At 37.9% G+C, this 72089-nt stretch overlaps 1 protein-coding gene across 2 annotated transcripts; it reads left to right on the forward strand.

The window, feature by feature from the left end:
• The first annotated feature begins 14056 nt into the window (after positions 1–14056).
• On the forward strand, positions 14057–54025 carry HECTD2 (HECT domain E3 ubiquitin protein ligase 2). Of its 2 annotated transcripts, XM_005144086.3 has the most exons (21): positions 14057–14429; positions 19704–19833; positions 24760–24898; positions 27226–27328; positions 28232–28321; positions 28902–28966; positions 29952–29997; positions 31006–31115; positions 32489–32637; positions 34166–34289; positions 36546–36642; positions 37519–37626; positions 39459–39591; positions 43907–43995; positions 44948–45106; positions 45530–45604; positions 46607–46694; positions 46956–47062; positions 48238–48353; positions 48961–49104; positions 51468–54025. In XM_005144086.3, the coding sequence occupies exons 1-21, from the start codon at positions 14202–14204 to the stop codon at positions 51586–51588; spliced, it is 2421 nt and encodes an 806-aa protein (XP_005144143.1). In that variant the 5' UTR covers positions 14057–14201; the 3' UTR covers positions 51589–54025. The 2 variants fall into 2 exon arrangements, 1 of the variants encoding a protein (XP_005144143.1); XR_004079946.2 differs by lacking the exon at positions 46607–46694.
• Positions 54026–72089: the final 18064 nt, after the last annotated feature.

Below are 72089 nucleotides of genomic sequence, written 5' to 3' on the forward strand. Positions count from 1 at the left end.
GATATTTACAGTATAATAAAACAGAGGGTAACTTTTCCAGATTAATTGTTGAAGTTACAAACCTTTACCTTCATACAGGTTTTGTACTGTTAATTTTGGGAGCGCACCTTCTAGATGCAATGAGAAAGCACATCTATTTTTATAATGAATAAATTATTACTGTGTGCATATCTAACCCTGCTGGTGTTTGCACAGTATTATATTCAGCAAGACACGCAGTTTTGTGCACTCAGCATCCCTGTTGCACATATCAGATGTTGTCAATGTTTTGGCACGGAACTCGTTCAGTCCCACTTTGTGGATCCACGCTCATGGCCCTGATGAGCCACATTGCTCCTACGGGCAGACTGAGCAGACAGTTGCATCATCCAGCTCTTGCACCTGTTCTGCATCTATTTACTTTGCCTCTTCTGTGGGTGCTATACTGACACTCAGGCAAATAATGGATATTGAGTAGCTTAACAGTAATGTGTAGAGTATTTTGCAACACGGGAGTATAAAAGCACAAGTTTTAACGATTATGACTAGAATTATTAAAATGCAAAGCAATAGAGAAGCAAAGGAACAAGTTTGATTTTTTTTTTTGTAACTGGCAATTTACTAAGAAGCAGATTGTTGTATAATGAAACTACTCATAAGGGTAAAATGGGCAGGAGTTGGCTTTACAGCTCTCTAAGGCTGAAATCTAATCACTTTGGTTAGTTTGTTATTTATCTGGAGCATTTTGTTTATTACCTTATTGTCCTTCACAAGTAACTGTGTATAAATTTCTTGGCTCCCTCTTTTCTGATTGTATGATTGTAGAACCTGAATGTATGAATTTAAGTAATTCAGCAGATGCCACTGTCTGTAACCACCATTTCAAACAGGACCATGGGTACTTTTTTCTAAGAGGGCTGTCAGAACAACTCTTTTCTGGCTGCTGTCTTAAACCATAGTCATTGTGTGCCACCCAGAGTTGGGATAGCAGAGGCAGGGCACAGAGTGGATTTGAAGAGGATGAATCACTATGGTCCTTGCATGTCAAGCATCTCCTCCCACTCCTCCTTAGAGATGCGTGACTTCAACCAGATAAAATATGAATGTGTCTTCCTGTGGCAAAACACAGGGAAGGAAACAACATCTTCATCAACATTTCTTCATCATAGGTATGATATGTGGCAGAAAACTGATGCTTAATATAGTGCAAATGTTTACCTATGTCTCACTTCTAAACAGGTTTTCTCTTATCCTGCAAGGGACAGAGTCGAGAGAGGGATAAAGAATGTCGAACCAGTCCCATCTTATTTTGCTGGCAACACAAAAATGTTTACCTTAAATTGCTCAATGCTATATTTTCCTTCTTCTGTGGTGACTTCTACTGGAACTGACATTCCATCTCCCCTTCTGCATGTGATAACACTCTGCATTTCCAAGTGCCCAACAGTATTTTTAGCACATATTGCAATTCCTTAGATGGGAAGCAAAACCACAGTGTGGTATCTCAGTCCTGTGGTATCACTTCAGACCACTGCCAGGAGCTGGTACTTAAGTCATACATTCTTAATTATATCAGATCTATACTAGGAAAGCATTCTTTCCCCTGGAAAGTTACCGTGGTATGTCATGTGTCAAATCACACCACAAGCAAAAGATATTTGATGTACCTTTTTGGGGCAGTTCTTCCCCCAAATAGAATCTATGTGTACATTCCCCTTCTGTGCTGTAGGCAGCTGGGCACCAGAACTGACTCTGGGCTCTGAATCTCAGGGGTGACCTGCCTGAGTCTCCCCCAGTGACTGATTTAGTTGCCCTTTCCTGTACAGCACCTACATCAGTGTGGTGAGTACCAGCCTTGGAGCTGGTGCCTGACCTTCAGGCGCTGCACTGAGCCACCACTGAGCCAGGCCCTGCTGCTGACCCTCACTATCATTCTATGAATTATTTGCCAGCCTTTCTTGGTTTTTCCCTGATTTAAACATAATCAACTCTCCACATGACCACACAAAACACCACAGAAGGGGAGTGGTGGGATGACAGCAGGTTGCTGGAGGGTGGGGATGGGTGGAAAGCTTCTTTCAACATCAGAAATGGTTTATTCTACCTGAAAGCATTCAGGAAACTACATCATTACTGACTAGCAAAGTATGAGTAACCTACAAAAAGAAATTGAGCTTCTATTTGTCTCACTTGGAGACAAGTACAGAAGAAGCTCTTGGGAACTTGAGTGCTCAGGCATCAACCATAATGTGTCCTGAGGGGAAACATTACAATGCAACCTGGGGTTGAATTTGAGGCTAGAAAGAAACTGCAGTAACTAATTGAGTAATGTGAGCTTTAAACAAATCTATGGGCAGGTATTGTCAAAGTTGTGCAGAAAAGGGTGGCCTTGAGAACCTTGAGAACTGGATCCTTACTAAAATAATCTTTGTGCCCTTGCTAGCTCTACTGCAAAAGTAAAAGGCAGTGCAAAGCTGGTTTTGGGGTTTGGTTTGGGTTCTTTTTTTCTTTAAGCATTTCTCGCTATGGAGTAAGGAGGTGCTTTCTAATTAAAAAAAAAAAAAGAAAAAAAACACAAACTGCAATTATGTATGAATGCAATAATTATGTGTAAATGACGTCTCAGGATGATAAGAGAAAGTACTGATTGTACAAGGGGTAATGGCTTTAAAGGAGAAGATAGTAGATTTAGATTAGGTATAAGGAGGAAGTTCACTATGAGGATGGTGAGATGTAAGAACAGGTTTCCCACAGAAGTCATGGATGCCCCATTCCAAGAAGCATTCAAAGTCAGGCTGGACAGGGCTTTGAGCAACCCATTCTATTGGAAGATGTCGCTGCCCATGGTAGGGTGGTTGGAACTAGATGATCTTTAAAGTCCCTTCCAACCCAAACCATCAAACCATTCTGTGATTCTATACCAACACAGCAGCAGCAGATGATGTAAGAGGATGTTAGATGTGAAGATCCCCACATTCACAGAGCTCCTAGAGATGGTCTAGGCAAAAACTGAAACATTGATTCTTTTGCCTCAATTTTCTGGGCTTTCCCATTTTTATGTGCATTAGAAAAAATGCAATCTCTATATTTTCATCTATCTTCTCAAAAGCAAAGGGTTTGATGAAAAAAAAATCCTTTGTGGGTTTGGGTTTTTATTTATTTGTAAAATTAATGTAAGATTTTGAAATTATTAAAAAAGATTCAGAATTGTGCCACATTGAGGCTTGTTTTATTTAACAAACATTATTTGGTTCAACCTCCAGGTTTGTAGAGTTAAGAAAACAGATCCCTGGGTTTTCCATAAATAAGCTTTTAGAGAAATAATTCACAGAGCACACAATGACCAGAAAACATGTTTGATATTTGACAAGGACAGTTGTAGCAGGAGGGGAAGAGACTTCTGACCAGGTTCCCATCAAATGATGAAGTGAGATATATGACCTTCCTAATAGTATACTGGAACATCTGTTTGAAGAGCAAGCTCCAGGTGGCATGATTTCAAAACCTGACCATAAATTATTTCACATCCACAGCTCTCTGAAACCCAAAGAAATTAGCTTGGGTTCTTCACATTGTTTCATTCTGACAGGAAGGACTAAAACATTTGCATGTCATGAGTACTGTAGGTAGGTGTTGTTAAATCTTGACTACTAAATAGATCTTGATATGGTATCATTATCTATTATTTTCCTTTTATTTATAGCTATTATACAGCTGAACATTATATGGAGTAAATTTTAGAGGAGAAATTACTGATTAAAACCTCCAGAAAAAGTGTTGAAAGTCTACCATTTCTCAGAGGAAGGAAAAAAAAAAGGATTGAGTATTGAATATGTATTATGTATAAGCAAATCCTTCAAGTTTATAATCTTGTGACTGGTCTTTATTCATACATAGGTCAGGTTGGTTTCAGTGGAATGAAAGTATCTAAACTTAAAAATATTTGTCTGTAACCATTCTCATTGTTTTACAAACAGATGGAACATGCCTCCCTAAGAGGGGTAGAATAAAGTAGTCAGGCACATTAACTCATACTGGCACAAGTCCTTCTACCAAGAGTAAATTGCTCATTGGAAAAATTATAACTATGAATTTGAAGATCATGTTAAATGAATAAGTTCAGGTGAAACCTGATCACAATCTTTGCATCCTGTAAGTATTCTTAAAACTCAGAAAATTAACAAAAACCTACATATCATAATATGAGACATTTTTAATATTTAAATATGCTTGCCAATAAGTATGACCCAGGGGGCTGGAGCACCTCCTGTATGAAGACAGGCTGAGAAAGTTGGGGCTGTTCAGTCTGGAGAAGAGAAGGCTGAGTGGAGACCTCATAGCAGCCTTCCAGTATCTGAAGGGGGCCTACAGGGATGCTGGGGAGGGACTATTCATTAGGGACTGTAGTGATAGGACAAGGGGTAACGGGTTGAAACTTAAACAGGGGAAGTTTAGATTGGGTATAAGGAAGAAATTCTTTACTGTAAGGGTGGTGAGGTACTGGAATGGGTTGCTCAGGGAAGTTGTGAATGCTCCATCCCTGGCGGTGTTCAAGGTGAGGTTGGACAGAGCCTTCGGTGACATGGTTTAGTGTGAGGTGTCCCTGCCCATGGCAGGGGGGTTGGAACTAGATGATCCTAAGGTCCTTTCCAACCCTATTCTATGTGTATAGGAGTATATATGTATATAATAAGTATATGAGGGCAGATTGTGTTTACATCAGTCTGCCCTCTGATGAAGGTGTTGGCAGGACATTCTGCAAGAAAGGTCCTGTGTTTTATAATCTCCTGGGTTTGTTTTCTACTCTACCAGAGCGCAGGGTTATTATCAGGATATGGCAGCAGGCATTTCTTTGCATGTGCAAAATGGAGCAAATGGGATTGCCTGTGGTTTGGTTTATTCTATGGGGGCAATTTTTTACCATTCAAACAGTATTCTGAAGATAAGTTTCTGAATTGTGGTGCCTTAGACTTTAATACACATATTCAATAAATATCATGATGAATTTGGAGCTGTCCTCTGCAGTAATACCTGGGAAAAGGTTCTTGCTTGTCTAAATGGGATTGACAGGGAACCACCACAGTACTGCGGATTTTGTCTTCCCTTTTCACTGTGCTTTCAAACAATATCTCATCATTTGGTGTCATAACACTTCAGGTGTCTTCTGTTTTTTTTTTCTTTATGGTGACTCAAAGAGGATATTTTTTTTTCACCAGAAATGACTGCTACTTATGCCTGTTTCCAGGGCATACCAACTCTGGATTGCTACTCTAGCGTCATTACTTGTCTTCTTATTCCTCACTGTTCAGAACTGTTATGTTGGAGAATGGAGGTGACACAGTAAGCTTTTGTATAGTTCAAAGAGCCAGAAAACTAAAGCATCTGCAACCACTGCATAAATAATCCATTTGACACCTTAAAAAGCTTTAACTTAGTCTATTTTTGGAATAAAACTAGCATCTGTGCTGACAGCTTACATGCCAAGTTTCAGCTTGATGCTGAATAAAAACTGCTAAAATTTAGGAGTGTATAAACACTACCTGATCCTAACTGACATTCAAAATAGACAGTAGTTAAGCTGCAGTATTTATATAGTATGCTACTTCATACTCTGGAAAGAAAGAAAGTAATCTCCTTCTTTAGAAGTGCTTTACCAAGTGTACGATTGGGTCACTTGAAAGGTTATTATAAATAGAACTACTTGGCTGAATACAAATGACGTTATAACTTGGCATCAGTGTCTTAGGAAGGAGCCTGTTCCCCAGCAAAGCTTTTCTTCAGCAAATAGGACACCTCTATACTCAATAACAGCAAATTCTGCAATATCAGCTGAAAATGTGGAAGGCTGTGCTATAAGCACCAGCCCAGCCCTTTGGAGGGAGCAGGGCAATTCTCACCTGGCTTCCTCTCTGCACCCTGCCAGAGCAGGCATGCCTGATCACCCTATTCAGGTTTTGCAGCATGGGAAGGAAATATGCACATCTTAATGCCTCTTCTGCTGGACAGAGGGTTCACAGGAAGCTCTGCAAAGTTTTCCTCAGCCCATCTTTTCCCAGAGAAGTCAGGTGGAGCAGTGCAGGGTAGAAGACCAGGATGAGACTATTTTGTCAGTCAGATTGAAAAGGAAAGTGATGTCCTGCTCATGCTACCAGCACTGGCCAACAAAGCCAGGAGCAGAAGGAAGTCTCAAGAAAAATGCTTCCAGATTTATTGTCAGTAGACAAAGTTTTCACTTTAAACAATTGTAGTAATTTATACAGGGACCTGGTACAGCTGTTTAATATCTCTTACTTCTATATGAGAAGTATTTTGTAACTATAATATTCTCTGCTGCCCTGCTATGTGTCTCGGGGACTCCAGTGAGCATGACCCTATTACAGATTACGTAGAGGTGAGGATCCTTTGCAAGAAAAGTATAAAACATGTCTTAAAAGGGAATTATTCAGGAAGAATACAGGCATACCAATGCTATTATCTACACCAATGCTATGCTTTTTATAAAGTCTCCATCACTAGAGTCAAACACTGTGGTTGGCATCTTTTTTTTTATACAGGGATTCTGTGTGGGGCAAGGGCAAAAAATGTTATTATTAAACACTGTGTGAACATTTCCTATGAAGATGACAAAACAGCATTATTTGTTCATTTATTAAGACAATTGAGTCACCATAACATTAGTTGTGTTTTCATCACTCTTTTTGTTCCACATACCAAGTGGAGGTTTTTGTGCTCTATGTTGGACAAGGTTTTACTAGAACAGTTTAGGAAGGAACGAGTTATGAGTGAGTATGAGTACTTATGCAAAAGAAGCCAGCCAGTACCCATAAGACATATCCAGGTCCTACTTACATTGGTGGATTTTTTTCAGAAGTCCCTTGGGGAGTACACCAGTGTGACCCCCACTGGAGCACCCTGGCTGCAGCTATGTGCTACCTGCTGGGGGTGTTCCACTGGAATCCACGCTGCACAGCACAGGGATGCCTGTCTGCTTTAGACATTACCACATGCTTCATTAAAGATGTAAAATTCTCAACCGGTCTTCAAACATCCAGCTCCTAATCCTGCCCAAACTAACATAAGAGATTAATTTTGACTATGCCATTTGCCGTATCAGTTCCCTGGATACACATACCAATTATTGTATAAACGATCTGATCCCATATTTATTATCTCGAAAGCCCAAAATCTACAAATTTCTACGATGTCAAACATGTCTGCTGTGAGCTAATGAGCAGTTTCCGAACGCTAGGCATCAGAAGCGCTCCCGTGCGCAGTGCCGGGCTGGCGCTGGAGGGAGCTGCAGCCCCGGCTACAGCCGCCGCCAGCACCCTCCCCTGCCCTCGCAAGTGAAGCATCTTGGAATTACATGTTATCCCTCCCTGTCACTACAGTCCAAGAATGTTCTCTTTTTAAAGCAACTGGGCAATTTTGTTAAGAATTGCAAAGCCATGCTAAACAGAAACGTTAATTCCAGCAGCGGTTTACAATTTTATGGGTCACATGATGACACAGGTACAGAAATAACATTCTGAATTAAACATTATTGTCCTAGTTTCATCTGGTTAATTTTTTTTTTTTTTTGTCTTAGTAGCTGGTACACTCCTGTGTTTGGCTGAGAACAATGCTGATAACACACCGACGTTTTAGTTCTTGCTAAGTAGTGCTGACTTAAGGACTTTCCTGTCTCTCATGCTCTGCCAGTGAGGAGGTGCACAAGAAGCCAGGAGGAAGCAGAGGGAGGACACCTGACCCAGACTAGCCAAAGGGATATTCCATACCACAGCACATTGTGCCCAGTATATAAACTGGGGGGAGTTACCTGGAAGGGGCCAATCGCTGCTCAGAGATGGGATGGGCATTGTTGAGCAGGTGATGAGCAGCTGTATTGTGCATGACGTGGTTTTCTTGGGGTTTATTCCTCTTCCTCTGTATTTCCTATTATTGTTACTATTTACTTTATTTCAACTATTGAACAGTTCTTACCTCAACCTGCAGGTTTTACCTTTTCCCAAGTCTTCTCTCCATGCCACCCCGGGCAGGGTGGGAGGTGACAGCGAGTGAGCTAGTGGCTCTGTGGTACTTAACCAGCTGGGCTTACACCATGACAGTTACATACTGCCTCCTCATTTGAACCTTTTTTAGCATGGCATACTTGTTTCTTATTTCCAGTTTGAATAGAAATTGCACAAAACTCTGTATCTGCTTCTACCTCACTTAAAAACACTTTCCAGACCAGACATGACAAAGATAGAGGGTTATTTCTTACCCTTTTGTTCTTTGCTATATCTCGGGGCAGATCATGCTACTGATGTATCTTGTAAGAGTTTAAGAGAAATTAACTGAGTTTAAAGATAGAATAACAAACACCAACTTTCTGGAGAGAAGAAATGGAAATCTTAGTAAATGTTGTGTGGTCACTATGGTAATTCTCTTCACTTGGTGAATTTTCCTTTTGCTGTGTCTGTCTTCCAGTCTTTGCATACACTGCATTATCACAGATAACCTCACTCTGGACATCACTGAAATAGCTATAGTGTTTCTAAACTAGAGTATAATGATTTCTTTCAACCCAAAGTTCCTGTTCCATGGCAAGCTTATTCAGGCAGACAAAAAAGAGCTAATTACTAACATAAAAATTAAGGTCTTGTCTAGGCATCAATGTCTATAAGCCTCTTAAGTTACCTGGCACAGATGCTGTATTGCAGCAGGCAGCAATGACAAGGAACCCAAAATGCAAGTATTATGATGCAGATAAGCTATAACTGCTGATTACCTCTGATTACCTCTGTACTAGGAATGCCCAGGATGCTTCCCAACTAATGATGTACCTTCAATCAAAAGTTTACCATTTGCCAAAGAGAAAGATGTAATTGAGTATCTGCCAAGACAAAACAACAGCTGGGTAACTTGCACATAAGTGCCTCTGCTGAATTAGCTCAGGAGTCCTTTGAACCACTTTTCTAAATGTTTATAAACTCTTAAAAAAATGGGGCTTTCCAAGTACTGGACGACAGCCAAAGGGTAAGTATATATAGATTATATATAGAGAGAGCTATAGATTAATTACTCTAATGTTAGTCATAGGGGAAATAATGTGGACCTAGCTCAGGAGAGTTTGAGTGCACCTTGCACTTGTGCTCCTGAAAAAGAGGGACATTTTCTGGACCATATGAAGACATCTGATCCAAGGACTGAAAGACAGTGAGACAAGCTCAACTTTTACATAATTTCCTATTCCCAGCAAGAATAATAAACATAATTGGGCTAGCTTGCCAGCACTGGTAGGTGGATTCACAATCATTTGGATTCTTTAGGACAAAATTCCCCAAATTTATACCTTAGTCCAGCTTTAAGGGAAGTGGATGGCTGCCAACAGGGAAGGTTGAACAAGGCTGGGATCACCCCTTACAAGCTCTGAGGCTATGCATTCTCAGAACAGTCATGACTTGTGGGCAGATATGAATTTACATCTTCGCTAATGGGTGATGTGTGCAGGTGGCACACAGAAGGGTAGAGCAGCTTGGGCGTTAGCTGACCAGGGAGTCCAGAAGTCATGCAGTCTCTGATTCACAAGTGTGGCAAGCTCTCCAACTGAGCTGGAAGAGTAAACAGGTGGATTTCAGTGGCATCTTGCCTGAGTTCTGCTAAAAGGTCATTGTAAAAGATGCTTCTTTGTAAAACATTTCCAGTTCAATGAATCAGGTCTTTCTGTGAAATTGAAATGTTTTGCTGAAAACCTGTTGCATTGGAAAACTCCCAACCATCTATCTCTCTCCTTCTCCCATGGAGAGAAAATGGGTTGTTTCCAGCCATTGCTGGTTCTTTCAACATTTCAGCCATCCTGTGCTTCCCCTTGAGCCCACTGAGGGTCCATCTCACAAGGCACAGATCTGTTAAATGGCCTAAATATTTTGTACAGGGAAGTGCACAAGATATTCAAGCAGTACAAAGAGAAAGAAACAGTACTACTTGATAAAAGAGAGAGACACAATGTTGCTGCATGATGAAAGTGTATCATCAACTGAACAGGAAATTCAGCCTACCTTTTCTCAAGGACACAAGTCACTTCAGTTCCTGAAACGCCAATTTGCACCAGAGATCTTTGACACTCTTTGACTGCAACCACTAGTAAAGCATCTGAGGGCCAGGGAAAAACCTGTAATGGGACAAAAGCTGGAAAGTAGTGAAGGGGAAAGGGACCTGGGGGTCCTGGTGGATAGGAGGATGACCATGAGCCAGCAATGTGCCCTTGTGGCCAAGAAGGCAAATGGCATCCTAGGGTGCATTAGAAAGGGTGTGGTTAGTAGGGCAAGAGAGGTTCTCCTCCCCCTCTACTCTGCCTTGGTGAGGCCGCATCTGGAATATTGCGTCCAGTTCTGGGCCCCTCAGTTCAGGAAGGACAGGGAATTGCTTGAAAGAGTCCAGCGCAGAGCCACAAAGATGATGAAGGGAGTGGAACACCTCCCTTATGAGGAGAGGCTGAGGGAGCTGGGTCTCTTTAGCTTGGAGAAGAGGAGACTGAGGGGTGACCTCATCAGTGTTTACAAATATGTAAAGGGTGGGTGTCAGGATGATGGAGCTAGGCTTCTTTCAGTGATATACAGTGGTAGGACAAGGGGCAATGGATGTAAACTGGAGCATAGGAGGTTCCACGTTAACATCAGGAAGAACTTCTTTACTGTAAGAGTGACAGCACTGGAACAGGTTGCCCAGGGGGGTTGTGGAGTCTCCTACATTGGAGATATTCAAGGCCCGCTTTGACAAGTTCCCATGTGATGTACTCTAGGTTACCCTGCTCTTGCAGGGGGGTTGGACTAGATGATCTTTCGAGGTCCCTTCCAACCCTTGGGATTCTGTGATTCTGTGAAAACCACCCTAAATGTTACTGAATTAAACCAGGTCTGATTTTGACTATGGCTACATTTTGACTTCTGACTGCAGAGAACATGTGAGGTACACTCAATTATTTGTCATGAAAATACTAGCCAGGGAATTTAGCTCTTTTTATTTTTTTTTCATTTGTGCATCACTCCCAAATGCCAGTCTCTGTGAGTGTATCTATTACTTATCATTTACTAATCATTTGTGAAAAAATGTTAGCATTTGGTTTGTTTCCATCTGTCATTCCTAGTGGCGGTCTGTGCCTGGCCACGTCATTGCACAGAGATGTGTTGCTGACTTCTTCCCCTTCCTGACAGCTCAAACTCTTTGGAATAGAAGAAACATATTTGTGAATGGTTTTAAAATAAGCTGTCAGAAAGGTTTTGTTCTGGTTGAAAGGATCAACACCCTGCTAAGGCAGAACTCTGCTCCCATAAGTACAATAAAATATGTTTAGGGTCATGTACTGCCTGCACCCCCTTCTGTAGTCATTCAGGGGTGTACTTATGCTTATCTGAGCTAGTAGCATGGCATGACAGTGAGGGGTCGAATGCAGGCTGCAAACTCATCCAGGAACCCATGTGGATGTGTAGGCCCAGGCAGCATGAGAAACAGGTTTGGGTTGAATTTCACCTTTCCCCCACTCACCAAAAAATACTGTGAAGTAGCTGGCACCATGTGATTTAAGATTTTTAAGCAGCTCAGAAGAGATTAAAAACAAAAAAAGAGTCCTTGGAAGGATAAAGTAGGGAATATAGTAACAGTTGGAGATGGAAAAGCAACAACTGAGGTAAGCAAAAGCGTTATTAGTCTTAAAGAAAGAACTCGAAGTATTATGAAAGGTGATGCAAACAAAAAGCCTGCACTTTCAAAAAGGTATTGAGTGTGCGTGACCTTTGTGAAAGCTCCCAGGCCATCTGGCCAAAGATACTGGTGAAGTCTTGTAAAATGGTAGTTGCATACCTGCTTAATATTTTAAAATGTTGTATATCCCACAGACCTTTTCCTTTAGAAGACAGACTATCCTGTTTTTCTGACTTCTCTATTGCCCGCTACCCTGGTTTATCACTTTGGCAACAAATGATTGCAGGGTTTATGTGCATTGCCTTATTATATGTAGCACTGCTGCACCCAGCTAGCATCCAGCTGTGCTAGCAGATTGAAAGCCAGTTTAGACATGCCTTTCCCAGCTGTGGTTACATCTTTGACTGCCTTGTGGATCTATAAATTAAATTGAAATATTTTTAGCTACAAACCCTAGGCACCAGAGGCATGTTACCTTTGTTAGAAGTGGGAAAACTCATTTGCTTCTTTCAGTATGTGGTCTTTTGCTCTCTTATAAAAATAGGAAGAAAAAAATTAACAGCACTTTTTTGCTTATTTTTGTAATTGTCTTGGGTCAAAATATTTGAATTAGTTTAGTTCAACATAGCACTTCTGCTTCAAATACCACAGGACATTATGGACAGTAAAAACTGATGTCTTTGATGATGCGTTAGCTTTTTGTGAAATAATTTTGGTAGAAAGGCATTTTGATGCTATAAAAATCAGGCCTTTATTGCTCATTGGAATTAAAAACAAAAAAAAGAAGTATTATGAATTCATTTGTACACTTGCCTTCCTACATTTGTACTTCCCTTTGTCCCTTTGCTTCATCTCTCTCTGCAGGCTCAGTGGAGCAGATCCTTCCATGTTTCAAACTGGCACAGCTCCACCAAACAGCTGTGCCAATTACTTCCAGTTGGGGACTGCCACTGGATGTATAACTGCTTGTACTCAAGTCGTTGCAATTACTATAATTATGTTATTTCTTGGCACAGAAAGGAAAAAGATGAGTGTTTGGAGGGCTTTGTTTAAGTACAGCAGGTCACTTATTCATGCGAACCACTGAGAGCAACCAAGAAGAAAGCACAGTGAGGACTGAACTTATTGGAAAACCAGCTCTCGTATTTAATTTGGTAAGAAGACAAAGTGATTTCTTAATGAAACCTAATAAACTCCAGGTCTGCCAGTTCCCTCAAAAAAGGAGAGCATTTTTCTATGTGTTAGATTAACTCTGCAGTACCTATTATGCCCTTGCTTTTATGCAGCTTACAGAGATCTGCAGGAGCTTACTTGTGTAATGCCAATACTGAGAAAAGCCATCGTGTGGCTTTACCTCTATCTGAAAAACAATTTTGGAGGTTTGTTTCAAGTGGTCTGTAATGCTATTCACACTCCTTTGATCCTGAAGCTGGGAGGGGAATTCTTCTCCAGACACAAAATTACAGTAGTCTGAGAGAAACTTGTTTCATCTGGCAAAGAATGGTTTAAAGGGTTTAAATCTTCTGTAGCGTAGCATGCACAAGCATTGCATCCCTGACACACAGAAGGACTCCCATTCCTGTACATACCCAGCCAAGTGGTAGGTCAGTACCCACAGACAAATGCTGCATTACATCTAGTCTGGATGTTGTATTGCAACCAGTTCAATATATCACACCTTGTGAAGATGATTTTTCAATATATATTATACTGGCAAAGCTTCAGAAAGCCTGGGCTCTGACAGTGGGTTCCCAAGACCTGTCCAAATGAAGGGCCAAGACCTGCCACCACTGCACAGGCCCTGGCACCGCAGTGTTCTATTCTACTCTTGTATTTACTTGTTGCCGTGACCGGCTTGCCCCCCCTTCACCCCGCAGGAGGCCGCTCGCACGACTTCAAGTGAGAGGCGGCCGATCCCTGCCAGCAGAAGCACCGTTACCGGGCTGCGGGAGGTAGGTGCCGCAGGGCGCCCCTAGTGGTGCCCCAACCCTGGCCAGCCCCGCGGCGCCGCGGTTGCAGCGGCTGCGCAGAGCTCGGCGGTCAGCTCTCGCCGCCGTACGCCCGGCGGGCACCGCGGCTCTTCCTGCGCTACGGAGTTTCCGTAGCCGTGTCCTCCGCTGCCCCCGCGCGGCGCTCCAGGTCGCCAAGCGCGTTTCTATGAGCCGCCTATAAACAACATGGCGGCGGCAGCCACTTTTGCCGCCCGCGGTCTGTAGGTGGCGCGGTGGGTGAGGGGGGCCAGGGCAGCGCTGTCCGGCGGCGCCGGCCGCCTCCGCTCCGTGCCTCCCGCGCTCCCTCTGGTCGCCGGGCCGCGGCGGGGGCGGCAGGGCTGCGCTCCGCCCCGCCGCGCGGGGGTGTCTGAGCGCCCGGGCGCAGCGCGGCTGCTGCATTGTCGCGGCGGCCCCGAGCGGAGCGGCAGCGCTGGGAGTGCCCGCGGGGGCTCCTCGGAGCCGGCGGCCACAGGGACGAGAAGAAGAAGAGGGTTCGGGTGTCCGGCGGGAGTTGAGGGGCTGCCGTGAGCAGAGAGCAGCGGGGCCATGTCGCTGCAGAGCGCGCCGGCGGCCACGGCTGCCGCCGACCTACCCCCCGACCCGGGCGCGGAGCTACCGCCGGGAGCGCAGCTGAACCAGGGCAGCGCAGAGCCCCCGTCAGCCGAGGAGGGCGGCGGGGGTGCGGAGGAACAGGAGGAAGAAGGGGAGAAAGAGAAAGAGCAAGAGCAAGAGAAACTGCTGCCCATCCCGTCGGCGTCCAGCGCGGCTGCCGGGGTAGGTCTGCGGCCGCCGGCGGGGGTGGGCGACCCGTCAGCCTCCGGGGTGGCTCCGGGCCTGGCCCCGGGGAACGGGACCAGCTCTGCGGTCCCTGCTGGCTTCTGCTGTGTTTGCCGCTTTATTCGCGGTGGTGGGGGATCATCGTGTTCCTTTTCTTTCATGTTCCTTTCCGTCGAGAGGCTCTCATTCAAGTTTCTTAAAAATAACAAGTGCGTCTGTAACTAGTGACATAATGAAGCTATAAATTCTCCATCTACTTATAGTTCTTTAACATTTTACAACGGTCTGCTCTTTTGGGTTAGTCATGACTGAGGGTTTGCAGCTCTGTGAAATGTTCGCTAAGGGTTCTCGGTGGTGGAGGGCTTCAGCTCTTAACACTCTTAATGGCAAGACAGCTAACTGGAAAATACTTGCGTATTTTTAACTTTTTCTTAAGAGATCCTTTCTGGTTTTTGCTTTGTGTTGAAACAGAGATGAGAAAACACTGGTAACTGGTGAATGAGTTAAGACGGGTAGAAAACTCCGAGAAGGATGTTTGCCAGAATAACCTCATTTCGGAAACCTCGTCTGAGATTTTTAATTTTACTGGAGTTTTTCTTTCTGCTGACCATACAATATTACAAAACATAAAATTTTCCTGGCATGAGTTGAATATCTTACATGGCTCAGTGTTAAAGCTTCCTGTAAGTTACTTCAGTTCAACAACAACAAAGATTTTACCAATCCTATAGTAAGTAATGCAGTTAGGAGATTTTAATTCAGCAGTGCTGATGAGTGTCCGACTTCCTAAAAATTACCATTTTACATAATTTGAATTTCAAAGATTGAACGCCTGATGTTTGACTGTCATGGAATCATTGTAATGTTAAACGAAGTAATCATAGGCAAACTGCAAACTCCTTTGAGCAGCTCTGCCAATTTTGTGTTTTGCCTACAAAGTTCCAATTTTCTGAAAGACTTTCAGCTTTGCAAATCTGTCTGAATGTGGAAGAATGTGTTTGTTCTTGTGATTCACATACAAATTCGGTGGGAGAAGTCGGTAATGGACAAGTGCCCAGGAGTTATTTTTACCTTTGAAAATCTCCAATTCAGATTTTGAATGGCAAATAGCAGTCCCTTAAAATTGAGATGAAAGTGCTGGTCTAAAATGTGTTAGGCTCTATCTCAGCTAATGAAAATGAGTGCAAGAGGGCAGCTGTGTGAAATCCCCACTGTCTTAATCGGGAAACCTTGTTTGTAGCTAAACATCCTTCATGTACCTCTGAGCTGCTGTCCACAGATACGAGTTGTTGAAATTGACCTTTTGCAGAGGAGCACAGGTTTGGCTAGGCACAATTGCTTGTCTAATGTGTGTGGGATCTTTAATATGTGAAGATCTCTCCATGGGTTTTAATAGTATGTTACAGAGAGAGAGTTTTGTCGGCAGATGTAATAGACATTTCCATTGCCCTGGATTTCTCTGTTTGTAGCAAATGCAGGTTTTGATCCAGCTATACAAAAGAGGGAATGTAGGTATGCTTTTGCAAGACCTTTAGGAGTTGCTGCAAAGAAGGTGTTGGACTACCGATCTGCTAAACCCTAGTTGTGACCAACCTACACATCCAGTTTCAGAGCTTTGTGAAGTATGTTGTGTGATTCATCATATATAGCATGATCTCAACACAAGTTCTTGTGTTAAAAGTTCTGATTGAACATCAAAAAATGAGTGCTACTTAATCCTCCCAAACACTTTTAAAGAGGGAAATATGTTCTCAGCTTCCTTCTTGTTAAATTAGGGAGGAGTTTGTAATATGATGACAACAGAGGGAAATTCCTGTCTTAAAAAAAAAAAATACCTTTGCTTAGTCATGATTTTTTCCCTCCCTCATTAGAATTCCTTTCCTTTAAAAATACATGCCTAGTTCAAATACAGTGATATGCCAGGTGAGCTTAATTTTCATATTCTCTCTGCCTATTATTGCTAAATGTGTAGCCATCACATGATGACTATGGTGGTACAGATACTATACCCTGTTTCTATATGAAGTGAGCCTCAGATATCCTGGTCTTTGAACATCTCCCTGGGCTTTGTGTATTTGACAGTGCACTAAAGACCATAAATTTGTGTAACTGACATACCATGACTAAACCTTCCTCAAAAGCAACATGAAGGTATGACACATCCTTTAGGCAGCTTCCATTTTTCCACAATAGCTGTGGAAAAAGTCAGAATTTAGTAAGTCAGTAGATAACAGTGGTAACCCTTTTCTCCAAAGATCATGCGCATCAAAGATGTCTCATCTAGCTGCAAGTTGGAATAAAGGGATTATGTGACTATTGATACTATCATTCGTACTGTGGCTTTTCCGGGCCAAGGGCCATTGAGGATTGGGGGTAGGATTGAGGGCTTTTATTTCGAAGGAAAGTTTTGGAGATTCAGTTAGTCCATGAATAAGTTAACATGATCCTCCTGCAAGGAGTTCAGGCTTTTCTTATGGGCCAGATGGTGATTAGAGACAGTGCCCTAAGGGGTAATGGATTCGAGGTTAATATTCAGATTCTGAAAAGAAACTTGTAGGAAGCTAAGTAACTTGCCCTCTAGTAAGCAGGGACAAGTAGAGGCTTCTGCCCATGGCAGGGGGTTTGGAACTAGATGATCTTAAGGTCCTTTCCAACCCTAACTATTCTATGATTCTGTAAAACAAAACTGGTCCTATGTTACACCTTTCAAGATAATAATTAAAGGGAACAGCCTGTTTCTTGCATAGGCTGTTTCATTGACAGCTGCCTGTGGGTAATACTGAGTGGCTCCCAAGTCTACTTGCACAGGAAGCCTTTTACTCCTCACTGGCTTTTGCTTGCTACCTGTAAATGGGTCTTGTGTGAGTTACGTTAGGGCTAAAGAGTAGGATTTTCAAGAAACTCTTCTTAGGTGGTCTTTTGCCTTTTCCCAGACAGCATTCTGTATGTGCTTTTTGCACACAGTTTCTTACTTTTAAGTCACTTTGCAAACAGTGACTTACTTTCACCATCAAGTTTAACTTCAATAATAGAAAGCATAGGTTTATGAAGTATAATGCTAGTCCCTCGTCAGTGTTATGGAGGGCTTAATGTTTTGGAAGTCTTCCACTAAGAAGCCATCAGAGTTGCGAGTTATTAATATGTTCTTAAAAAAGAATTAAGGATTACTTTGATCCACTTACTCCCTCTAAGCATACTCATTCCTCATGTGGGGGCTCAGTTTCCTGATGGCAGTATGTAGAATCTTAGGCTCTAGAGGCTCACTGACCTCCTACAAAATTTTGAAGTATTGCATAGTGCTGTACACCTGTCCTAGATTAGTCTCCCAAGAGATGTCAGAGATCCTCACTAATGAGCATGTAGCTTCCCAGTATTCCTCCAGTGCTTTCCAGTACAGCCTTTGTCCATGTGTTTGTTTAATATTGTTGTAACTGCACTTACAGCAGGATGATGGAGGTAAATAGCATGTGCGATTTTTGTTCTTTCTGTTCTATACTATTTTGGTGGCTGAAGTAAAACCTCTAGAGTCAGTCAAAACGGGCTGTTGCAATAAGTCTCTTTCATAAAAGCTCCTTTTCTCAATTATCTATGATAACTCTTCCCTGTTAATCATAATTAGACTGGTCTGAGCGCCATGGGTTTTTTACCTAGGGGACACATTTTGTGCCACAGCAGACTAATCTCAGATCTGGATTTAAAAGTCCTCTTTTAGTCAGTCTTGTCTTGGCATGCTTGTTCAGGATCTGGTTTTCTCCAGTCATGTGCCATGTGATTTTTTTTCTCAGAAGCACCTTAATGACATTTCAAAGGTTATAGAATAATAATAATAAAAAAGTTAATGTGAAAATTATAGCAGTAATTACATTTTATTTTTGAGTGTTTGTTGCGTACAAGGAATTTGGAGCTAAAAATTGAAACTTGGGATTTTTAGAGGCAGAAGTCCTGCTGGTTGCTCAAATTTATAATTTGCAGAGTTATAAGCCATGAAAAAATGGTTGTTTGTGCCACAGTAATTTAAAATTCCTGGCAGCATACCAGCTTGTGTATGCTGTGGTGTGGCAGGTTTATGGGCTATTACCTTCATGGTGTTGTGGTGGAAGTGAAGTGCTTTCCTCAGAGCTCTGACGGCATGACTTAGTCTAAATTTACTACACTTAAGGGAAAAGGGAAATGTATGGGTTTAAAAAAATGATAGGATGTTATGTTAATTATTCTAGATTTTTTATTCTCATTTGGGGAATTACAGTTTTGATTTGCATGAATTTTTTTATTTATTTTTTCCTAGCTGGGAGCACAGATACTAGATATCAAGCAAACAAATCTTTAGGTTAATGTAAGGCTGAAAATCATGATGTGTGGGGAGAGTCTGTATATTTTCTTGAGTTGATCTGCCTTTGCCTGGTATCATCTGATGACTTGGAGCTGAGGTGGAAATTGAAATCTTCATCATGGGACTTCTGTAATCTTGGGCAAGCCCCTTAACCCTCCAATGCTTAGCAAATTCTCCAGAGTAAATAACTGTATCTGATAGCACTCAGTGTCAAACAGACTGATTATCATCTGGAAGACTATTGTGTGTTTTCATTTCTGTTCTATATATTAAAACATATTAGGGCTCAACACTTAGCAAAGGCTTGTGCAAACTCCTTGGTGGCAGCACACAGAGGTACTCAAGCAGGTGTTTTTAGCAGTGTTCACGAATGTTGACTGGCCTTTTTTCAGTGGCAGCTGGTGCTGCTAATTTTGAGCAATTAGGAGTGTTTACACAGGTAGCTAGTATTTACATTTTATTGTCAAGTTAGCTCACACAGACTTTGTGGCCCCACATTTCAAGTCTTGGGAAATTTGTCTTAACTACTTCAGTATATTAGGGTTATTTGGGAAAAGCAATATGTAACACTTTAATCAGTATAAACTGAGCTGGATGTAGTGAGGAATATAAAAGTAGTTAGAAATTAGGATACAGAAAGTTAGGAGGTTGTTGAAAGCATTTTAATTGTACTGCGTTTTTCTCACAGTAATCCAAAGATCTCTTTGTATCCTGCAAATTAATACTTAAGTTTTTGAATGTAGTAAAAGGGAATTTTATGGTATTTCTCCCGATTCAATTTGAAACAAACTTGCAGAATCATTATTTATGCCTTATTTAGGTATTACCACCCTGATTGTGAGATAAAGAGTGTTTAAGTATTCTTTGTAATACCTCATGAGTAAGATTACTCTTGTAGTCATGTATTAGCCTTTTATAGCATGCTGTCATCTTAATTACAGGGGTTGGAGAGAGGAGCAAAAAATCAGTTTTCGACTTTCAGCAATTTCATCACAACTATCAACCAAAAGAAAGAAGGCATCGGAAACAGAAATTCTCCTACGCAACTTGTTATACCCAACATCAAAAATGGTAAGAGAATAAAAGCCCTGTGTTACTTAGTTACCAATTTAAGAAGGTGCTCGGTGTTCTGCCAATATTTGTATTGTAGTGCCAGAAAAATCTATAAATATAGATTTTATTAAAGTACATGTGCTGTACAGTGTACAGGAAGTGATAAATGTGATAGTTCATCCTCTGTAAAGTTTATATCATAGAGACAATTTGGATAAGAAAAAGAAATAGACCTGTAGGATGAAATAATCATCTGAAGTTTAAAGGAAAGTTACAGATTCAGGAGTGCATCTGCAGTTTGTCTAACTGCAGGCAGATGACAATTTCCCTAAAAATTGTGTCAAGTTTGTGAAGAAAATCTTTCTATTGCATTCTGAAGGATGGCAGGGATGAGGGATGTCTAGGGCTTTTAAGCGAGACAGTTGCTGAGAATTGCTGTTTTTCACTGAAGATGAAGACCAGTGATGACACAAAATAAAATTCACAGGCAAAGATTGTTAATTTCTGAAGAGCTTCAAAAGCAAGAAAGAAGGTGGTTGTGGTATGATGAAGTAATCGTAGTTGATGAAAAGATAGAAAGTGGAGCTGTGTAACCATTAGGAAAGGCTAGAGTCGTGAAGCCTGATTAGATGACATTGTGGTTAGGCCTAAATTTTTCATTAAATTTTTGGGCTAAGATATAGAATTTCTGTAACTTGGGACTTTTGATAAAAGGCTGCACAAGCGTTTGTCAGGTTTGTAATGATCTTGCCTTTGAGCAGATCCCTCTCAGCCTCGTTATTCTCTGGTTCTCTTAAGTCTCTATAGCACTCAATTAATTTGAGGCTAGAAAGAGATTGCATTAATTAAGAGACTGTTGTGAGTTTGAAACAAAGCTAAGGCCAGGTAACCTGCCTATATAGAAATAAATCATTTTAATAACAGCCCAAGGTGCACTCAAATTTATTGAGGAGATATGTGTATTCTGTGGAGAAAATAATTATCGAAACAGACTTCTCAGCTAAGAATACTGCTTCTGCTATTCTGAAATTGATGAATGATGCGTGGTTGGTGGGGTATATACACATGCTATCTCAATATGTGTGTATATATATGTACACATACTGGTAATACTTTAGGCTTGAGTTCAAAGAATGTTAATTTCATTGAAAAACAAAAGTGTGGAAGAAGTAATGCTGGCAAACACAGCATGAAAGGTAAAGTGATGTTTGTTTGCTATGCATCTGCCACAGAGATTAAATTGCTATAACAAGTCTTCTAATGCAACAATGATCTGGTATGAAATCTGTATATAAACTAGATTGATCTAGTTCTTCTATAATGTTACAAATACAAGTAAGATTTGTTTGCTTTACCTACTTTGAAAATTTTCATCTCAGCAGCTGCGTTCGTCACTGAAAATAACTGCTGTTCTAAATTCATTCACCCAAAATTTCTTTGTACCAGCCAGTTCTGCTTTGTATCAATGAGATTTTCTTCCTCAACGTTTTTGATTGTTCCCTAAGAAGTCATGCATTGCTGAATCTTTTTAGTTGATATAACCAGGCAAACAGCCAGCAATGATTGCTTTTTCTTGTCTTGTAATGTTGTGTTATTGCTCTTATTAGCTTAATACATGAAGTTTCAAGTTTCTCCTCAATGGAACTCAAGTGACAGATCTTAATTAACAATTTTGAATGTCAGATGAACAAATAAATCTATTTGCAAATAAACCTGAATAATGGCAAAACATACTGAAGTTGTCAGTATTTATTTAACATACTATTAAAATTCTATTTTAGTCTATCTAATTTAAGCTGAATATATTTCTAAGAAAATTGCATCACTGGCAGGGTGCAAGTTGCCAGCTTAGCACCTGCAGCCTCAATTTACTGAAATGAGAAACAGCTTCTGTCAGCAGCTGTTTCTTCTGCAGATGTGGAGAGACTATTTTCCTCATCTCAGTGTATTCAGCTGGTTATAATTCAATGTTTAATCCATTTAAAATTGAGACACAGAATGAGAACTAAATGGAAATTTGTTATGTTTTTCAGAGTATAAAAATAGAATGTAGTATTCATTTCTTTTAAGTCAGTCCATCCTGCTTTCAGATAATGATGTGCAATAGCCAGCACTTGCATGGCAGGATTGTTTGACAGTTTGGCTTGGATTAATCTAGTACCTATATGTCCACTTTGGTTTTTAAATTACTGCTCTTCTCTTTAAATAGCTTTAAATTCCAGCTGTGAGAGTGGGCAAGATTCCATATCTGTAATTGATGCCATACTCAGGGGATTGAGGGCAGCTCTGAGGGCAGCTCTGATCTGTTATCATCTGATGAATGGTGTCTGTGTTAAGTCACAATGACAGCATCCCTGTCATTAGCGTGAATGAAAAGAATCTGCCTTTGGGTCTGGGGATTTTGTTAGCATTTATTTCCCCACTGTGATAAATGGAGGAGGCAGGAAAGTAGTAATACTACTTTGATGTTTAGTTAATTTTAAAAAACAACTCTTGAAAAAGGCCTAGAGGGTTCTTAGGAATTCATACAGGAATTTAGTTTGGTATGTTTGACTTTTGAGGGCATCTTTATATAGTGCCTTTTATCCCAAACATATGTCATAATTCATATAAATACTTTAAAAACATGCAGCATAAATCAGACTAAAAAAAAGCATTTTAAGGATATTTGAGAAGACACTGTCAGTAAAAAATGGATGTTTGTGTATACTGTATTGGAATATTTTTTCGTGGTTTTGGTGGGTTTACCTTAGCTGGCTGCTAGACACCCACTAAGCTGCTCTATCACTCCCCCTCCTAATCAAGATGTGTGGAGAAAATAAGATGAAAAACCTCATGAGTTGAGATCAATACAGGGAGCCCACTTTCCAATTACTGTCACAGGCAAAACAGACTTGACTTGAGGATATGAATTTATTGCCAGTCAAACAAAACTGAAAATTCCTTCTTCCCAGGCTTTAGCCCTTTATTTCCCATTCCTTTACCTCCTTTCTGCCAAGGGGAAAGCACAAGGAGGTGAGGAATGGGTGTTGCAATCAGCTCATAAAATTTCATCTCTGTGACTCACTTCTCACACAGTTACCCTTATCCAGCATGGGTTCTCTCCCATGGGATACACTCTTTTACCAGACTTCTCCAACATAGGTCCTTCTCATGAGTTGCAGTTCTTCAAGGACTAGCTGCTCCAATGTGGGCCCTTTCCACAGGGTACACTCCTGTAGAAGCAGACTGCTGTAGCATGGGTTCCCCATGTGCCACAGTTCCTGCCAGCAGCCTGTGCAGGCATGCACTCTCCATGGGCTGCAGGTGGTTATATGCTCCACTGTGGTCCTCCATGGGCTGCAGGGAGACAATCTGCTTCGCTGTGGTCTTCTCCACGGGCTCCACAGGAATCCCTGCTCCAGTGCCTGGAACACCTCCCCTTCTCCACTGAGCTAGGTGTCTGTGGGGAGGTTTATCCCCCTTCCCCCCCAGTCCTTCAGCCAAAAGTGTTTTGTAGCTGGCTATGTCTCATGTAGAGGCAGCCCCATGTTCTCTCACATAGACCACCCCTGCAGCCACCCTGCTGCCAAAACCTTGCCACATAAACCTAAATAAACCTAATATGACATTCTCAAATAAAATAGAAAGATGTAGAATAGAAAGATCTTTTAATGCACTGCTATTTGTACTTGGAATAGGCAGCCAGATTTATTGGGAATTGTTTCAAGATGCTTCTGTTTCAGCAGTAATTCTCTGCAAGACAGAAAACTTACATTTCCCATTTAATTTATTGGAGAGATTAGGAGGCTTTAGGTGATCCACAGTTAGCTCTAGGTAAAATGAATGTATCAGTATAGAAAAACTTGTACCTCAGAAAATAGTTGGACCTTGGTGTAGTTGTGCCTGAGATTTTCATTAGGTGTAGGGATCACCAGTGTTACAGTTGGTATGTTACAATGTTTACAGTGCCTATTATAAATGCAGTAATGGACAATGCTATTATTCCTGACTAATAGCTATTGCTCATGGATTGCTCTGTTTGCCTTTCAAACAGCAAACGTTAACAGGATCACTCTGGATAACTCTGTAGTTCCATAACATCCTTTGACTTTTTTTTGTTTGTTTATTTTATTGTAACTGTATTCTAACTTGCTTTGCTTGACTTCCTCATGTTCACAGGTAGATGTGATGTTTGAAATAGGCACTTTTTCTTTATGCATATGACTTTAGAAGGCACTTGGTTTAGTGCTCAGAAGGTTGAGTATCTACAGCTACAATAGATTTAATGAAAGTCCTGCACCACTCATTCTAAAAGTGAAAGTATACATGAGGAAAGTATACATGAAAGAAACTTGGGGTTTTCTCGTGTGATATGAATACTGCTGTATGCATATCACTGTGTGTTACTGATGTAATATCTGTGTGTCTTATATAAGTTTATGTAAGTACAATATTTTGCTTTTTTTTCCAAATAATGAGTTGGAACACAGACCGACAGCCTTTCCCCCCCCCTTTTTTTTGGCAGCAGCATGTCAGCAATTCAATTGTGAAAATGTGTCTTGGTTTTCTTTCTTTTTTACTTTTTTTTTTCGTAATAAACAAATCATTTGTTTGCAACTGGGTGGAAAAGCTGATTTATAAAATAGTAGAGCCCCTTCTTTCAGAAGACCTTAGGTAGGAGACAGACTGGCCAATTTTCTCCACCCACTGCTCACAAAGATATAGTTACAAACTCAGGACATGGTTTTTTGTTTCAAAGTTTATATTTTCATTCAATTAGTTGATGTTTCTATCATGTCTGGGCTGAGCACATAGTACAAAAAGTAATCGAATGAGTTGGGGTTTAAAGTTGTAGAATTAATTAGTGTGAATTTTCTTTTTTTTTTTTTCCTAGTTTCTTTATATCTGTATTTTACTAACTGCATATGATTGCATTTTATTTACTGGTGTTTTTTTCACAAGTGAGAGACCTACCACCTATATGCCTCGATGTACGACAAAAGCAGCGTATCTCTATAGACACACTACCCCAAGAACTGAAAGCACCAATTCCTCCTGAACGTTCCCTTCCTATCCGAACCAAAACTGTGAAGGATTTTCAGTAAGTCACACTGTGTTTCTAAAAGCATACTTTATTCCTTTGAACTTGCTTTATGTTGTCCTAATTCATACACTAGATTTTGTTAATCTCAAATGAGGAAACAGTTTAGTATAAGGCTGACAGGTAGTTGGGTTGTGATGGTGGGATTGATAACTTACTGAGAAAATTACCAAAATACTTTCTGTAGTTTGAAGTGTTGTTCTGTTCAAGAAATGACAAAGGATGTACATCAGAGTTAGAAATTCAGTTACTGACATTCAGAGGATGCTTAGTTTAAAAAAAAACCCATGTATGGTATATTGTGGGCTAGAAAATCCCTTTCAGTCCTAATGTTTTATTTGCATTGCCAGTTGTGGTGTGTCCTGTCCATTGAGGTACTGGGCATTCTCAGCCTTTGAAGCACTTAAACGTGTAACAATGTACTTGAGGACCCAGAGTGGTGATTACATGGACTGCACTATTCATGCTTTATGTTAGAGGGTTAATTTTCAATATTAGTTTTATGGCAAAAACTTTTTTTGCATATACTTGCCGCTTTTGTGATCACATAAGCAGTGTAAGCTACTCTAGCACTTCTGAGAGTCACTATGCTTTAAGTTTGTCCAAGTAAAAACTTTTAAGATTAATTAGTCTGTGTACACAATATTTATGCTGCTGCCTTATAACAGTGATTTAGCTGAAGTAAAATTGATGTGAAATAGTGTCTTGTGTTCCACTTCTGGTTTTCCAAATCAGTACATACCCTGAATCAAAACTGTATATGCATTAGATTTCTTTCAACGCTGTTAATGATACTCAGCAATGATGCTTTATTTACTGAGCTGGGCTAGCATAAGTCTCCAGCGAAACCACCTGAGTTGTTCTTAACTAGTAGAGTTTGTTTCTATGATGTCAGTTGTACACTAGAGAGTTTTGCTAGCTTTGCTTGATTTGTTGTGAACACAAGGCAATAGGGAGCTTTTTTTTCTCTGTTTCACATAAGTTCCCCAAAATTGTGATGTTGACAGTGTAATTTCTGGAAATGGCATAACTTTGTGGAAAAACTAATGGCATCAAGTGTGTCTGTGCTAGGGAATCCTGCCTGCAATACAGGGACATGTATTGACAGAGTGTTTCTTTAGTGTGGATATGTTCCTAGAGTGTTCTTAGATGGGTATTTACTAATTCTTTGAAAGTATGGTTTGTTTTTTTTTTAGCCTTAGCACCCACAGAGCACCATTATGCTGCTGTAATACCCTCGAGTGTTTTACAGTAGAATTATCTTCATCAAGGAATGGGGAGAAGTATTCCCAGAAAGCCTAATTCTTCTATTTTTTTCAAGCACTAAGAAGTGTATGAGCATATACTCTTTACCGCTCTTTTCTGTGTTTCAAATTTTGTGCATTCAGTGAGGAAAAGGAATGCTTTTTGATTACTCAGTGTGTATATTTGGTGGAAAAGGAAACGGGTATCACAGTTTGACAAGAGGTGATCCTATGTTGGTATTTGAGTGATCTGAAGAGCTGATGTTTTTTCCGTGTTCAGGTTTTTTGTATTGATTGACTGCTGCCTAATTAAGTAATTACCAAGAATTTTATTCTTTCAAATAAAGTATTAAAAAGTCTTTAACATCTTTGGTATGTCCCACTGATACTTATTTTTTAGTATCTAGATACTAGATCTAGTGCTAAGTACCTACTATCTAGTACTAAGTATCTAGTACTTTTAATATCTAATATCTGGTACTAAGAAATTACCTGGGGGGGGATCCAACTGGGATTTGTATCACCAGCACTGTAGATAGCTAAAAATTCGCATTAAAGGTTGTTTGGGCTTATTTGTTTATTTTAAATGCATGGTATTATACAAAAGTTCATATCCAGATACTCGCTTTAAGGTCCAATACTTAAAAGAGTCCCTTAGGAGATGTGTACGGTCACATACAAAGAAGAGAAATAATATTTTGTACAAATGAGAGTTGATTTGACTACTTAAGGAGCCTTTAATAAACTAGTTGGAAATTTTATCATGTCAGTGTGTTTTCAGCATAATTCTGTTCTGCTAATTATTTGTCTTGACACGCTGAACTGTGACACCATGAATTAACATTTTGAATAAGAGACATTGCTCACGTGTATCAAACACAAACTATGCTTTTGTTCTCTTGTTAATACCGTGATCTTAAAATGACAAGGAAGATGTTAGCAAAGTACTGATACTATACCTGTCTCTCTTCTAAGTTTGCTTACTGAAGAAAGCTTAGAGTTACAGTGCAGTGTAAAGTCTAAGTGGGAAGGTTGGAAAGATTGAACCCTTATATTATTAATATTTTAATATATCCTTTCTAGGGATGATGTTGAAAAGGCTAAGTCATCAGGAGATTGGAAAGCTGTACATGATTTTTATACTACAACTTTTGATTCCTTCTTGGAGATAAACGCTGCATTTAAGGTAGAAAATAATTCATAATACTTGTTAGTACTTGTAATGTTTTGTATCTTTGAATTGTTTACAAAAATGTCAGGTAAAGGCTTGTAGCTACTTATTCAAGGTCGCTAAGATCATTTTGTCACAATCTCACCTGTCTTTGGTAGACAATCTGTTATTGCCTTGATTTATAGATTCAAGTTTAAACAACTCTTTCAAGCATATGTGGAACTTTAAAATTCCGGTATGTAGTTCATTTTGTGCCGGTATGGCTGTGTAGATGATTTTTACACAAACTACATTTTAAAAACATGCAGCAAATATGGAGACCCAGGCAAATCTGGAAACAGAAATTCCCTGTTGCCAAGACGTGTGATATGGGTTCAAGTAATATAGCTGTTCTTGTGTTGTGATGACATCCTCAGTTTTCCTTGGGAAAGATTATATTCATGTCTGAAAACTTTCTGAATTCATGCTAAATTAATATTTCCTTCCTGTTACAGAGCAAAATATGCTTATGGTATTTAATATGGACAGTAGTGCCTGACCCTAGCCAAAATAACCTGTGACTTCTAGTTACTTAACAAATGTTGAATGCTTATGACTTTATTGCTCTTGTCTGATGACAGATCAACAAGAAAGATGAAAGATGAAAATTTGATGTAATTCAGTATTTGAAAGCTACCTATTAAAATAGAATGGTATGGTAATGGTGTTACATGAATATTGCCAATGTGTAGGATTATTGTTGTTTAGTTACATCTTTCACATATTAATAAAAAGCATCTTAGATTAAGGGTTTGATAAGAAAAATAATTACATCTGTGTTTTGTTTAAACTTGCTGTTAAACTTTTATTTCTCAAAGATAGCTAAAATATTCAAAACATTTCAAAATCAAATTGCTTCATGTATTGTCTAACTTACAGAAAGATGCCAATTCTCCATTTAATACCACTGAAGACTCTGGAATCGATGCAAATTTTGTGAATGTTGTTTATGATGCCTTATTAAATACTGTAAGTAGAAGAAAAGAATTCATGTTCTAAAACATTGTAGCAATTATTTCAGCAAAGAAATATGCTAAGAAGCAATTTATACCAAAAGTTTTTCTGAAGAATCTCTCAAAACATACTTAAAATGGTCCAATGAGAATTACCACAGAGTCATGAAAATTGCTATAGTAAAAGGGGATATTTTTGCTACTAGTAATGCACAGTTTATACTGTGCTAGATCTCAAAGACTGCTTGCAGGATATAACATGACTGATGGGACACTGCATGTTGGGAAATAAGGAAAAAGTGAGTATGGGGTAGTAAAAAGTAGGTACTGTGCCTACTGAACAAAGGATGAGAGTAATTTAGAAATAATATTTACATTTTTGAAGTTGTTTAAAGTGTTGAAAGCAGTCATTGACACAACTCCAGGCCTCAACTAATAGTCTGTGAGGAAAGATACTTAGGAGTTCAGTATCATAATGCAAAGGTTTCTTGGCTGACTTGAATCACAAGCAAAACCAGCTTGCTCATTCATACAGTACATTGTATAGCATATATATAATTACATGAGATATGATTTTTCCTCTCCTTCTTCCATAGCCTCAAGATGTTCAGAAATCAGTCCTAAAAGGAGTAATTAATGGTCTGCTACAAGAATGGACAGGGTAATTATAACAAATGCTTGCATCAGTGCTGTGTCAGCTCTTAAAGCTGAGACACATTCTGTTTTTATTGTTTTAGCTAAAGAAATAATATGTTCTGATACAACTTCTTTGACTCTTAAGAACTTGTCCCCTTCTGGCAGGCAAATATGCTGAAATACATCTTGAACTCTCTAAGCTGACACTGAAACCCTGAGAGGCAGACCCAGGCCCAGCCATACATTCCTCCACAAAATCTCAGCTCCCTGTTGCCAGGGCAATCTTCGGGGCATCTGAACTGTGAGATGAGTTAAGGAATTTATGTAAAGTAAAATATATTTTCCCTGCTCACCCTCCAACAACAACTAGGTCATTTTAACCTGGGTAATTCCTTGAACCAAAGTTTACTTCACAATACTGTTCATGTGTGGCAACAGCATAGAAAAGGCAGTGCAGGATGCAGAAAGAAATAGCCCAAAGGTAGGTGATTTGGAGATGACAACATTTTTGCAAGAAGCAACAGAAGTGAGAATGGAGTTTGATTCACAAAAAGATATGGCAAGCAGCAGTGCCTTGTTGTGACTTGCCTGTGACCCAGCTTCTGGCTGTTACTTTCTCCATCTTACAGTGCTTTTTCTGTGCTGTTGCTGCATGTGTGTTTGGTAATGTAAAAGCCTTGAAACAGATAAACACCAAGAAGTACAGAGTCTGCAATGGAAGAAGTGTATAATAATTCTGACAGGATATATCAAGCATAAGGCAAATAAACACTTCTGTGATGTCACCTGAGATAGATAACAGCATGAACTTCTCTCTTTGGAACACTTCTTACTCTTAAATTATGACTGGGTTCAAGTGCCCTTTCAGTTTCAGAGGGCAGTGAAGATCATTAAATGTGGTATTCTACACATACTGCAAAGCAAAGTTAAATTGTAGGTGCATGATTTCATGGCTCTTTGTGTATATCATGTATAAATATAGTTCTGCTTATTATTTTGTTCGTTCACAGGCCACGAACAAAAGATGATCTTAGAGCATACTGTATACTTCTACAGGTAAGAAAAATACAATATTTTTATTTAAATGTATGTCTGCTTAGTGTATAATCTATAAACCAGTATACTCTGCAAAAAAAGATACTTCACATTTAATTTCCTGTAATAAGAATTAATTAAAATAGAGAAGAAGTTTAGGGTATGCATGATGGGAATGGGAGCTTGATGGAATATTGATGGGGAAATGTTACATAGGTTAAAACTATGAAGTAACAGATATGTAATTGTTTCCTGTCATTTTGTGGGTTGAAAAAAACAAATGTTTTAGCAGGTATTTGTTCTTTTTCCCTTGTTCCTAGATTTGTCTTACTGTTATTCTGTAACACTGATCTTTCCAGAAAGTTTCAGTATATGAACTTTTTTATATTGCTGTAACTTTCTCCAGAATTGAATTATATCCAGTAGACTCTCCCCAGTCTGACTGGCTACATTGTCTGTTTTCTGCCTGTGTTAGGGTATTACCTTTACTATTATACTTGATTTGCATTTGTAGCAAATTTCCCCTTTAAATTTTGCAAGTGTAGATAACATCTCTCCACACAAGGAGAGATTTCTGCTGCTATTTGAAAAGATTAGATGGTAATTTAATTTTTTGAGACAATAGTTTTCTGGGGTGGTATGCTAGCTGTGAGTTATAAGGAATATATCCTGCTGAAAAGTAGGAATGTGTTAATTCATACGTAAGAGAAAATAGGTTTGGACTGATACGCAGGAAGACAGGAGCTATGAGAACCCTTATTACTTAGATGGAAAGCACGTCACTCAGAGGAGTATTATTTATGTGCTATGCATTAAATGATAATCCAGAAAAATCTATTGGGTACTGCCTTTGTTACCTTTGGGCTTTCTTTTGAAACTAAAAAAAGAAAAGAAGAAAAAAGCATACTTTTACAAGATAGAAGATATGTACTTTTCATTTGAACAAGAACAAACATAAGAAAAATTCCTAATGACTTTTTTCCCTTTCTGCAGTTTATTAACCTAACACGTTTTTTTAATCTTTTTCAGAATCCTCAATTTAGTAACACTTCTACTTATGTCATCTATGCTCACTTGCTAAGACAGATAGCAGCCTTAACAGAAGCTGACCATCATTTCCTAGTGCACTGGTCTAAAAAGTAAAAAAAATTAAAAAAGTAAAAATAAAAATTCCATTTTCAGGATTACAATTGTTACTGTATTTCCATTGATGTTTACTGTTTTATAAATTACGTGAAAGTTAATTTAATTGACTACAGAGATTGTTTTTGTTGTTTTTGAAGTACATTTGGGCATAGTCCACTAAGTGATACTGATTTATAGATGCAAACTGTATATAATGTATAAAAATTAATATCTTTATGCAAAAAAGCCTTTATTCCAAAATAACTTTTTAAAATTATTTTTCTGTAACACGTGCAAAATACTTATGTATGTAAATTTTTTAGGTACATGTTTAAATGGTATTATAAATACAAACATCTTTATGGTCTTTGTTTAAATAAAGGTATGTCTTGGATAATTTGCAGAAGATACTGTAACTTTACTGTGTTTTACAAAATTCACAAATCAAATCAAGTTCCTGCTTCATGGTGTAATGGAAGTGGTGAGAGAGTGTAGTTAGGACATTAGATTTTTTAATTAACTGAAGTAATTCTTAATAGCCTGTCACTAACAAAGTCATATGGGGTATCTACCCAAAGAGCAGCTTTTAAGGATTGGTATGCTGGTTGCCTTCCTCATAATAATTGTGCAAAAATTTCAGTACAGTGTAAAAATGAAAAATTTGAATGGCCATATTCACAATTCCCTGACCTTTAAGGGAATCTGTTAATAAAGGGTTTTCTTACCTGCAAGGTTGGAAATTATATCCCCCTCTCCCTACCCTGTAATATGTCTAGATTTGCTTAAATATGTGATAATATATTATTTCATTTGTATCAGTGTTTACAAATAATGTTTACCCTCTTGATTAGGGATGCAATAGGCATATAAATATTTTTATTCTTAAAACATGTATCAGAAAGCTAAACCATTAAAATAAGAGAGCTCTTATTTACAAAAGCATTCTCTAATATATGTACACATGTCTATTATTGTGATATTATGCAAGTGGTGCACATAATTTAAAATGTGCACTTAAATTCTTTCTGTTCTTTATTCAGTAGGACCAAGTGTCTCAAAAAAAATTAGAACTCTTAACTATTCAGATTGTGGAGTAAAATAGCTAAGGGGTTTTGTTTTCTTTTTGTTTACGAAAAGTCAAGAACTAAGGATTCTACTGCATTTTGGTGGGTTTTTTCAAGTCACAGGCATTAAAAAGCTTAGTGGTGCACTGATGAAGAGCATTGCTGTGTATCAATATTTAAAAGCATGCTTCTTAAACTTTATATTTGGCATTTGTTTTTTATGTATAGGGCATGTTCTTTAAAAAATAAAATTAAAATCTGATAATAAAAGCCCTAGTGTGGACAGCGACCACGTGAGAGTAACTGCAACACATTTGTTTTAGGATTTCACAGAAGAGGTTCAAGCAGCTGGTGGACAGGTTACTGCAATTTATTTCTTTACGCTTGTTTCCTGCAAAACCTGAAGAGTTTCCACCTATGGTGAAATGTACCTGGTGGATTCCATCAGCAGCCAAAGTCTTGGCTTTATTTAGTAGGTATTTTTCTTGAACTGTATATGCATGTGTATGTGGATATATATGTATATTTCTTTGTATGTATATACATATGAGGATGTATATTTCTTTGTATGTATATACATATGAGGGGGAATAGTTTATTCCTCTTCTGTTCTGGGTGAGACTGACAATGGTGGTGGTACAGTACAAACTACAATAATATGCCAAAAAGAAGTAAACAACAAAAGACACATTCTATTGGAAAGTCTTTGTATTTGTTTTCTAGTAAAGGGTAATCGCTATGCATCATTTTCCTGTAACCAGTGAACATCATTCAAACAAAATCCATGGAAGTAACCGATGCTTAGAGTTTCCCTTAGTTTTGTAAAAGAAACTGTTTTAAATGTGTAATTCCCAGAATTTCTTCTATAAGTAGCTTAACCCCACAGAAATATTTGGCATCTAAGAGAAGTTAGGCAGTGCATATGTCCAAAACTACAGCTTAAAAAGTAACTCTTTGTTCAGTTCAACCATAGAACACAGAAAATATGACAATTGCAAATGCAACCTTTCTCCTCCACTCATCCCAAACAGCTTAGTGATTAGAGCATTTGCTATGGAGATGAAAGGCTTACGGTCAATCTGCTTTTCTTGAGAGGTAAAAACGTTTTCTTCTAAGAGAAGATGAAACCACCAAGTGAAAATTAAGATTGGAGTGAGGACATTTTCATTTCACTGTCAACTTAAAACTGCTTAAAAGCATTCTGCACAGTCCTGCCTGTCCAGAGTGACAGCTTAGATAAAGCTCAACTGTATCTGAAAGAAACGTGTTGTCTAGTCATCTATGAAAGAGTTTGTAATTGCATATTTCTGGGAAAATAAATATTTAGTAATTCAAAATACACTGCTTTCTGACTGATCAAAAATTAATCATGTTTAAGTGGATTTACAGAAAACAAATATTTGACATTGTATGGATGAAACACATGTCATATGCATATTAAATAATGAGATAGTCAGCTTAAATGTGAATTGGTTTTCTTGATATGGTCATTTTTGTATTTTTGAGGCTAGGTGGTATAGTAGTTACCTGAGGAAATAGGTGTATCTTTGAATACTATGTTTTATGCTACTCTCTTTCCGTCTCTTTTATAAACAGGCATCACACTCAAAAAGGTAATTGTTTGCTGAAAAACATGTAGATGTTATATCCATAGTTAGGTTTAAAATTAAATGACAAGTAAGAAATCCATCTATCAAACTGCTTTTTCATTGCTTTCAGCAGAAAAGAGCTCTATGCATGAAACTTAGCTTATGTCATTAAGTGTCATTCAGCATCAAATGGGGGCTCTCTTATCATAAATGGGCTGAACTAGGTGTTGTTTTCTACAACAGTTAATGTGTTGTCATGTTACACTTGTTAATCTGCAGGTAAGACTGAGACAAAGTTATTAGTATCTGACTTGGCTTAAAGTTTCTGAGGGGACTGGTGCCCAGGATGCCTAGACAGCAAATATGCTGAATCCAGTCAGTATTTTAAAAGATTTTTGTGGTTTTTTGTAGATGCTGCAAATTGTCTGATCAATCCTCCTATTATTTCATATACGGATTTCTACAATTCTACACTTGATCATATTGATCTTATGGAAGAATATCATAACTGGCAATGTTACGGAAATTCTCACAGGTAAGAGGAATAAATGATTGTTTCTTGTTAATTAGTATTTCAAAGCACTATATCTACACTATGTATACCATGTATATCTATCTTATAGCGTATATAGAGTGTGTGTATCTATAACCACATTAAATACTGTATTGGAAAAACATTGTATAGCTGCTACTTCATATACTTGGTATTGCATGGCTGCAAGACTGAATACAACAGATTGATTCTGCCTTTGCAAACTGGAGAAAAGGTGTAAAATATAGATTATAATACAAGTTTATTATTTACTGGCATAGACTTCTAATTGTGTCTTACTACAAATATATACCCTCAAATACGTTCATAGAAAGTGGTGTGTGCATACTTAGTACTTAATGATGAAAACGTCTCTACCTGTATATATGTGGCTCCAATCCTATTTGCTCCACTAAAACCAATAGTACTATTTCTGTTACATGAAAATAACACACAAGTTAAATCTTTACAGACTCAAAGCTTACAAAGGTATTTCTCTTCGTGTAAGAGGCAGCCAGCAGTGTGATTTAGAAACATCTAGAAAAACAGGCATTTCATCTTACTGCTAAAATTTAAAAACGTGGTGACATTTTCTTAATGAAAAAGTTTTGTATAGCTGTATCTTTTACCATATTAGTATGTATCACTCAGTCTTTACAGCTTGAATCACAAGATCAATTAAAATTCCCCACATTTCAAGACTTTTCAGTAAGCTAATGTAAGACATCAACCAACCAAATGTAGCTTTTTGTTTATTGCATGTGCAATTTTCCTTGTCTTTAGCAGCAGTTGAGGAAAACTTCACATAATTTGCTCCACTAAAGAAGGTATTGTGGGCTAGGTTTCTGTCTGATACCTGATATTCTGCTTGGGAAGGAATTAAAAACAAATACATGAAAAAAACCCATCAAACTCCATGACACATGATAGCAGTAAATGTTCAGGAGGTTTTGCATAGTCTCAGTCAAAGTATTGGAATCTGAATACTGCTGAGCTTCAGATTTACTCTTTTTTTTTTTCTCACTGGCACCATCTGTCTGTTTTGGCACCCACATCCAAACTTACAAAAGGGCTGCAAGATTTCCACCTGCTCCAGCTCTTTTCAGTTAGCTGGGACACTGGGAATTCAATATATGTCAAAACAAAGTTTGCTTGGTACATAATTTCTGGAGTAGCTGAAATGCAGACTAGCTGTATTATTCCTAAAGTAAATTTAATTCTTTTATTTTGTTGCAGCCACACTTTATTCTAATTTTACATCTTTAAACTCTGTGTCGTTCCACTAAAAAAAACCCAGACAAAACAACAAACAAACAAAGAATCACAGTCAAGTCTATATGCTTTGAACTAAGAAGGTCAAGTACGAGCAAGTCCTGGTTTACCTTCCACATGAAATATTTTGAAATATATAATTCTTCAAACTAAGTTAACACACCTTCATAAAACATTTTGGATTAGGATATCCAGGAGACCAAATGAGAATATTTTGCTCATTTTCCTTTCTTTCCTAGCAACATCTGAATCCAGAGCTTCTCACAGGTAGGATTCAGGGTGCACATGCAGTTTGGATTTAAGATGCACACACAGAGTCTGAAGCTCTGTGTATTTCAATATGAACTTCTGCTAGATGATGCATGAGCTGAATCACCAAAAAAAAAACTTACCAAAATAACCAATAAAAAAAAAATCTTTTACCTTGATGATTTCTAAAGTTTTTGAAATTTATTTGTATTATTCGATTGCAGTGGAATGTGGGATCTGATATTTGAGAAGCCCTAGATGGTTGTAACTTCAGGTTAAATCTGAAGAACTTGTGGAAAATTAGTTCCTTTGAAAGTCAGTAAATAAGCCAAACCAACATTATTTCTACTCTGTACCTAAATGTGCTGCACTGAGATAGCTGCTTTTCTTGTATTTAATAAGTTATAATTTTCTTTAATTCAATGTAGCAATTAAAATTTAGTATTTTAAGCAGATGACTATTAGGTCTGTTGATAATGATAAACAGTAAGGAAGAGCTTTATTGAGAATAAGTATTATTACTGATTACAGTTTCTAGTAGTAAGTTTAGTAATAGGTTTGTTCTACTGAGTTATGTATGCAACGCAAAAAAACCCAGCAGCTATTTGCAATTTACTAACAGTGGAGGGAAGTACTTAGTGAACCATAATGCAACGATTCACTCCTGTATTCTTCAAAAGTAAATAATATGCTAGATGCAAAAATTAAATATTTTATCTTCTTTTCTCTTGTTGTTAGGTTTTCTTTCTGTCAGTACCCATTTATTATTTCTATAGCGGCAAAAAAGGTTATTATTCAAAGAGACTCGGAACAACAGATGATAAGTATTGCACGGGTAAGTCATTTAGTGATAAATGTTTGTCTCATCCAGTTGGTATTTTATAAGTTTTTGTTAGATTGATATTACATATAGCCTTTCATCACAACTTCTAGAATTTTGGACTACCCTGAAAAAGAGCAATTTTACTATTACCAGTCTATAACTGTCCATGCTGGATTCTTTCAGGCTTTTTTTATTTTAACGTGCTCAGTTTCAGGATGTTTCTAAATGCCAGTGCTGTGGAGAAAACGACTGTAATTATTTTTTTCTTTTTTTTTTTTTGAGAAACCAGCATAATGTTCTAGCATCTTAAATTAACAGGATAATTAAGGAAGAGAAATTCCATGAGACTTTTGGACCATTACCTATATAATTCCATGAAGATATGTTGTCATGGCAAACCAAGATGTAACACTATGTCCACAAGTCACAGAAGAGGTTTTGCTTCTGGCCAGCCTCTTCTGTTTTGAAAGAAACACTGTCTGCCTCTTCCGGTGGTCATTTTCTTCAGGTGCTAGGTGATACTGCTTTCCTTGGTGCTGAATGTGGCAGCACCACCACCTATTGATTCCTGTCTCGCTGGATGTGTTTTGTGAATAGCTAACTTAAAGCGCAAGCCAGTCTCCTATAGGTATATTTTTAACTATTTGTGGAGTTTTATAGGTGGCTGCACAGTTGCCATGTTCTTGTTAAACTTCCTGATAAGTTAGTTCAAATATGGTATAAATACTAGAAAAGAAATTGCTCTACATCTCTGAGAACATATTGAAGCAGCTGTCATATTAGGATAATGTCTTTTATGCAAGATACTAAGGCCTTTTCACATTTAACAAGTGCAGCACTTATAAAAGAAGGTACTGCATGTGTGACGTTTCTTCTTCATTCAAATAGCAAAGCCTTGTGGATAAAGTATCTCGCAGACAGAAACCTGACATGAACATGTTGTTCCTAAATGTGAAAGTGAGGAGGACGCACCTTGTTAGTGATTCACTTGATGAGGTAACAAAAATGTAATCAAATGATGTGTTGCTACAGAATAGCTATTGCACTTGGATTTCAGTTTGATAAGTCATTTAAATCTTTCTGTGCTAAGAGATTGGGAGTATGACTATATAATGTTAAATAAAAAGAACTGCATCACTGTCACAATAGCAGTGCCACAGAATAAACTGGGTCAGACATTCTTAACTTTATTTGCATCCTCACAATGCTCCATAGCTAAGCCCATAATAAACATATGTGTTTGCATGCCACGCAGTGTATGTATTTGTGTTTGCAATTTTTTGTTTTAAGAATACAGTGAATAAATTATTAGGTGATGTAGGACTTGGTTCCATGATAAGAGCATGAATAGTGATTAATCACTAATGACTTAGTTCTGTTTCAGTTCTTGGAACATTTTTATTCTTTTCATAACTTCTCTGTCCTAAAAGAATTATTTTAGTCTCTCTTTTCTTAAATTCTTATCTTGATTTTAACTAATTCCTCACATTCTTGCATGTAATCTTTTTCCTTTTTTAGGAATAAAACAGATGTGTCCATTAAAATAGGCAGTGCTTCAGTATTCACTAAATCTTGCTAATTAAGATTACGTAATAAAATCTAGTTCTCTATTCTGTCACAACACTAAAACCAGCCTGATGGTATTGAAAAATAGGTCCAAATGGTAAAAAACAAGACCAAACAAGTTCTGATTACTAATCTTCAGAAAACATAAATTTAAACTATTTTTTTCCTAGATTAAAGCCTATTTTGGCCTCCTCTCCTAAGTTAGAAGAAATATAAGCGGTAATACTGCTTTCTCTTGAGCATTGTAGGGGTTTTTTTACCACACTGAAATTACCAGGAGCCACTTTAAGAGCTTTGATAGCCAAAATATTCTCTTACTTATTTCTGATACTTCCTCTGCCCATCTCAGGGATGCATAAGAATGTATTATATTATCCATATTCTCAAAAGTGAGGGGAATGGAAGATGGGGGAAGATGTCTTATTTGTATTTCAAATTAAAAAAAGAACAAAAAAAACCCCCACATTTTGCAAAGGACAATGACTTTAGCAAATAAATAGCTTATGACAGGTAATACAAATACTTGTGTCATAAAGTTTGTGCAACAGGGATTTTCTTGAGCAACTAATATAGAAATTGTTTTAGCACATACATCTTTCTGACTGATGTAAACACTTTCTCTGGTGCTGGACAGTAATTAGTGGTTTAGAGAAAAATTTTGTAGGGACTTGATCTGAAGGATCAGCGCTAATTGTGAAAGGCTATAATCTATTTCATTGCAGGTCTTTTGCACACCTGGTTGAAATCCTGTATCTTAGGATAAAGAAATGAAAAGAACTTGTTACCATTGTCTAAAAAACAGTTTTATGTTTTACGTATTTCCCAAACAGCTCATACTTGCTGTCAGGTATCTTAAGCTGAAAGTAAGGCTGTCCAAATACTGAAAGTTTTAGATTCCTCCTTATTTCTAAAGATCTCCAAAGGTTGTCTAATTTTCTTTTTTTTTTTTTAATCATTTCTTCCTGGCAGAATATCTTCTGCATCTAGTAGCTTATTAAGTCTGTTTGCACATCATTCTTTTGAAACCTAGAGAGCAGCACCATGTGCAAGGTAGTTTATGATATCAAGTAGTCATGATCATGACTTGCTTCTGCAATTCAGTCATTGTTTTAATATAGTTTAGACCTATTAGTAGGAGATGATGCCAATTACTAGTTTAAACAAAGCAAGAGCGATAGAGACAAAGATACGTTCTCTATGGCTACAGGTAGTGATAATAAGTTAAATGTCCTTTTTCTTCTTCCCTACCTATTTTGCAATAGCTAGCAAGGAAGAGAGCAGATCTGAAAAAGAAGTTGAAAGTCACATTTGTAGGGGAAGCTGGTCTTGATATGGGTGGCCTGACAAAAGAATGGTTTCTTCTTCTGATTCGCCAGATTTTTCACCCAGATTATGGTGAGTCATACATGCTCTAAAATATAACATGAAAATATTTTTTCATTTAAAAAAAAAAGTGATGGATAAGAATTCTTCATTAATCTAGTATTAAGCAGACCTGTTATTAATTTATGAAAAAACAAAGCAGGCAAATTAGAATTGCATGTAGACAGGAAGCTTTAGCATAGAGGAAGGTAGAAGAGACTGGAAAGTCTTTTAAGAGCTTTGAAGATGCTGGCTTTGGACAAGAAGGTTCAAGCATTGCTGAAAAAAATTATGTTTTGCTTCAGTGCTGTGGCAAAATTAGAGGGTGGACAAATTTCTGATCAATTGAAGGGTTTAGAATTAGGGTTCAGCGCTTCAAGACTTTAGTCATGTTAAACCTTGTTTCAGAAACCAGAAGCTCCAATGTTCATGGTTTATTAGTATCCCTTGGCTAATAAGAAAATTGGATATGAAGCAGGGGGATTTGAGACTAGCAGTAGATTTTTCCTTGAAATTTTTCCCAAATATATGTGTGGTTATAGTGTTTCTATCTCTGTCAGAGGCAGGATCTTGATTTACCTCTGGGCAGATGTGAGAAGGTCATAATTTCATGGAGCAGGTCAAGGAGAATTTTACTCTGTTTAATTCAAATGGCATCAGGACTTTGAAAAGGTTGTTTCCATTTCTCTTCTAAATAGAAAATTTAGTAAAGTTTTCTATGAGTCTTAGTGAATTGCTAGACCTCATAACAAGCTAAGACAAATAAGCAAAATGCAAGCCACTGAATCACTGACAATTGTCTGCCCTTGGAAATATTCTAGAATATATGTGTGAATTCATATGTTTGGATTTAAAAATAAGCTTTTTCCATTTAGCTTAATATGTTGTCTGGTTGCAATTGGAATATGATGTTCTTGTTCCAAAATAGGAAGAGACATACAGCAGCCTTTGAAATAGATGGTTGTCATGGTTTAACCTCATCTAGAAACTAAGCCCCACACAGCCACTCACTCACTGCCCCCCCCACTTCCCAGTGGGATGCAGGAGAGAATCACAAGTGTAAAAGTGAGAAAACTTGTGGGTTGAGATGAAGACCATTTAATAAGTAAAGCAAAAGCCATGCATGCAAGCAAAGCAACACAAGGAATTCATTCATACTTCCAGTCATCAGGCAGGTGCTCAGCAATCCCCAGAAAAGCAAGACTCCATCACATGTAAAGGTTACCTGGGAAAACAAAACACCATCACTCTGAAAACCTTCCCCTTCCTCCTACTTCCCCCAGCTTTATATGCTGAGAAGACATTATATGGCATCAAATATTCCTTTGTCAGTTGGGGCCAGCTGTCCTGACTGTGTCCTCTCCCAGCTTCTTGTGCAGTCCCAGCCTACTCACTGTGGGGTGGTGTGAGGAGCAGAAAAGGCCTTGACTGTAAGCACAGCTCAGCAGTAACTAAACTAAACTAAATCAACACCATTTTCAGCACAGATACAAGACATGGCCATGAAGAAAATGAACTCTATCCCAGCCAAAAGCAGCACAATTGTTTATTAAATATTGAAGTGGAGATAAGGCCAAAATTATTTGTATGCCACTGCCATCCTTGCCTCTTTCTTCTCATACTGCATTTTCTGCTTTTACATTGCCCTCAACTGTCTTCATATTGCTAGTTTTCCTGGTTTTTGTAAGTAGCTGCAGTTGGATGTTGTTTCTGTGCTCAGTTCTGGTGAACTGCTGACTCTGGCTTCCCATGTATCAATGGTTTCCATTAGCACTGATAGTCTGCAAGTTCTAGCACTATTTCTGTGATTAGTATTGGTAGAGGTTGAACCTTTGACATGATATATTCTGCTTGGGGTATCCTTATGGCCAGTATTCTTAAAGCGGTCTGAGATGCTCTCAGGAGAGAAAGGTCCTTCAATCATGTACAAGGATGGTGTAGGCTGATGTGAGACTGAATGAAATAGCCTGCCTCTGCTGTTACCAGGACCTGTGAGCCCATAATGAAAAAAAAAATGGATTTTCTGAGTAAGTAGGAGATGGGAAGACATGAATTAGCATTCACAAACAAGCAGTTCAATCTTCTTGTTTTATATTGCTCTAGATGGATTTGGGTCAGGGCTTTTTCCCCACTCTAATATTTCTCAAATGAGTCAGCTTTCCTGAGCTGTGTGTGGAGAAATTACTGATGTTATAATGGGTTAAAGTGCTTCCAGGCTGGCTCTTAAATTAGAAACATTAATTTCCAGGGACTTCAGCATAACACCTGATAGTCATTGGCAGAATGCAAGTGCTTGTCTGTCTTTGCTGGAAGTGTTCATGTCCCTTGAATGCATGGTACTCTATTGTTCATAGGACTCCTTTTAAAGGTCCAGAACTTTAAGTCATAAATGTATCCTCAAATCTGCTGAGATCATTGTTTGCCTATAACCCTTTTTCTAGTAAAAAGGTTGCTGTGTGGAGAAATGACATTGGTGATAACCTTTATAGGAAATAATTTATCCTGGAGAAAGCGTTTTGTAAGTTTTACATTTCTGTTAGTAAAAATGTGTTGTCAGCAGAGCTTGGCAACTGATGAGTTTGGAAAGCTTATGAGTATTTTTTTTTACCTGCTTTGGCAGACTTCCTTGCTCTAAAGTGTAAATTCTTCCATTGATACATCTATCAGCAAGTGTAGGAGGAGTTAAAAAATGTTCTTGTCCTTTGGAAAAGGACTGTATACACTGCTGTCTTTAATGTTTAAGTTGCAAGTAGTGTATGTCAGAAGCTTGGAAGGAATCATAGAATCATAGAACAGTTAGGGTTGGAAAGGACCTTAAGATCATCTAGTTCCAACCCCCCTGCCATAAGCAGGGACACCTCACACTAAACCATGTTACCCAAGGCTTTGTCCAACCTGACCTTGAAAAACATAGAAAAAACATAGACAAACATCACTGTTATTACCCTTTACAGGTTAGCTGCATATATAACTCCTGAAATTAAAGAACTCCCAATTAACTCACTTGTCTGCCTTCCTGTTTGTTACAGTGCTTTCTTCATCTCAGTGTGGACAATTAATGAATGGTATATGAGATCTGTTTTGTTCCAGCATCACTGCCATCTTTCAGTATATGTGAACCTTGCTCTTCCTTACATGTAACTGTTTGGTTGCTTCTCGCAAAGGCACTGTCTAAAGCTTTTATGATGAGCACCTTTTTGAGCTGAAGTTCAAAAGATAGAGTTCAGGAGAGTAGGGGAGGAGGGAATATGAAGGCAGAGTTTTACCTGTAAATTTTCATAAAACCTTGATGTCCTTGAGTCATCAGTTGGATTTTTATTCTTTTTTTCTTTTTTTTTATTCCAAGGGAGTTTAGTTTTTCATTTAAATATTATTTCCCCAACTTCATCTTTAAACACAGATGCAGCGAGCTGCTGCTTACAATATGTCCTTAGAGCTGTTCAGTGCTTTGGTTTGTACACTGACTGTGGAAACAATAATAAACTGTTGTGCCATTCAATCCCAACAAATTAAAACCACTTACCACATTTTATCCAATCTACTTCTGCACTTCTGAAGTTAATTTCACTGTTAATGCTCACTTAACTAGAGTGTGTCTTGCTTCTCTGACCAGTGTATCTGGGCATTGGAAAGCTGGCATGTGGTTTCATTACATAGGTTTTTACTTTCTGTCACTCTTTAAACCAGAATGGCCCACAAATAGCAGACAAACTAGTCTATAGCAATGATTTCAATAAGATTTAGCTTGTCATTTAGACCAGCGAGTGGCTTTTTTAGGGTATTTGTGGTTTTGTTGTTGTTTTTTTTTTCTAGGAAACGTACCTCTTTGCTGCTAGTGTATGTATAAGATAAACCTTTTAGAGCTTTCTATTCTAAGAAGGTAAAGCTTACACTATTTGTACTATAGGGCTCATGCCAGCATTTTTAAAGATTGTCATCTGCTATTGACCCAGAAAGGGAAGAATAAGTGGTTTACATTGCAGCAAGAATATTTTTGATTAGACAATTCACATTTCTGGCTGTACAGATGATGAAGTACAGTAAAGAAACAGATTGCACAGAAACAGTGCAGAATATTCAGGACTGGAGGCACTGAAGAACTTTGGTTTCTTTCACCTCAAAGGGCTGGAGGGCTTGAGCCTGCTTTGGTCTTGGCACTACTCTTTGTAGTTCTTGCCCAGACACCTGCAGGCTCCTGATGTAGATGGGAAGATGGGGCTGAGAACAAGTGTTGGAGATACGGGTGTTCCTAGGAGCACTCTTAAGGTTGCGTGTTGGAGAAAGGTGAGGTTTTGTATGACTTTATTGAAGCCCAGGCTCTGTAAAAACCACTGTTCCTGTTCTGCAGGCATGTTCACCTACCACAAGGACTCACACTGCCACTGGTTCAGCAGCTTTAAGTGCGATAACTATTCTGAATTCCGACTGGTTGGAGCTGTATCCTTTTATGTGTGCTAAACGGTGCTAAGCACACAGCCATTAAATGACTTGGTGCAGGGGAGAAATAAGGCATCAATTAAAGCTCATTCAGTTTTGTATATACAAGTGTGTTCCTTTTTAAATGTATAAAAAGAATGTCACAGAAGCAAGTGAACTAAAAATAGGAAGCAAATGGTGGTACGTGGGTATGTGGTACATGTTACAGTCAGAAAATTAAGATGTATGTACTTACACCTCTTTTTTTTGTAACTGAATGGAAGCCATGTGTTATTTTGAAAGCAAGTTTATTTCATAGGTTTTCTGTTGCACTCATATATGAAGTTCTCAGACACAAATGATTAATGATAATATATTCTTATAACTCCACCAAGATGAGATGGTGATGTCCCAGTTTTACTGGGTGCAGTTGGACCAAGTGATCATTGTCAGTCTCTTCCAACTGAGCTATTCTCTTCTAGTCAGAAGCTGGTATAACTTTTGGTATAATTTCAGATTTGTTTCCTGAGTACACTTAAATGTGCTAGCTGATGAGCTGTAGTGCCAGTGCAGGTTTGTGTTTAAGCTTTTAGATTTATTTTCATAAAAATCCTATATCGAGCTCTCTCTAGAATTTGGGGATAAAAAGTAGATATCTGAAGTTCTGCTTTAAAACCTTTTTCATAACAATACTTTGAATAATTTAGTCTGGAAATGCTTGTATAGAATATTATGAAAAAGATTATCAAGTGTTCTGTCAATGTGCATCATTTGACTACTTCAACAACTACTTAATTGTAGTACAGAACTGCATTTAGAATTATCAGTCATAAAAAAATATGAACTCAATTCCTTCTGTTTAGCATATATTAGAGTATGCTAAGTAAAATCTTAAAATATTTTTCCAAGTTAGTTAAAATATTAGCTATAATAAAGATGTGTGGAGGTTTCCCTTAACATTTCACTTGTATAGCTTATGGGACTTGCTGTGTATAATAGCATCACTTTGGATATTCGTTTTCCACCTTGCTGTTACAAGAAATTATTGAGTCCTCCTATTGTTCCCTGTGATCATAACACACTTGTAGGCATCTGTGCTGTCACATTAGATGACCTGTTTCAGATTATGCCTGTAAGTATAATGTTTTTAAGAGGCTAAAAATTACTGATTTGAAATCTGTTTCATTTATATTCAATGTTTTAATTATAATCTGTTTGAAAACATCCTTTTTTTCAGTGCAGGCTGATAGTCTCCTTTTCTTCTGAAATCCTCCATGTTTTCTAGCATAGCAGAATTTTTGTTTATCTGCTTGAAGTTAGAATACCAGAATATGATACGAATATTCTAGACACATTGTGCATAGTATAAGTGTGAGTTTATACTTAAATAAAAATAAATACATTAATTAAACAGTGAATTTTATTTGTGTACATATTTTGAATATACAGCTTTTCCCAAAATCGTTTCTGTATAAAGTAATGATTCTGACACATCCTTGCAAAGTGCATCACTTACTTTTGTAGATTTACTGAAGAGGTTTTATTCATGTTGTAGGAACTGGCTCATGGACTAAGTGAACTTCTGTCCTATGAAGGCAATGTTGAAGAGGACTTTTACTCAACCTTTCAGGTCATTAAATACACAATTATAAGTGATTCTCAAACTCAGTCAGTAATTTTTACCAATGTTTCTGCAGTGGAGTGGCCTATTACTCTGTGATTGCTGATTGTTTGGAACATTATTGCATGAACATTAAAGCTTGCTTCAGGACCAGTCTAGTCCTGGAGCATCAAGGCATATAGATGCTGGTTCCCTTTAGGGGCTTTAAGCTATTGTTCCCTGACAGTGCAGGCTGATCTGAGTGCTGACTGCCAGGGTCGCATGGCCAGCTGCTGGTGCTTTTCCAGCTCTTTGCTTGATCTGAAATAGCCTTGCAATTGATGACCTTGTCCGTGGAATTATTTGGCTGCAAAACAATTCCTTTCCCGAGCTCAGATGCTAGTCAAAGCTTACTCTGGTTATTTTACATGCATTTTTCCTGGAAATCTCCCTTGAACAATAGCTTGTTCAAATTACAGTAATTTTGCCTGACCTGTATGTCTAACTGCTACTTCAATCAAGAAAGCCTTTTTCATTTATTCATTGTTTTAGAACACATACTAGTTAGTAAAATTTCCTGCTGGTTTGTGAATGTTTATTGGACTAGTATTGACCTTTTTTTTTTTTACCTCAGCTTTGAATTACATTATTATCAGACCATATGAGCATTTTTGTTAAGTGGGTACTTTTGAGTTCCTAGGTGAGCTGCAGTGCAACAAGTACCTTCTTAATTGTATTTGATGCTTCAAAATTGTTCTTTTCTGTTAAAAACTCGGTGGCTCCAGAGCCTGCAGGTTGGTTTGATGTGGCACTGTGTAACAGGGTCGGTTTTTCTACTTTGAATACCAATTTCTTGAGCAATTTTTGAAAATTGTAATATTTAACTTTTAAAAACACCACAACCCTCAGAATTACAGCATGTGCTAAAGAGAGAGGTGGAGGAAATACATGAAATAATAAATACAAGCTTTGTAATTTGTGGGTATACAAATGTATTTTCCAGTATTGAACTTGCCTCCTCTTTTTCTCCAGGTTTTTCAGGAAGAATTTGGTGTTATAAAATCTTACAACTTAAAGCCAAATGGAGATAAAATTCCAGTCACAAATCAGAATAGGAAAGGTACTTCAGAACATATTAATTACACATATTTGGCAGGTTTAAGTTTGTCCTTTTTTTTCCTTCTCACAAGCCTAGGCTTTCTTTAACAAAGTGTGAAAATTAAATTACTTTAGGCTCTTTCTGGTATGCCTACCAATTTTATAGTAACTAAAATGAAATGTATCAATTTTTCCTAATGCAATGTAATTTGAGAGAACACAACAAGTGATTATTTAAAATTATTATATTGTAAACCAAAATAAAATGTTTTTTCTTTTTTAGAGTATGTGCAGCTCTATGTTGATTTTCTTCTCAACAAATCAATCTACAAACAATTTTCAGCTTTCTATTATGGATTTCATAGTGTCTGTGCTTCATATGCATTACTGGTAAGAATAAAATTAACTGTAACTTTTCTGTTGCAAATATGTGACAATGACATCTGAACTACACAAATTATGCTGGATAATTTTAGGATTCATGAATAATTTTGATTAATCAACATAGTTGATTAATCCAACATAAACAGAAGAAATTAAGCAGGTAATCCAACTGTTCTCCATAGTGTTCCTTTGAAAGCAGATAAATAAAGTTCCACAGGTTAGTTTTATTAGGATGCATTCACAGACACTTCCTGTACAAGGATTCTCTGTATTCCCTACAGTTATAAGCAGCAGAGCAGCTGTGTCTGTGCTCTTAAGTGACTCCTCTGAAAAAGCATATTATTTTTCACAGGCAGAACACACAGTGAGGTTGAGATTAAACATTCTTCTGTATTCAGTCCTGTTTGGTGGTTGGAATGCCTTTTGTAATTTACATCATGCCCTGTGCAGTAGGAAGAGAAAATTGCCATTTCCATGAGATTTGCTTCATTCCTATGAAATTAGCCACGTATGACACTCTTTTAGCAAAGTGAAATGGGACTAACTGCAGGGAAGGTTCTGGAAGGAGAATGAAAATCCATTGAAGTGCCATTACATGTTACCATGCAATTTAACAATGTTGTAATAAATGAATAAGTAGATTCTGCAGGTGTACCTTTATCAGTTGTTAAACACAGTTTATCGTTGTGTGTGTTTGCTTTGTGCAGCAGTGTGTACAATTAAAAATCCTGTCAACCACCACTACTAAGCAACCTACACTGGAACTTATCAGTGTAAATGGAATGCGAGTTGTACCTGAAATTGAGATCAAGACTCTCCATCTGAATTCCATATTTACAAACTTAATTTTCTTCCTTCCTCATTTGTAATCTAATCATATAGCAATCAAGTCAGTGTGATAAAGGTTAGAATGAAACAGTGAGGAACAAAAGAAGTGTATTAAAATATTATGTTATCCAGTAATCTGCTTTTTACTATATACAGTAGTAAGATTCTACTTAGAATAGTAGAATACAAAAGAAAGTATTGAGGAATTAATTTTTCTATAAAACAGTTTGTATCTGTGTTACAGATTTATATTGAACGATATTCTGTTATTTTGCTTCTGTAATGCCAAAATTAAAACTGAATCTGGTAGAATCATTTCTCATCTTAAAAAAAAAAATATTTAATTCTGGCAGTTACTTCGTCCAGAAGAGGTTGAAATTCTTGTCTGTGGCAGTCCTGAACTGGATATGTCTGCTTTACAGAGGAGTACCCAATATGAGGGCTACCAAAAAACTGATCTCACTATACGGTAGGCTTGATTTTTTTTTTTCTTTCTAACTACTGAGTTTAAAAACATCATAGAATGGAAGACTAGGTTGGGAATAATCTGAGAATGACTGAAGTTTTAAAAACTGTTCCCAAATCAAACAAAGACACTATTAAATTATCTGCAATTTAGAGATCCTTAATGGCATAATGTGTTGCTGGATACCTTTAAAAGGCTATAATGAGATTGAAATGGAGATAGTTTGAAAAGAGTAGCTTCAAATCCTGCATAGTGAGGTCTGGATAACAGAAATAAAACTTCTAAAAATACTTGTTCTCTTCCAATTCTATTTAATACTAAGGATGCTTGTGTTAGTGAGTAGAAGGCATCTGTATTTTTATAGAAAAAATGGGCTTGGAAATCACTTGACAAGAAAACATTCCAGAATTCTTAAAACATTTTACTTGTCCAGTCCTTAGGGATTCATTTAACCGTACATTTTAGTATACTACTAATGTCCTATATATTATAATAAGTTCTACAATAAGTAACATTCATCATGTAGTACTTGTGGTTGTATTAGCCTCATAGTGTTTTGTCATGATATTGCATCTTACACCATTTTCTTCTCCCTCTGCACTGAACATAGATACTTTTGGGATGTAGTGCTTGGATTTTCTCTTGACCTTCAAAAGAAGCTGCTACATTTTGCTACTGGAAGTGATAGAGTACCTGTGGGAGGAATGGCTGACTTGAATTTCAAGATTTCTAAGAGTGAAACATCCACTAATTGGTAAGTAATTTTCTGGATGTTTAAATATTTTTGTTAAATTATTTCCTGAGAACCCTTATTGCTCTTGAATGTGTTTTTAAAGAGCAGCAAGCTAATGTGTAAGGAAGAAACTGCATGGACTTCTTTAGTTTGTCTTCAAAATGTTATTATTGATAGCATAAATTCTGCAGGTGACCATCTATCACAATATTGATTCTTCAGTCAATGTTCACATTTGAGGCTGGGAATTCTTTATTTGTAGAGATCCCTTGCATCTTTTCAATTCAAATAAATTATTTTTGTTGTTTCTAACATGACTGCTGAGCTAATGGAAATATACTGTGAATCACCATGAATTTTTCTGAATTCAAGTCTGTCACTATGTATAGCAGCCCCTGAAGCTGCACAAAATGCTTGCATTCTTTCTTGATGGTCTAAATAAGTTTTAACACGTGTAGCTGAGAAGTTGTAGCATTTCTTTAGGGTCACTGCTGAGGAAGTGTATGCCTGATGCACAGGTTGCTCCGAAGAAATAGCATCAAAGCAGCCTTGTAATTTTGTTGTGAAGGTTAAATTGTTCGTGCTAAGTTCTTATGTTTCTGGTAGCGTCTTATTTTGTATTGAATTGGCTCAAGAAATGCCGTGTACGTCCCAGCTACTATTTTCCTTCTCAAGATTCTAGAAAGTCAGTTTAAATAGTTTGGAAAGCTGTATAGAAAAGCTCACTGCTAAGCAGTAATTGCTGCTAAGCAGTAATTACTGGCTTTACCTAGAGTTCTCAAACATTTAGGGTAATCAAAATACTTAAATGGAACTATATTTTTAGACAAAATTTTGTTGGGTTTTCTGTGAATTAAATGCATAAGCAAAGTAAATTTTGGGGTTGTTTTTAAATTTGGTTTATCTCATTACTGTGGTATTTCTAATGCTTTATTCAATGAGCTAATAACTGGTTCCAGTAACATGTTAAAGGAACCATGAATATCTAATGAAAAATAAAGAAAAATCAACCAACATTGAATCTGTTAAGTCCATTCTCCTGTAAATTGTTCTTTTTCTTAAAAATGGGGAAAAGTGTTTTGAATTAGCATGCATTTTAAAATCATGTAGGTTTGTGTTTTGCAAGATAATTCTTGCAGTCAGACTGCCTGTGGAGGGATGTATGTAGACATGTTGGCATTGCATTGCCCGCACAATAGGATCAAATAATATAACAGCAATAAGAATTGCCAAATGAATATCCAGTTTCTCAATTTTCCAAATTCTGAAGCACGTGACTCCAGTCTGATAATAGGTTTTTGCTTGCTTGTTTAAGGAGGAGGAGGGGGAAAGTAGATTGGGTATCCAAATCTGGGGGAATTCCACCCACTTTCAAGAAAATCAGCTAATGACCTAAGGCCAAGTTGCTGCCATTCAAAAGACTTAAGAGCTTTAATGAAAACAGAACTAGAGAGCTTTTAAGTCACCTACTAAAATTTAAATTTTAAGTGTCCAAGTTTTAGAAATTGTTCAGTGTTGGGTTAATTCCAAATGTCAGGTTGAGCTCCAGCTCACTGTCTTTCTCCTCTTTCCCCACAAGTAATCAGTTGTAGGACAAGTCTATATCCTCAGTGTTATGCATGTCACTTGAGAATACAAAGGGCATGAAGATCACATAGGTTATTGCCTGTAGCTATGAAGCAGGATGTTAGTGGCATCTCATACTGATGGCAAAACAAATGCTTCAGCTAGTGAAGAACAGTTCTCATCAAACTGATCCATTCTAGTGAGTAGTTTCTAGTGTTTGTCATGCAATCCTAAGAGGTATCTGCAATATATATTCAAACTCAGCTCTCAGAAAAAAATCACAGCTGAAGGTGTTGGTATGGCTAAGATGAAAATTTATGAACTGTTGTTTTTCCAGGGCTTTAATCAGCTGAGGCATGTGTCTGTAGGGAAGTGTTTTACCAAGCTGAACTTGGAGTTTCATATCCTTGTTTCATCTAGGTGCCTTTATTCCTACTGCAGGACCCACCTTCTTTCTTCATGTTGTGGGTTCTGATTATACTCAGATTTTGTGTTTAGAGAAAAAACTGATTTTGAAGTCATGTGGTACCAGAAGTGTCCAAAACCTTGAAGGAGACGTTGCTGACTTACAAAAAAAAAGAAAGGCAGACAGGCAGTTCCAGGCAAACAAATTCACCTGAGATGCATGCATATGGCCACCAGCAGTGTTATTTGTGCTCAACAGAACTTGAACCAACAACATGAGGATAAATGTTCCTTTTATAAGGTTTCTTATTTAAGTAATGTTTAACTGAAAACATGTAGGCAGTTGGCAGTGTTCTGCTACTGTTGTATTATTATTATATCTGTTTTATTGGGGTTTGTTTTAATGATCTTAGGTTACCTGTGGCCCATACCTGCTTCAACCAGCTTTGTCTCCCTCCTTACAAGAACAAGAAGGAACTGAAGCAAAAGTTGATCATTGGAATTTCAAATGCAGAGGGGTTTGGTCTAGAATAAAATAAAATACTTCAAGAACAGCATTTTTATGTAGCATTCACTCTTCTGATTGTGCCTTGAAGCTTTTTGTTGTTATGTCTCTTGATACTGTGCCAGTCTTACCCAGTGTAGATTTTTTCTTTTAATTAAGTATTAAGTGTATTTTTTCCTGAATGGCAATACATTTACTGCTTGCTTTGTCACAGAAAGTAGCTTTCTTTGTACAAAAAGCTAGTCTGTTTGATAAACGAAACCTGAGTAAGACAATTTCTAAGTTAGTTTATTTCTGGTTTTATTTAATAGCACTTTATCATTAATCATAATTACTTTATATTGCAGGTATCCTACTGGGATAGAGTACACAGAATATTTCTTTATTAGTTAATCCCAGTGGTAGAATGTTTTCAATTAACATGAATAATAGGAAAAAATATAACATGCAGCATGTAGCCATATTTTCACAAAGGCAAGTAGGAATTTTAGTCTTTATAAAATGTATGCAGTTTTAATATTCTGGTTTTCCTTCTCAATGAAACAGGCTATCTAAGAAGCATGTAAATAACTGCCTGTGAAAAAAATAGGGTTTTGATAGTGCCATTTACTGCTGAAAATTTATTTTTTATGAATAAGAGGTTTTGGATGTTCTATATTCAGCTTTTACACTTGACTGTACACAAGTGTTAAAAGTGAAAACTTTTTTCAGTTTGAGGGGATTCAGATTCAAACTACAGGTGTTAAGCAGCTTGTATGTTCATTCCTTGACAGAAAACTAACCAGATCTACTGTAGTGTTATAGTAAACAGAACTAGATATTTAAAATCCATTCTACATATGGTGAAATATTTCAGGAAAAGAATTAAATCTACAACACATGGAAAACTGAAAGTGTATCATGCTATCATTTTTTTCAGCAACTTTCTTCAAAGTCTTAAGTAAGCTGTGACAAAAGTGAGTACAATAACATTTCTGAAGAATGTTGAAGCTTTCATTAAGTTGAAGGCCAGCATTTAAAGACAATGTTTTGTGGTTTTCACTGCACAAACTACATGAAAATAATTATTGGTGTGCCTGCTCTGAGTTAGTAATTAGGAGCTGGGAAAAAAACTGGTTCTAAAATGCAGATGTAATTATAAGTCTGGGTTTTATTCATTAAATGGAAAGAATTTATCAGCATGCAGTACAGTACTTTCTTAAATATGAATAGCTGCTGTGTGTTCTATAGATTTTTCTTTTAGCTGAATGAGGCCCGGATCATTCAAGACACTTTGGCATCTGTCAGCTGTCCACCTTCTGGGGCATGGATGCTTAAATATCTTGCAGAGTCTGTACTTAATTACTTATTTGCAATAAGAGTAAAATATCTTATTATTCTTGTTTTCCCTTTATGTATTATTTGCATACAACCAACATTTACATATGATGAACAAATTAATCTTCCTAATTCATATTTTCAAAGCTATTGTGGATTTTCTGCAAGAGCTAAGTGTAAATTTTATTCTTTTTCATAGAGAAGGGACTGGTGATTTTACTGTTTTATTAAAGCAGAGATAATAGTAAGGTATTTTAAAATACTTGTCATTATATTCATTGTGCTCTCCTTGAAACCGATCTGAAAGTTTCCATTGACTTTAGCCTGGAAGAAAACTGGGTTAGCATGGAGGGTGTTAAAAGCAGCACTTTGAACTTGTGTATTTTACATTGCTTTCCCAAATGTAGATTTTTTAATAAATTTTGATTCACTGGATGTCAGATGTTAAGAAATAAATGAAACTTTCACCATTTCACTGAATGAACTAGATAACTTCAAGCAGTGTTAAATTTTCAACAGCGAAATGTGGAAGTAGGTAAGGAATATGGAAACAAAGGCATGCCCCCCCTTCCCCTCTCTGTAGAATTGGATTCATGGGCGTTTGGCTTATGAATTAATAGCTATACAGTTTATCTGAAAACATGGCAAATTAGCCAAAATATTTTTTTATGGCATAAGTCCACTTTTAATAACTATTTATCTATTATTGTTAAAATAAAGCTTTATCTTCTTATTTTCACTGAATTGCACTTTGCCTTGGGTTTAGTTTTATTTCTCAAAGCTTTTTTGATTTACTGTGTAATATTACCTCAGAATTCTAAAAAGTCTATTGTACTTGCATCAGTTTTTAAATAAGATTGTCATTCAATGACATTTTATATATTTCCTGATGTTGATAAATAGTAAATTTTGTATTTGTTAAATGAAAGCATTGCACTGTATTTATGAAATAAGCTCTGATCATTTTAAAACTTTTCTTCAATGATGTTTTGCTGTTCTTGTCTTGCCCTGTAATCCAGCAAATCTTTTTTTATCTCCATCATTGTTTTGTACCGTACGAAAGAAATCTGGTTTGTATAAACTTGTTCATTACTTAAGTATCTATTTTTATGTATTAGAATTGTGCAGTCATTAAATAAAATATTTAAATTTCTGGTCTCACTTGTTTAATTTCGGACTTCAATAATTCATCATAATGGATTTAAAAACTTGATAAACTTACTTGCTTTTGTCTTATCTTTCTTATGCAGAGTTTTCTTTACAGTAACAGTGTTGCTAAAATATTGCATATCCCATGGAAAAAGATAGTTTCAGCTACCAGACATACACCCAGTAATATTTATAGTCCATATTTATAGTCAAAACCACAGGTGTTCCAGTGCATACCATGGTGTAATAGTGCTGTAAAATAGCATGGATCCTCAGCTTGATTTTTCTTCTTTATTTTTTTTATTTTTTCAGTTGCAAAGTTTCTGAGGTACAAGGAGAGACAAAGCCAAGTTCTTATATGTTTTCCCTTTTTCTGACTAATTTTAACATTAACATCGGGAGGGACAGGTAACAGGAGCACCATGCTTTCTTATGGACACAGGTCGTGATCACAGGACTAATACCTGACCAGGTTAAAACTTGTTTCTTGTCTCCTTTGTACCACTCCACGTTACCTACAGATGGCAGCAAAGATGAGGATTGAAACCACTTAATTAGATGCCAGACTGTCCTTAGAGGAGACAGTTTGTATATCACAAATAATTGCAGATTCACAAAATCAGTAAATACAAATTGCCTTCTAGCAAATGGATATGGAAGAGGGAGAAGCAGTTTGTTTTATCTGTTGGGTTTTAAAAATGTTTTCTTTTTCCATGAAGGCTTCCCTAATGTCTTGTTATTGTCAGAGACTCTGCCAAAGCCTCAGGAAGAGGAGGCTTATTGTTACTGATCTCTAAACAGTCAATAGCCTCAAGACTGATAATTAGAAAGAGGTTATAAAACCTAGATAGCTTTGTCCTGTTCCACCTAGGGATTGGATGGCTGGGGCTTAAATTTGAAATCGATTATTTTGGCCAGAAGTGGTGAGGTTCCTTCTCTGCATTTGGTGGTGGTACTGGTTGACTTGCTCCAAAAGAAAACGCTATATCTGTTGTTACTTTTCAAAGTTATGGTATTTAATATTCTTTTAGGACTGTTCCCTGAAAAAAAAACTGAAATATTTAAAGGTCCCTCAAAGCTTCTGTTTCTGTGTCCTGAGTGACTGACTCAGGATGTGTTTTATGTGTTTAAAAGCATGTGTTTTACCTAGTTATCTCTCAAGAAGATCTCTTTTTTATTTGGATCAAGTAATTTTCAATTCTGTTTGGACTTGTTTTCCTGAAGGATCTGTGCTGTTGCATTTGCTGTTGAAGTTGCTTGCATTTTTAAAGGTTCATACTGTCTAGGAAGATGATAACAGGATGGTTTGAACTACCACAGCTATTTTTCTTGTGTTAGAAATGTTCTAATTCATAGTCTGGTGGATTTTGTTGTTAAATTGATCAGCAAGAAAATGGGCCCTCGAAGAACTGCACCTTTCACATTATTAATTAAATTCTTATTAAAGTCTTTAAATCTCAATAGTTTTCTGTAACAGGGAAACAGGTATGGCAAGGGTTAATATAGTTTGGCATTGTTAGTACATTCATAACTGTGATGGATATTTGATTCAAAAATAGTTTTTTCAACAGACTGAATATAGAAAGAACTCTGAGGTCAAAGAAGATGGAGAGATTTTGTCACTGAGGACCTGATAGAGTACTTAGAATCATAGAATCAGAATAGTTAGGGTTGGAAAGGACCTTAAGATCATCTGGTTCCAACCCTCCTGCCATGGGCAGGGACACCTCACACTAAACCATGTCACTGAAGGCTCTGTGCAACCTGGCCTTGAACACTGCCAGGGATGAAGCATTCACAACCTCCCTGGGCAACCCATTCCAGTGCCTCACCACCCTAACAGTAAAGAATTTCTTCCTTACATCCAATCTAAACCTCTGCTGTTTAAGTTACATGTTAAACTCTGAAAGGGTGGGAGAAATTCATGTAAGTCAGGCAGGATCTATCATGAGTTCATTTCCAAATTCTTCTGCAGTGCTAATGTTAAATAACATTTATATGAGTCAGAATAGGATAGATACATTAATGGTTTTACTGCATATTTCAGGAGTTTTGTGTTCTACCACAGCAAGGTTTCATTTACCATATTTCTCTTTGGTTATCAACTTTTATGATTTTGTATGTGTAGAATGATGAACAGACTTTTTCATGCAACATTTTCTTCCCTTGACAGTTGTCCTAGATTATGTAGATGTATAAATAATTGTTCGATTCAAATCAATAAAATGTTCTGTATCACTTTTCTTTCAGAATTCTAAAATTTCTGGCAATGTTAGAATTTCTTTTACAATGAAAGAAAAGCTTTCCCAAGCACTGAAAGCACTTGGTATTCATTCAAACTGCAGCTTTTGAAGTAATAACATTTGTTCCTGTTGCATATAAACAACCTCATCTCTTTCTGGTTTGGGTGGTTTTGTTTTAGGATTCAGAATCTAGTCAATGTCCTATTTGTGCATATTGGTTGGAATGCATTAAGCTGTTACCCCAAATGGCACATTCTGGAAGATAAAAACTCTTGTTCCAGTAGCCAGATTTTTTACTGAAAATCTGTGAAAAGGATCCAAGTTAATATTTTCTTACTTTGCTCTGTTAGTTGCCAGACAGAGGCTGAAATCTTCTAAGGTATTACAACCAAGCTGTGTTTGAATTGCCTTGAGGATGTTTGGTTTTGTCCTGTTGATCATCTTGGAGCACATGCGTGCCCAGTTTCTACTGGTGATGGGTTTCACATGCTGACAGACTTTTTTTAATGTGTTTCTTACACTGAAATATTCAATACCCATGAATTCTTCCTTTCAAAAAGTGAACCCAGTTTCTTCAGTAGTCTATGATGTTGGCCACAAACTCACAGGTACAGAAATAAATTCTCCATGAAATCAGTTTAGAAGACCCAGTTTTGTTTTCCTATGCTTGATTTTAGGAGTTTAACATCATCCTATAATCAAAGCTGATCAGGCAGCACCAACTCAGCTATGCTGAGAGCTATTTCTTCTGTTTCTCATTCCATGTTTTTTTTGTTTAAACTACTCTTGGCATGTAACCAAAATGTAAGAGATGCAATAGGATGGAGTATTTATATTAAAGTGATAGTGTTGGAATTTGAGCTCTTTGCTTAAATTCTCATCCCCATTCGCTAGCTGTAGTTGTTTTTCATTAGTATCTGTTTACAATGGGTACACTGCAACTGTGAATCTGAAGGTGTAACTACTTGTGTTGTGTTTCATATCATTAGTATTTTGAAAGAAAAAATGAGCTTCCTGAGTCTCCCTTCCTTGTCTCTGGGGCACCAACTGCTGCATTGAAGCTTCAACATTTTATGGTGCAAAGGTGCTCCCAGTTTCTCTTTTGCCCTTGAATTTCTTCTCAATGTATTTGTTGCTAACTATATTAGTAGAGCTTATTATGTATGACATAAGCACGGCTGTTATGCTTAATCATGAATTCAGTTGACATTTTCATACTTGTAGGTGTACTGTGAAGAAGAAATTACTGCTTTCACAAAGCACAATCAATCCCTGGCTAATTTCTCCTGTCATTACTTGCAGCAACAATCTGCATTCTTTGCATAGTGATGCAGCCTTTCAGTATGCTCAAGACCTACTGCTGTTCAGAATAAAATGTATATGTAATTGCAGAATGATAAGAAATGGAAACTTTCATGTTGAATTTCCCTAGATTACGAAACTATTCATCCCTTTGGCTATTTGTGATAAATTTCACACACATACTTTTTTTTTTTTTTTAACTAGACCTCATTTTTGTTTTATATTTTATACAGACATAGGATAACTTATGGGAACTTTCACAGAAATTTTAGAACTGAGTTGTCACTTACTTAGATGTATTATTTGTCTATGTCTCTTGGCAGTCCTTATCCTAGCTACATGCAATGTCAATCCACTATTTGCAGCACATTTTTGTAAATCAAAGTTATTCTAATATTAATGAAGAAAACACAGATAAAGCTGCCAAGAAAGGATAATGAGGTGTTGTGGGTTAAGGGTGCAACTTGTAAATGTGTCTTTGACTTAAAAAAATCCAAGGACTGGTTAAATGGTTCAAGGTAGTGTCATGGGAAGCACAAAGAATTCCTATGCTACATCTCTCTCACTTCTGAAGAGCTACACAGAAGTTACATACAGAAAACAACCTTTCTGGGAGAAAAATCCCTATGGGATAACAATACACATTTCAGATCAGTCGTGGTAAATTGATCTCCTCTTCCTTGTTCCACATGTTGTGGTAGAAATTGATAAGTGGATGTTAGCAAATAAACTTGAAATTCTGGTTTATTACCAAATTGGTAGGATTAGTAGGTCAAATATCAGTCATTTCTTTTGAAGAAAAAAAATATGGAGAAAAAGATAATCTGCCTTTTTTAGGTTTCAGTTTTCATGCTTATTAGCATATAGACAAACAGCTGTCCTGAGAATGTAGTAACTGCAAAATGCTGATGTGCTAAATTTCTGCAATTAGCATTTTTCCTTAATTGGATGCATGTAGGGTATCTCTGTGATAACTTCACACAATTTGCACCCTGGTGTCTTTTTGGCTTGAGGTTCAAAGGAGAAAACTGGACAGCAGAAGACTTCTGTGTTTTGGGCAGATCTGATGCCATCGCCAAGTTATCAGTCCGGTGGTGACTTTTTTTAAGCTTTTTCAGTCAAGGCAGTTTTGGAAATGTGCAGTGTTGAAATCATAGCTTTGTTTTAAATATAGCAGATTAAAAGACAACAGATAGCAAACTCTATCTTAGAGCTTTTTGTTAGTAGAGAATCTTTCACATAGCTTATCAATCCTAAAAGCAGTGATATAAAAAGAATGTGGAAATGTATTGTTTAGAGCAGAGCTTCATCATAATTATTGAACATTACTAGACCAAAGCAGCTAAATAAATGTCACATATTACCCTAATATTTATGATGTTAGGATAATACGCTCTCATGGAAGTTATATGTCCATTGTATCTTGTAAAACTGAGTAACAGCATTTCCAGTCTCCCTCAACTACATTTTTAGCATAGGTGGATTGTAAAGAGAGAACCACAGAAAACGCTCAACCACATATTGGCAACTTGCTCATAGCGAAAGAGGATCATTTATTTTTGTGTCTTGAAGGCAGTAGATGGGTTTGTTTAATTTTGGTGGTTTTATTGGTGGGGTTCCCAGACTGCCCACAAGCAGAGCCCAGGATGGCTTTGGCTAAAGGGAAATGAAAAACAAGAGGTAACTCCAGGGCAATGTTCTAGTTTGTAACTACTCCCTACCTTCAGTATACGTCTAGCCTGTAGTGTAAGTGCTTATTTCACTAGTGGCTTAGCTTTATAGAAAATGTGTCTGATTTTTGCAGTAAGATAAGCCAACATACATAAATATATATATACTTGATAAATAGAGTGTCCATAAAATACAGCTACATACTTACATACTCGTATACTTACAGTTATTCAAACCTTTAGCAATCCTCCCTTGCACCTTCAGAACCTACCTGAGATTTTGTTTCCTTCAAATTGTAGGTAAAATTTAATGGCTACTTTCAACTCATGAGCTTTGTGGGGAGAAATATTTGATTCACTAAGTGAGGGAGGTGTCATGGCTTTCCATCCTTTCTATTCAGCACTCAGGTGGTCAGAGCATTTACCAGCATGGAGGACCTGGCATTCAAGTCTTCTGAGGGCAGGATTTGAACTTGTGTTGCTCAAAGCCGTAAGCTCCTAAATCTGTGGTTTGCATCAGGCAGAGGTAGCTTGATCCTTTCCTATTCCAGGTAAGCACACTGAGTTCAGTGTGAACTGGGGCCTTCTGCTTCCTCACCTCAGGAAAATAAACCATAGAATCATAGAACGGTTAATGTTGGAAGAGACCTTAAAGCTCATCCAGTTCCAACCCCCTGCCATGGGGAACTCAAAGCCCCATCCAACCTGGCCTTGAACACTTTCAGGGATGGGGCAGCCACAGCTTCTCTGGGCTTCCAGTGTCTCACCATCCTCATGGGGAGGAACTTCTTCCTAATATCTGATCTAAATCAACCTTCTTTCAGTTAAAGCCATTTCGCCTTGTGCTGTCACTAGATGTCTTTGTAAAAAGTCTCTCTCAAGATTTCTTGTAGTCCCCTTCACATCGGGTTTATTTTTTCATGCCAGTTTATCTGCAAGCATTTTCTTGCATGAGAGCAACAGACCTCATCATCAGTTCTCACTTGCTGCTACTTTTCAATATCCTGGTCTGCATCCTGCACAGTATATAGTAAGTCTGTGTGAGCAAATGCAATTAAAGGCATCCTTAAATTTCCCCTTCTATAGCATATGGAGACATTTGTAAATGTAATTATTTAGTGGGTGTTTGCAGAAGCCATGCAAGCCAATGGATGTTTATGAATGCTTTCTAGGCCATTTTTTGTCTGCAAAATTTTGTTCTGGTTTGCAGATATTTAAAGAAAAAAGTTTAATTGTTCAGTTTGATGAATGTCTTTTGCAGATTTTTGCTAGCAGAAAATCTTTGCACTTCAAGCGCTGGAGGAGAGATGTCTGTGGCATTCTGAAATTATTGAACAGAATCACGAACAGGATTGAACCCAGCCTGGATTTCCTGACTTCTGGTTCTCTGTTCTACCTGTTAGCTGGGTTTGGGTTAGTTTCTTGGTTTTTTTTTCATATAGGTAAATGAAATATAGACAGTTTTGAAGAATGATGTGTTGAAAAATATGCATTTGGAGTCTTCATGAAACTGAATTTTTAATAAGCTTCCTAAGCTGAAACTAATCCATTTTGATTATAAACCTTGAAGCACTTTTGGAGAGATAGGTGTTGAGAACACTGTGTCATTTGCATTATGAAGCATAATGTGTCCTATTGAAGCCCATGAAAATGCTCACTGATTTAAGCAGGCTTTGGGTGAATCCCGTATTTGCCAACTTGTAAAAATGTGTCAATGTACAACTTGCGTTTTGACTGTAGAAATTCCAGTTTGACATGGCAAAGACTTTAATACAGCTGTTTATATGCTCACTAGTTTACAAAATATGTTCCCCAAACTTAACAACTTGATCATTTATTCTTTCCTTATTTTTTAAAATCATAACTTTGTCTATAGAATTTCAATCTGCACAATGAAAAGACATTTCTGAAGCTTTAATTTCCAATATTTTCTCCCTTTATCATGTTTGGATGTTTTGTGTTTATACCCAAAACACAGAGCACACCAGAAACACATATAGCCATTACCCCTCTGAATATTCCTAAATGACCTTATTATTAAGTTACTCTTAGGATACCCTTGAAACACAAATACCCTCCATTTTAATTGAAGAGGTGGGTTTTTTCAGAAGGTAAAAAATGCTTCTGTAGATTTTCCCCCCTGCCTTGAAGTACTACTACACCAAATATTACGTATCTTTTTCAAGGGACTTCTCATTCTTTAATGAAATGGTTTTATCGAGACAAGTAAAATAGATTGAAATGCTCTTATAACTCCGCAGTCTGAGAGAAGGATCATAATCAGCTTCAAGAACACTGTGCTTCTGAGTATACTAAGGAGAAACATCATCAAAACAGAAAAAAGAAAATCAGCATGAGCAATTGTGCATCTGTTTCCTGTGGGTATATATGCAGCATGTACTTAAACTTTTTTACATATATCCTATTCAGCAAGAATTAATAGTACCATAAATTAGCTGCTGCAGTTCTATGTTAGAGCTGAATTGTGCCTAATCCCTTTCTGATATAACTCCCCTAGGTGCAGATGAAATTCTGCTGAGGTGAATTTGAGCATTTCTTAGCACCAACACTACATGACTGTCTTCTGTGCAATTACCCTAAGGATGTGGCTGCTGCAGAGTGTACAGACCCAGTCACTAATCTGCACGCAATAAATCTGCATATGAACACTACCATCCAAAACTGTCTACTTTTGAGTGTTTCAAGTTTTGAATGATCAGTCTGAATTAATCAAGTATGTCCAGAACATGCAACCTTTGCAGTTTCAGCAGGTACATGTTTGCACTGGTATCTGAATGAATCACCTTTGACTTCATCAAAACCAAATTTTGTAAATACTTCTAATACTAAAAGACTTCTTTATTTATGCTGATATTTTTGGCCACTAATCACTTAGTCTGTTGCACTTTTTCCCTCCTTTCTTAATAGGAGATTAGGTGTTGGCCAGTTGTCCTCTAAACTTGTTGAAGAACTTTGATTCTGCTCAAGGCAAGAAATGTTCTTGATAGGTTGATATGGAAATCATGTTTATTGCTCAGGTCATGTATATTGTCAGCAGCAAAAGCTGTGATTCACAGCATTAGCAGAAAGACAGCTATTTAAACAAGCAGAGCCATCCTAAAGGTGTGAGTTCATGCTGGGCAAGAATCTGCCCAAAGCTTTTACCTCTGCATTAAACCCTCATTCTAATGCAAAAGAGTGTTTGCTCAGAGGAGCATTGACAGTTAAATAAAAATAAATAAATCTGTGCTTAAAAGCTCCTGAAAGGATTTCATCTATGGAAACACATGCAGTCTTGCATTATACATTTTTAAATCACTGTGAAATGTTTTCTATTCCATTATCTAAGGCCAATTCACCACCTAATTACCTCACCTTGTAAGTATAATTAGTACATTCTTGAAACACAGTAGAAATTCCACTTAATATTGGGATTTGTGCATTATGGACATCAGACTCTGGCACCCACTATATAAAGATGGGTCTTTGGGCTCTGCCTCCCCTGTCCCATCAGGTCTACCAGCAGAAGCTTTCTCCTGGCAGAGGGCTGCATCTTCGGTCTCCCTTCCAGGGGTTGCTTCCTTGGCAGCACTGCTGCACTCCTCCAAGTCTTCTGGCAACAATCTGCAGTGAAGAGATGGAGGTGACCCACCATGGCTGCTGCAGGACAGGGACAAAGTTTCTTTGTGAGCTGGATTGGATTTGCAGCTGAAGTTGCAGCCTCTGGTGTCAGCCTGCCCTCTCAGTAACAAGGCTCTGCCAGCAGTGTTTGTGTGACTTGGCAATCACTGGGCACACTTTAGGCAGGTGAAAATGCTATTTCAGATTTTATTGAAGTACCTTTCTAATATTCTCACTGTCACAGCTTCCTGCAGGTGCTTCTCTTAAAGGCTAGCATGCAAACAGCTTACAAAAAGGTGGAGGATGAAGTGTAACAAACCAGATTTTACTTTCTTCTTGCATAAAATTACTTACTCTGTGAATTTAGATTCACATTAAGCCCTGACTCTGACAGTGAGTCTCCCATGAGCAAAGTGTATTTGGCTGAGCCTTATATGCTTTTTCTCTCTGCAGCAGCAAGACTTCCTGAGCAAGCATACAGAAACCAGGAAGAAAATGGCAGGCAAGGTAAAATACCCTTTTCTTTCCTTGTGCATTCCCAGGTCCTGTATTGTTACCAGTTCAGTAACACCGCATGTGATCACAGGATTCAGAAGGCAACAAAAAAACAACTCATCTATCAGGTGCCAGGAAAAAACAACCCATCAAATGGAAATGGCTAATCTGACACATCAGCCACAGCACATGGTAGAAGCCTGTTCATTCCTCTGCTAGAGATTTACCACTGATGAGCAAAGCATCAGCATCTTGAGTGGCCTATGGCAAGACACAGCATTTCATGCAAATTTTAAGGTCTTGGATATAGCAATAACTATGCAAGGACTTCATTAGCAAGGCCTGTCCTGTTTCCCTAAGGCCAGTCGTCATAGTAGACTTGCTAAATCTGATCTGAAAGCTCTGTATCTGATGCTAACCTATCTTTTCCTAAACCATTTTCCAACCTCCACGAACTTTCTGCAAAACCCAGATGGAGATCTAACTGCTGTCCTGTTGTTTCAAGCTTGCCTCCAAAATAGTGTTGCAAAAACCAAATAGGAAGGTAATGAAAATACATCTTCCTGGGAGGGTGCATCCTCTGCAGGAAAGCCAGTTAATGCAGAGATTAAATGCAAAGCTGATACATGCATGATAAGTCTGGATAATATAATTTCCAAAATGATACTGTACTTTAGATGCAGGCTCTGATACATTTTGTGTGTCTGCCTTCCGCAGGGGAAAAGTCTCTTGTGGACCATTGAGATGCCAAAGTTCTTCTTTCCAGCAGCCACACACAGTCTGTGGCTATGTCAACCAAAGCTGGTAACGCATCTAATTATTTAATGCCCACCTAGCAGGCTATGCAATTCACTGGTATTCTGGGACTGACAGTTGGTTACTAATTCTAATGCTTCCACTGCAGCTGTCATTTATATGAATGAAGATACAAATCTGGCTCTGAATTTAATTCATTTCATACTATAAGAAAAAACCATGTTTGTGGGAACTTTAGCATGACAGCGTGCATTCACATTACATGATATATCAGTTATTAAGGTATCCTGGGAAAAAAAATGCTTTCAGGGGTGTTTAATGGGCAAACATCTAAAGAGACAAAGGTAGTAATATTTGCCATCTTGCAGTACTTCACTGAAGAGCATTTATAAAGTAGAAAAAGAGTATGTTTCATACATCTGTTCAATTATAACAATAATAGTGGATTTTAGTAAAGGTGAATTCTAGTTCAAGTATGAAATTGCCGATTTGCAGAAGGAAATAATTTCCTGGCAATCTTTATGTAAAGTCCAAATGATAATTTAATGGTTTCTACATAGGCTTTTCAGGCTTGGTGCAGAACAATCCAGCAGGTATACAGGTCTGAATGAAAAGAATGAGTAATAATTCCTGGTAAAATTCTACAGACATTATCATTTATGTGGGACTGTTTTCTATAAAATTACGGCTTCTTTTTTGTATTCTGAGAGATTTTTTCATAAAGTAATCAGAATTTTTAAGTTTCTTTCTGTTCTTTTTTTTATTGTTCACAGCTGTAAGTACACCTTGGAGAGCAAGTGGGAGTGGTTTGACAAGAAATGAAGCATTTCAGTGATGAAGTCACTGGCCTGAAGCTCTGGAGATCTGGAATCGGCACCTGGCTCTGTACCAGAGCTTTTGTGTGATTTAAAGCAGGCAGCAGCTGGCACCCAGGCACAGCCCTGCGGGATATGCAGAGCAGACAGGATATTTTGGACATGCAGCGGGGCTCTGGGCAGGGATCTATGGCTCCACTTGACCCCTCCTGCCAGCCAGGATATGCGGCAGCAGCCCAGTCAAGCCCAGAGATTCTGAGCTGTGCCAGGCAAGACCACCACTGATGTTAACCCTGATTTAGGCAGCCTCACCAGCATTCCACTGACCTGCCCCAGCTCCTGTTATCTGGTGAGCAGACCCACACTCCTCATGTAGGACACCCCCAGGAGCCACAGACCCCCACACACAGCAGCACCCACCCACCCTCAGTGGGGGACCCTTTAGATCTGTCCCTCCCCCTGGAATTCATCCCAACTGCAGCAATATTCCCATCACTCTCCCATAGCCTTTCCCAAAGCTCCAGTAATGTTCTTCTAAACTTAAAGCACATTTCATTGCAGCTCCGAGCTAAGTCATCCAGATAACACCTGCATTAAGGGAGGCAGCCACACATCTCTCTCTTTAATAAGGTAAACATGATTATTTTGCTTTCAGGCTTAGTATGGCCAACCTATTTATCATGGACTTAATGATCTTCAAAGTCTTTTTCAACCTAATTGATTCTGCGATTCTCTGATTCCCTGAATTGCAATGTTGTGTTGCAATGTTGTATGCAACATTACTTTTGTAAACATCCATGTGCTTCATTATCACTCTGTTTTGAAAGCCAAAGGCCTTTACCTGGGAATTACAGTGTGTTGTCAATTTTCTCAAATGAGGCTGCAACAAGACTGGAAACTATCAGCCCTACAGTAGATCAAATAATCTCCCTATGCTTTGGTTTTGCCATCTGAAAAAGTGAGACCAGTGCAGGGGTTTGGTGAAAATTCTGGATACTGAAAGATGCCAGACAGTGGAGAATTGTGGAAGATGCCCTCTTGCTTGCTGAGTAGTCAGATAACCTCACTGGTATTAACCTTCCTCAGAAACATTACCTCTGTATGCAGATTATTATTTGTTCTAAGAATGTACATGTGTCTGAAAGGAATGATGGTGCACTGAGTAGAACAAAGATCTGGTCTTATAACAAACATAGCTGAGCTTTCAGCTGGGGTGAGAGTGTCTTGAAGCCAAAATAAACACACTCTAGTTTTTCTTTGGCCTTTCTTTGGAAAACTAGCTGTGCACATACAGCTGCCAACTTCTATTGGCGGAGTTGACACACTTCTTACAAATGCAGATTTAACTCAGCCAGAGATTACAATAGACTTTCTTTGCCTTTATATGGTTGTTTCATATGTCTCTGCGTCTATCTCAGCCTACTCTCAGTTATGTCTTCACAGATTAAGAAGCAAGCTTTGTGGTTTTGGGCATCCTTTGTCATTTCTTAAAATAGTGTGGCACTGACAATTTTATGCTTAAGGGGTGCATAAAAGTCAGTGGGTTTTGAAATCTGATAGTGCCAATGAAAAAAGCATGATGCTGCATATGTACTATGGCAGCCCTCTTTTCACCCTGAGAAGTACGTTGTTATTGAAAATTCTCCTGTAAGATTGATCCATAACCAGCTTTTTTATTCTTAAATAAGCAGCAGCCTTTTTTCACACACGGAATAATTCTTTGTTCAAGTCTTCGCCATTTTTTAAGCAGAAGGGTGTTCATATCCCTAAAAAAAGAGTTTTCTCCAGGACCTGCTCTGTTAGCATTGCATAAGCAGAAGAAGTCTGGAAGCTGGAACACACATTTTCTGTACTCGTGACTTCTCTCTTTACCCAGGACAAATTGATGTGCAAAATGGTACATGACTATTAAGCCACATGCAATGGCTCCCAATGACCTTTCATTTTCACTCTCAGCAATGACAAGTGCCACTAAACATGGGTTGTTTTTCTCCAGCATTAGAAGTTCAGTGGTTACTCCCCTTTGACAGATGCAATAGATGGAAGAGGAGGTACAGTCAAGAAGAAGAGGCAACAAAAACAGGTGAGGAAAATGTACTGGAAAATGTTAATATAATATAATCAGCACCAGTATTTGTCACCAGTGTATTCTGCTTGCAATAATAGTTGTTACTTTTTCCATCCTCATGATACCAGTGTGGTCCCACACCAGTGCCCATGAAAAGGCTCTTTCTGTACACTCAGAATGAGTCCAAACCAGGATAACACAAGGATGATATGTACCATTACACACTATGTGTATTTGTCTGGCATGTGTTAGATTTTCTGATTTATCAGTTCTAAAGACTGGTGCTTTCAAAAGATTTCCTTTTGTGGTATTTTCCTAATTCAGGTATATTTTACAAAAGATTATTTAAGCTGAAATGCATTAAAATCCTGGACGCATTCTCATAACTCACAATAACCTTTAAAATCCAAGACAAATTAGTCAGGAAGTAAGAACAAAATAATATATTGGCCAAAGTAAAGTATTAAAATCCTCTGATTTGGAAATGCTTCCTTCCATGCCAAGCACTACCTTGCCCTGTTTTATTTTAGAAGTCATTGCAGGCAAGTACATAGTTTGAATAGTAAGAAAGTTCAGCCTATCTCTCTATATTTGATTCTGGGTTTCTACTATGAACCAGCATTATCTCAGGAGACTGTTTTATTTCTCCATGTGAAGCTTTGCAGAGAGCACATAGGATAGCGTCCTGAGTCTGCAAGAGTCAGCATCATAATACCGCAAATTTCCAGTCAGCCTCAACCTTCATTATTCCTGGGTTAAAGCAAGGTGCTGGGGTGCCAGGAGTTCTCTCCTTCCATTTTACCAGGTTGCCTTTTGCCTGCCACCCCTTCTTCACCACAACAGCCCTTCTTTCTCTTCAACAGCAACCGATAAGGTGCAGTCAAGTTTGGATGGTCTGGCATCCAACTTGGTGCAGCCCTGGCACTGCTGCTGGGAGTGTTAACACCACTGAAATTCCCTCTTTGTACTCACAAAATTCCCTGAAGAGCGTTTAACAGAACCAGAAAACAAGGCTGCCAAAGGCAGCAAAGAGCAGAAAGGGTTGGGGATGTCTGGGGAAGAAAACCCTGAACTGCTTCAAAAGGGGAAAACTGCAGTCAGAGAAGAGTCCAGCTCCTGGGGGCAGCCCCTGTTTATCAGGAGCTCCTGGACTTTGTATATTGGCAATTTGCACCAGATTTCTGTGCTTTCCATGCCCTCACTGACTAGGAGAAAAGGAAGAGAGACACCATGAACCAATAACAATGTGTGAGCAGGCTGGCTCGACCCAAAATCTGGTTTATATGCCTGCTGAAAGTAAGGACATTTTGATACCAAAGGTATGGCATAGGTAATCCCATCCAGCTCTTCTTTGACTGAAATGGTTGAACATTTGGCCTAGCTCTGTCTTTTCCTTTCTTTCAGCAATATCCATTTACCTCACATTAAAGTTCACAAAATAGCTCGTTTATAGAACATAAGCCTTATCACTGTGTTGTCTTTCCAATACAGCCAATCAATCCCAGTCGGGGCTACATTAGTCCAGTACTGCATAAGACACAGTAATTTCTAGCCATACAAATTATGCAGAATGAGTATTTTGGCCACTGAAGCAAAAACACCTTGTACTGTTTTCTTACTCCTTACAGTTCAGGACAAATCAGGTAAGGCATTTGCTTTTGGATGGCAAACAGCTGCCTCTGTTCACTTAACCAGGAGGACTAAGAGCTCTGGTCAAACTTGGAGTCAACAGATGGGTTCTGACTGGCATCCTTCAAAATTCAGGGGTGCACTGACAGGCTGCATTTGGAAGGGCCATAACACTCAGCTTCTGTGTTTTGTGTTTGTGTTGGTGTGGATCCTCTGTGTCTGAGTCCATATCACAGCTGTGTACCTCTGGGATATGAATATTCATTGGTAACATGTGAGTGAAAATTTATTATGTAGTGTAACTACCCAAGGTTGGCTTTGGTTCCAGTGTTGGCTGGTGAGACTGACGGGGTGTTACAAGCAGCACTAGGCAATACTTTGGCTGTTTGCAGATGAGTCTGTGTTTGCTGTACCCAGAAAGCGGATACCTTTATTTGAGCACATACCAGCTTTCTGGAAAACTATGGCCACCTGATCTCATGGCTCTTAGCTAAATAACCATAATATATGAGCTGTGAAGATTATATATTTTCCTACGCTATGAAAATTTTGAACAACATACACACATTTATTAAACAAAATCTGTCTTTTTTTACTGTTCTTTGAGATTGGAAAACTAAACAGATTCTCATGGGACTGAAATGACAATAGGATTGCCTCTCAGTTAATGATTTCCAGAATACTTCCATATTTAATAGCTAGTAGGGATGAAGACAGAACGAAAGCCACTTTGATTTGATTTTTGGCAATACTGTCCTTAGAGTTTTAAATACTAGCTTAGAGGCCAATTGAAATTCTTGGCTGGGGAGGCAGGAGAGGAAGACCTCTAGTTCATGACATTAGTTCATTAAACTGCAGACTGTTTACATTTTTGTTTGCTAAATGTAGAAACAGCCAATCTCTTAGCTGAGAGTGGCATCTGGGAAAGTGGGCTGAAATGCAAAGAGACCAGAGCAAAAGAATGGCTTATTAAACTGAAGCAGGGATAGTCCTGTGTTTCTGGAAGACATTATGGGCAAATGTCTTCTAGAATATATTAAGAAGAAGAATCTTGTATTTCATAAGTGGTTTGTGTTGTTACATTAGTTGTTAAGTGTCATATCACAAACTCCAAGTTTACACATGCTACTGAACAGGGCAGATGGAATTGAAGCACTGTGTACGTGCTTTGGTGGTTAGGGACCATTTTACTGAAAACAGAGCTTCTTCAGTCTGCTGGAAATTCACTTTGTGGCATCTCCAGTATGGAGCAGAGGCTGAAATTCACTGCAGGACTTCAGAGATCCCTGTAAAATGTTGGTGATGCCTAGGGCCTCTGTACCTGAACTATAGGGGAGGGTTTATCCTTTCAGTCAAAGAAAGAGTTGAACCTGCGATACTTACACTCCAGCTCTTAAAAACATATGAAAGCTATCCACTGCTGGCTGTCTTTTGAATTAATGATAATTGGATTTAAATGTGATAAGAATTCACTAATAGGATAGCGGGAGAAATCTGTGTCATACACAAGGTATGTAAGTGGGGTGAACACTGACATGGACACTGGCAACAAGTAATCTCCTAAAATATTGACATGAGAGGGACCCTCAGGGGCTTTCATTTTCTGAAAGGACAATCTGAGGTGATGTTTCTGAATGGAAAAAAAGCACGAAGCAGTGGTGACATGCCTTGGGATTACTCAAGGTGGCCCAGGGGTGGGGAGGAAGCATGCAGGGCCCCAGCAGTAGACAGCAAAATTGCCGTGTTCAAGGACCTTGCTCCTTTTCCTGAAGCAGGAGGAACAGACTTCAGAAGTTTAGGAAATCCTAATGCAAATTAAGGGAAATTATTATCCTGGTCTTTCAGATGAAACCTTCTCAAAATCTGTGCACTAGCGCAAACTACATTGACAATAATGGACTGAAACAATGTACCTTGTGTTTCCCTTCACCTTCCCAGCTGCAGAGAAAGGTGCGTACAGTGCACATTCAGGATCCCATTTGACAAGGTACTATCTAAAGCAGACATTTAAATCTTAGTGTGGACTAAAACTCTCTCTTCCATAGTTGTAGCTGTCCACATCTGGGCTGTGTGGTTTAAGCATAAGCTGCATGCTTAAAAAATGGTATTATTGTACAGAGAAAGGAAGGAGAAAAAAGGGGAATGAGAATATCAGTGCCTTTATATCCCAGCTCCAGCAAACAAATCTCACTATTTTTGAAAACAGCATAATCTCTTTAAGTTCATCTTAAGAGAGCTGAAGCAGAGGATTGATTTCAGCAGCAAATGCAGACTTGAATGAGAAAAAATTCAGCTTTTGGTTGTTCAGTCCCATCCTGTGGTGTCCAGCCCATCAGTTAGTTATTAACATCACACTAGAGTAAATATTTTTATTTAGTAAAACATGAAAAGGGCTTGGGCAATTCCCATTTTAGGTCAACAATCTTGATTTAATATTAGGGTAAACTTTTCACTTTTTTTTTTTTTCTTTTAACTTGAAAGGTGCTCAAAGAGGGCAGAAACTTTTAGTGAATCCGATCCAAGAAACATTTCACCATGCTCAAGGCACACGTTATCAAGAGGGATCATTTGTATTGGCGGCCCCCCAAAGGTTGTCCTTTAACTATGCTCAAATCAGGTTACTTCCACAAAGGACTCCTACTTTGTCCTGGGCATAGCTTCAAAGTCTGCAGACACACAAGCTAGAAGACAACTGTTAAATTTTAACTGACATTAGTTTCTTTCTGATCTATTAAATTTGTGTAACCTGTGACTGGTAAACACATATTTTTAGATATCTGCATGTTAGCAAACATATGGGGGATGACTGAGAAACTTCTGCTCCCCTGAGTTTTGAATGCAGCTTTTTTAGTAAAAAATGGGAATGGTTTCGTCTTTAATGGATTGTAAGAATTCTTTCTCTATTGCTACCTAAGCATTATGCTGATGTGTTTTAGAAAATCAGCAAACTTTAAAAGTCAGCAATGTTTTCTTAGGTTTTTTTATTCTATTCTCCCATAAACAGGAGAAGCAGAAGCTGGTACAGAGCTCTGCCAGTCATCAAACTTGGATTTAAAAACAGAAATGGCGGCGCTTGTTTGCACTTCTTTTACAAAACAAATTTTGCAGGTGAACCACATAAACAAAGCACCAGTTCTGGCATTTGATTTGCTCTCTCTGGGTATTTAGAAACTTACTTGTGTGAGAGAGTTGTACCCTTTCTGCATATTTACACTAGGGTTCCTGCAGCCTCCTCAGTAACTCTTGTGTAGGATCTGGGGAGTCTGGGAGGAAGAGGGGATCTGAGAATTTCATTGCAATTCTAACAGTGAGAACTGCTCTTTATATTTCTCTCTGTGCGTGTAATATTTTTGTTTGGTTTTCTGTTAATGAAAGTTGAGTGAAAGATTTAAGGGCAGGGAGGGGTTGGTCATTTCTGAACCCTGATCCTTGCAGATTGAAAGGTATAGTCCAGGGTGCTTCAAA

This window comes from Melopsittacus undulatus, chromosome 4, assembly GCF_012275295.1.
Source record: "Melopsittacus undulatus isolate bMelUnd1 chromosome 4, bMelUnd1.mat.Z, whole genome shotgun sequence".
Lineage (NCBI taxonomy): Eukaryota > Metazoa > Chordata > Aves > Psittaciformes > Psittaculidae > Melopsittacus > Melopsittacus undulatus.

Coding starts and splice junctions, on each gene's coding strand:
- HECTD2 (XM_005144086.3), top strand. CDS start 14,202: ATGTCGCTGCAGAGCGCGCCGGCGGCCACGGCTGCCGCCGACCTACCC. Junction 19,834..24,759: donor TATACCCAACATCAAAAATG/GTAAGAGAATAA, acceptor TTTTTTCACAAG/TGAGAGACCTACCACCTATA. Junction 49,105..51,467: donor AGTGAAACATCCACTAATTG/GTAAGTAATTTT, acceptor TAATGATCTTAG/GTTACCTGTGGCCCATACCT.